Below are 72,089 nucleotides of genomic sequence, written 5' to 3'. Positions count from 1 at the left end.
TAGGTGACCTTGACAGCGGTCAAATGCGCTAGTCTTTTTAGAGGTTTTGACAGCGCCTATGCGAGCGCTAATGAGAAAAACATTAACGGGCCGGGCCGCTTTGTTTACCGAAAAAGCCAAGAGACACGCAAGCACGGTGACGTCTTTCTGGCGCGCCTCGCTGCCACAGGTCTCGAAGAATTCTTTTCAGACCCAGTCGCTCGCTAGACAGGAATGTTATGCCTCCAATAAGCTACAGCAAACGCGTCTGCGATCAGTCAGACATGCTTTGTGCACTTCACGCGGGGGATTAATTGACGCCCTGTTAACGCCGCGCTCAATATACAGCTGTTGCGAATACACGCTCCAGACCCACGGGAACACAAAAGAAAACACGCGAAAGCGAATATACGTGCTGATGCAGAAGAAGAACATGAAAGTAAACAGGACCATTTTGACGCGACGAAAAACTGTATGTGAACTTAACAACTGCTGTCGCACGTCATTTTTTCCTCTAGTATTGAATTGAATAGAATTTATTGATAGGAAAGACAGAGAGGTCGACCTGAGCTAGTGCGCTCTAGTCTGCTACTCTGCACTGGGGACGAGGGAAGGGGAGTGAAAGTACTGGGATGGATGATGATGATAAGAGAAGTGGTAAGTGCTTATGTACATGAGACAGTTCTCTTGCGAGAGCCGCTCGTCGAGCTTAATGTCCTGCAGAAACTTCAACAATACTTTTGTTGCACGCATTGAAATTGCAGTGTCAGGCCATGGGCCGAGGATAGCTTCCTCCGACAGTGGTTGCCTGCCAACGCTGGCTCGGAAACTGTCCAACGTCCTTCGCTCCAGCATATATGCTGGGCAGTTGCACAGTACGTGTAGCAGTGTTTCGGGCATCTGGCAGTGGTCACAATCAGGGCTCTTCGATTGGCCGATGAGGTGTGCGTAGCGACGGGTGAAAGCAACGCCGAGCCGAATCCTGTGTAGCAATGATGTTTTGCTCCGTGTAAGCTTCGGGGGCAAGCAGAATTTACCGTCTGGGTCAATCATACGTAGACTTCTGTGAATGTTGTCATATTGGGCTCTGTAAGCCTTTGTAAGGTCCTGCATGAGTGCCTTGATCATGGAGTTGGTGTCAGGCCGCGAGTGGGCAATCCGTACTTCATCAGAGGAAGAGGAGGCCGATCGTACCTAACTCTCAGCGAGTTCATTGCCAAAAACACCACAATGACTAGGCACCCATTGAAAAGTGACCACGTGGCCATATAACTTGGCACTGTGATGAAGTTCGACGATTTCCAGCACGAGCAGGTAATATGGTCCTTTCTTTAAAAAAGTATTTTAGCGCCTGTAGTGCTGATTTGGCATCGCACAATATCGTCCATTTATGAGGTGTCTGCGTTCTCATAAAACGGACAGCCTCCCGTATTCCCGCAAGTTCCGCAGCCGTAGATGTCGATTTGTGGTCCAATCGAAATCGTCGAGTAAGTCCAAGTTGTGGGATGACAAATGCCGCCATTGTGGCAGATGACGTGACCGAACCATCGGTATATACTTGTACAGTCCCACTATATAATGTAAATATATGGGACAAGGTGAGCTGCTTCAAGCCAATGGAGGAAACGTGAGATTTCTTCATAATTCCGGGTATCTGAAGCCTCACTAGTGGTCTTGGCAATGTCCATGGAGGTGTCGCGGGGATGTCGGTGGCCTGGAATCTTGCAGGTATAATGCTTGCGTGACATGCAATAGCTTTAGAAAAACCACAGTCAAGGTTGGTGCTTGGAAGTGTTGACAGTGGATGGTGTGAGTGCCTGGTTAGCAGGCGAAGATAGGTTCGCACAGGTTCACAAGACCTATGTCGATTGGACAAGCACGTGCTTCCGCTATTGTGCCCTTTGTTGACGTGCAGCGTGGCAAGCCAAGACATGCGTAGTGCTTGTGCCTGAAGGCTCTCCAGCGTGCGTATACAAGATGACCCCATTTTAGATAACACAGGCATGCTGTAGCGTATGTAGCCCACAAAAAGTGCCTGGTACACTTGGAGCAAACTTCGCTCAGAGGGGCCCCATCTCAGTCCTGATATTACACGAAGAACGTGTATGAAGTTGGTCAGTTTAGCCCTAAGCGCAGTAACGTGTTTGGTCTAAGAAAGACTGCGGTCTATTATCACGCCAAGAAATTTGTGGTTGGTGACTAAAGGGAGCGCCGTTCCGTCGACAACGATTGGATAATGTGACATTGATTTGCGCGTGAATGCCATGACTGCACACTTAGTTGCTGAGAGTTCCAGGCCTCTACGGTGCGAGTACTTCGCCGTTATAGTAGCCGCACGTTGAAGCCTTGCACGCACTTTTAAACGTGTGACCCCAGATGATCAGATACAGATATCATCCGCGTATGTACCGATACGCGCTGTTTCAGGTAGCTCGTCTGCAAGGCCCACCAGTATGATATTGAACAATATTGGGCTAAGGACACCCCCCTGCGGAACACCCCTGCGAACATCATGTCTATTAGTCTCGCCATCCGAAGTGGACATGAAAATGGTGCGGCCACTGAAGTAGCTCTGCAGCCATGCATACATCCGGCCACCAACTCCAATATCCTCAAGCGCCCGAAGAATCGAATGCTGGAAGACGTCGTCGTAGGCACTTTTGATATCCAGAAATATTGCGCATACCAGACGACAGCGTCTCTTTTCCTGTTGAATAGAGGATACCAGGTCGATCACACCGTCAATAGACGATCGGCCTCTTCTGAATCCATTGATGAAATCAGGAAGACCACCACTTTTCTCGAGTAGCCATTCCAGTCTGCTCAGTACCATCCGCTCCATCACTTTACCGACACAGCTTGCCAAGGCTATTGGCCGATAATGTGAGAGATCATGTGGGCATTTCCCAGGTTTTAGCAAAGCCACAAGACGACTGCACTTCCAGTGATTAGGCACAGTTGCTGTGTCCCACGTAGAGTTGTAGAGCGTCAGGAGAATTTCTCGAGCTTCTACTCCAAGATGACAAATCGCGGAGTATGTAATTCCGCGTGGTCCTGGACAAGTTGACCGGCGGGAAGTAGATATCGCAGCGTCGAGCTCGTGCATAGTAAAAGGCGCATCCAGACGGTGATCACTAGATGGTGGGAAAGTCAGTCGTGATTGCGTTGGTATATCGTTAGAGGATCTTACAAGTAATTTGCAGAAGTCATCGGCGACCTCAACTTCACGCCGGCCTTGCCGTATGGCCACAGCGCTAAACGGGTGAAGCTGTTGTGGAGGCGAGCGAAAGTTTCGTACAATTTTCCAAATTCTAGAGAGAGGTTTTCTCAGATCCAGAGAGCCACAGAATGATCTCCAGCGTTGTTTGTCAAGTTTCTCAAGGTGGCACAGGACATGACGCTGAGCCCGGCGTGATGCAGTGACGTCTAATGGTGATTTGGTCCTTCTGTATTCCCGTTCTGCTCGACGCCGTATCGCTCGAAGTCGCTCGTACTGGTCATCAATAGGTGATCTAGGTGAAGGCGCGCTGAGGTGCTTTGTTGTGTCGCGTAATGTTGTCGGGATGACATCTTCAAAATTGGATGGTGTTTGGATGGCTTGACATGCGGTGTTCACAGATTCTCGAAATGTTGGCCAATCGATAGAACGCACAGTGTGCGGAGCTGGGGTATGTAACCATTTCAACCGAATATATGTTGGTAGATGGTCACTTCCATGGGTGTCGAGATCAGTACACCATCGTGTAGCAGACAGCAGGCTTTTTGAAACAAACGCAATGTCAAGAAAACTGCTGTAGTAAGAGCCTCGAAGGTATGTTGGTGAGCCATCATTGATCACCATCAAGCCTTGACTAAGCATCAAGTCAGCCAAGTCTCTACTGCGGGCGTTCGTCGAAGCAGAGTCCCACATAGGATGGTGGGCATTAAAGTCACCGATGACTATGTGGGAACCCGGACAAGCTTTCAGTATGGACAGCAAATATGAACAGTCTATGCTCGATGTTGGGGGTATATATCCGCCAATTACTGAGAATGTGCGCCGCTTGTACTTCAGCGTTATGCAAACGTACTCGTTGGAAGCGTGTGCAGGAATGTCTTTACGAAGGCACGGTAAATTCTGACGAACAAAAGTGAGCACTTTGCTTAAATTGTGATCATTCCTTGACCACAGTGGCAGATATCCAGATACGCGTAGTAAAGACGTCATGTTTGGTTCACATATTACAGCCACGGGAAACTGGTATTTGAACATCCATTGCCGAAAGTCTGCGAGGCGGCCTCGTAGGCCTCTGGCATTACACTGCATTATTGCAGATCTTCGTAATTGGTTTTCAAAAGACAGCGCCATGATGCCTTATTGTAGAGCCGCGAGGAGCGGTTCCAAAGCATCTAGAACATGTAGCGCGGTCTTAGTAACCCGCGTCTGTAGTCCGCAGAGAAGTGAACGCATCGTAGTTATCAGGTGATTCAGCATACTTCGTACATTTTCATTTTCTGTCTTATCATCCTCAACCACCTTTCCAGACACATCACCCGACGCATTCAAGCCTGTTTGTTTGGGTGGGAGCGACGGCAGCGCATGTGTTCCACGTGCTGCTGCCGAAGAAGGTATACGTCGGGCCCGCATCTTGATCGCAGAAGCAAACTTGGCAAGCGAGGAGTTTGCTTTAGTCTTTTTGTGAATACTGCAGAGCTTTGTCGTCGTCGCTCTTCTCCCTTCCTTTCGCACGAAAATTTTGCATTATCTAAGCAAGGACGTTTCGGCAGCGCGCTTCGGAAGTTGCTGCGGATTACTGTTATAACAAATGAAAGAGCCCGGAAACGTGTCTGCCAGTTATTTCTGTATTGAACCGACATATACCTATTTATCAATCCCACATGGTGAACCATGGGGGCCCGAAAATGTATTTGCACTTTTCTTGAAACTATATAAAATTTCGAGAAGATACAGGGACAAAATGCAGCGAGTACCCGGCATAACTCCCTGACCCGACACAGAAGCAGCAGCAATACAGTGCACATAGAGAATGCACATTGGCTGCGAACAATTTTAATAATTAAACAAAGAGTTTTACTTGGTCTTTAACCAAGAAATGTATCCCTAGTTAAAGAAATAGTGTTGTCGAGGTTATACACAATGAAGTACAATCAACATAGATGACTTTGTTCTGCTTTGTTCGGAAAACACCTTTATAAACCTCCGTATTAGAAGCTTACCTACACATTGCCTATAACGCGCCCTTTCTTTCGTCAAATATAAACAAAGTGTCTTGTTTAGTTCACCGGAGACATCGCTGACACTAGGAACTAGGAACGTCTTATGAGGCACGAAACTAGAGAATGGTGGAGGGGGGGAGTGAATGACGGCTTAATTATTTGCAGCGCTTTTAAGTAGACCAGGAAAGCAAAGCTTTTGTCGCACATTGCACTTACTATGACCCACCTCCCCTTTCCACGAAATATAAACCTGTTGTAACATTCAGCTATTTTCGGACACTGGGAAGCATAGCTGATACTGACCATATCACACTCTGTAACACTTGAATAAATTTTTTTAGGGAGGCTGTGTTTGATCCAAATGCATTTGACTTTTCACAGAGAGTTTCCATAGCGTACCACCAGTGTTCGATAAACTTGGTCTTGGTGGGGTTGATAGTTATGCCAGGGTAGCAGGCTCAATTCTGCCGCGCTCATTACAGACACGCTCATAATCCCCTAGAGTGCTTGCATACGTAATTTCTTGCAAAAGCACAATTTTTTTCCCTTGGGTTGCCACGCAGCAAAACGTCGGTGTGAAATTAAATAAAAGCCCCCATTACTCGTCTATTTTTAACTTTAGTTACGCATCACCCATTACATAGTCCTTGGAGTCAGCAAATTTAATATGAAGAAGCTGCCTACTTTAGTTAAGTGAGAGCACCAGGCGAACCTAATATATCACGCATAAAAAATTAAAAAGAAAAAAATGAGGGTTCAATAACTATTCGCAATGCTCTTAAATAGGCCAGAAACGTTAAAGCTTCGCGACACAATGCCCTAAACTGCTGCCTATTCCTTCAAAGTATAAAATATCTGAAACACAATGTTCTTTAGGGACATTGGGAAAACACAGCTAATAGGTAATAACAGCTGCATGATACTTTCGTATACTTGCTTACAATTTTTAAAGCTGCAATTGAGAAACACGTATTTACCATAGCACATAAACTTGGCGTATTGTTTCCCTATGTTCGCAAAATATGACATCAGTTGTAGTTTTAATTATGCCAGCGCAGCCGTCTGTTTTACAATGCTCGCAAAACAAATTCATAAAGCATTGGACCACTTGCATACGTATTCTGCTGGAAAAGGCGCATTTAACTCACCCATTTGGAACGTTGCCTACGTTATCCATACCATGCTCCTAATTTTCCTAAGATATAAACACGCTGTCCTGCTTAGCTCACCGAGGACGCTAGAGAAACAAACTACGATGATGCAATGAGATGCACTAAACATACTATGATGCACGAAAACACATGTGAAAATGAGGGTTTAGTAAATATCTGCAACACTTAGATTTAGAGGAGGAAAGGGAATGTTTCGTAACACCATTCTGCTTAAAATTCATCCTATTATCACGGAATTCTAAGTTCCTATTTCGTGCAGTTGTTTTCGGAGTTTGGGAAACATTTCGATTAGCGGCAGTATTACACCCTGGAACACTTCAACGGGCGAATTTCTACAAAGGCTGTAACGAGCCTACACAGAAATAACATTTATCGCGCGTCCCTCAGAACAATGCTTCGTACATCAAATAGCTATAAATACCATGACCAGCATATTTTACCGAGGATGCTGGGGGAAACCAACTAGATGCCGTGTATAAAGCACAAAAATTGGGAGAAAGAGAGTATTTAGTAACTGTTTTCAGAGAACATACAGAACCCATACAGTTCAAATGTTCGGTACACGTCAAAAAAAGTGGCCCTCATTTGTTCAAAATATGAAATATCAGCTGTTTTATTTCCTGCCGGGAAACAAGTAATAGTACGTGTAGCTCTTATTTAGAAACAACCTGGAAATGAAATCGATAACATCTGAAGTGACACGTGCCCTTAGAAAAAGGTGCTCAGTGTTATATTGGAATTGAAATGGCTCTGCACGTTCGACCAAGGTCGTTTTCACGAACATATCTGCAATAGGTCGTGATTACACAACGAAATTCGACAGTTAGACCTGTAAGAAGTGTGATTAAATTTTTGATGGTGATAAGATATTTAGACTATTGCAACGCATGTACACTATCTCTGGACGGAAATTCAATAGTTCCAGCCTTTGATAATGCAACGATTTCAGCCGTAAGTAGATTAAATATAGCAAACTGATTGTGTTTTAAAATATAGTTATAACGGCCCCCAAAAAAACTGGGCATGACGCAAGTAGTTTAAACTGAAATTTGTTCAGGTTCCGGGAACTGGCCAGCGGCAGGCTTTCTCGGCAACGCGAGCTTGTATGGGGAATCCCGAGCGACTTCCGCAACAGCGCGCCCCGAGAAGCACGTGTAGCGACCGTCCGCCACTTCGTTGCGCCCGCCATGGAGGCCATTTGATCTGGAAATCCAGTTTGCCTCACCGTAGCGGTCATTGCCCCCTCCTTTTTCTTGGAACCGAAGCCGGCTGCCCGACTAAGGCACCACAACTACAACTCGGCAAACCGGCTTTTACATTTGAATAAAGCCTGTCGGATCTCCGTTCTCAAGTTGACAAAACGGTGTATTCCTTCCCTCCGCTAAACCGAGCTCCCATCACACAAAAACAATCTCGTCTGGCCAAGCAAGGGATACGTAGTAATGAAAAGCCACTCTATCAAGACAGAAAATCTAGCTTCAGCTTAGTTTTGTTGCACTTTCCAGCGTGCAGGCAAATGTGCCCGCTTTGAAAAGTGTGGGGGGCCAGTGGCATACTTTGCCCACCCACTTGTGACAGTGAGAAAGCTGGGGGGGGGGGGCAAGTGCCCTTTCTGCCCCCCCTCCTGGTAAATACGCCTATGGAAACAATCAATACCCGTCCTAATCGAGCCGGACTAATTTTGAGGTATACCGTGCAAACAAAACGATGGCTAAGACGATGGTAGAATAAATTTTTTGAGCTGCGACGAGCATAAAACCAGTACAAGTACGCTACTGCATCGCCAATGCTATCATCATCGATAAAATCTTGTGTTAAGTAAGTCGACTCCTTAAAACGTTTCCAGTCAGCCTATAGTATTTTCTAACGGAGGGGGGATGGTTGTGGGGGGGACTGTCATGTTGCATTAAGTTGAGCGTTACAGGGAAGTGGCCACTCCCAAATGGATTCTTATGGCATTTCATTATATGTAAGGAAGGAGGGTCACATTGCCAATCGCTAAATCTATAGAAGAATATGAATTCTGTTAGATATTGTAGCAGGTGGGCTCTCTTTTCTTTTTTTTATTAAGGAGGCCCACATCAGAGGTTACCAGGAAGTTTTCTTTAAGAGAACCCCTTGCATCACACCGGAAGGCTTCCCCACAAACTACTGTGAGCATTAAAATTACCGGCGATAATGTATGGCTCTGGTAACTGGTTAATTAGTGTGTAGAATTCTGTGTTGCTGAGTTGGTAATGAGGCGATATGTAAATGCAACAGACGGTTATTGTTGAAGAAAATCGCTTGCATAGACACGGAGAGCCAACCGAGGAGACTTGCTATACATGTGCTCCCGATTCAGCTTGCAATTACTGCGGTTCGCCCCCTCACAACGCCTGACTGTCCGCAGCATTCGACTCATTTCAAGAAACGCGATTCAGACAGACCACGCACACCGACGTGAGTTTATTCTTCACGCAAGTACGATTCCTGAAACTTGCAAGGCGACCGCCGTGCCCAGCTAAGCCTACCCACGATTGCCGATCCCGCTGCCCGGGGCCACGCGCCTCGTGCCTCGAGATCCACGTGCACGCCGGGCCGCCCGACAACGGCTTTTTAATGTATTTTCTCTCGTCAAACGTAGCCGCAACCAAGCGTTATGGAAGTCGACCGAATGAGCTCCATAGCAGGAACAAATAATGAAGCAGAGATGAACGACACGGAGCCAGCGTTCGACAGCAACAGCGGAAAAACACTATGCAAGACCGGACTGTGGGTGATGCTACAAGCGCGACATCAGAAGAAGAAAGAATCCATTGCAACGTCGAATACGCAGAAGGAGTTCTCATACGAACACAGCAAGGGGCAGAACACGAATGATGGAAAACGACAACAAGCTCCTCAAAAGCCATGGGGCCAAACCAACGCAAGCAAGCCACGTCCTCGCTGGCCAACGACTCCACCGCTACCAGAAAACCATTACGAGATTGTGTACAGACCTAAAGCTGGTGTGAAAGTATCAAACTGGAAAGGCGGAGTGATAGCAAGAGGATTAGCCCAAGCATGCGGAGTCACACCCCAGGAGCTCTACGCCAAAGTGATCATACAGACACAGTGGCAACAAAACTTAATTCTGGCAAGTACCGAAGGAGAGGACTGCGCACTTAAACTAGCGGAAATAACAAGCATCGAAATAGGACACGCAACATACGAAGTCACACCGTACCTGAAGCTAATTCCGGGCACTGTACGTGGCGTTGTTCACGGAATAGAGGAAGGCACCACCGACGAGCAGCTAGTAGATCTACTATCAACGACCAACAATTGCAAAATCCTCTTCGCTAGAATGCTGGGAAGATCGACGTCGGCACTGATCACCTTCGAGGGCCCGCATGTGCCGTTCTACGTTAAAGTTGGATGTACGCTCACCCGCTGCAGACCCTACAGAAAGTCAGTCCAGTACTGCAGATCTTGCGGGGAGATAGGACACAGACAAGACGTCTGCCATAATCCAAACGACGAACTATGTGACAACTGCGGAGAACACAACGCTGATCCAAACAACCACCAATGCGAGCCGAAATGTAAGCTCTGCGGAATGCCCCATGAAACGGCGAGTAGAGACTGTCGAAGGAAGCTGAAACCGGCCCCGCCACCCTTGAGAGTCAGGGAGCGGTCAAGATCGAGACAGAGAAGATTCTGGTACCAGGCCAGCGTAGTAACTACCAACGACAACGAGCACATGATGACCATGTCACCATCGCCACAGTCACCGAATGAGACCGAACAGACAAAAAGATTCAGATCCAAGTCGGGATCGAGATCGAGATCGAGGGAAAGAGAACAGAGCATCCCCCGGATACCGGCAACGGGCGTGGAACACGACAGCCCCCAGCGCAAGGTAAGCTGGGTCAACGTCATCACAGGGCACAATCAAACGTCGAGGGAAAATAATGGCGTTCAAACCACAACAAACTCGAGGTACGAGGACACGATAATGATTCTCCGAAGACAGAACGATGAATTGAAGCGACAGCTAGAACAGCAACAGAAGAAGACACAAGAGAAGGAAGCTAGCACTGAAAAACAGTTCGAATACCTCATGCGAGAAATAGAACAACTACGGAGAGAAAAGGGCCAGCAATCGCAAACACCCCTACCGCGACCTTCATCCCCACCACCACCATCCTCAGCAACACAACCAAAGCCAGCAACACTGTCGAACCAAGCGGTGATAACCCAAAACGATCTCAAGACACCTGAAGACCGCATCGACGCCAGCGTGACCGCCATGATTGAAACCAGAATGTCCACGGTAACACAGGTTATGCAAAACACGGTAACCCAGATGATACAGACTGGGTTCCAATCTCTCAAGAGCGAAATGGACAACCAGATTCAGGCCCTACAGAACAAAATGGCTCAATAGGGAGAAAGTTTCAGTCAACGCATCCACATGCTAGAAGAGAGATAATACTCGCAAGAAGCCTAAGTACCCTGCGAGAGAAGCCAAGATAATGCAGACCCTAAGCGAACAAGATGGCGAGGCTAACTAAAGAGAAAGATGACTACAAGCAACACCCACGGCTCAAAATTTGGCAATGGAACTGTCATTCTATCCTAAGTAAGAGAAGCAATCTTGTACAATTCTGCACGCAGTTTAACCCAGACATTATAGCCTTACAAGAAACTGAAGCTGAAGACTTCAAGGTCAGTGGTTACCTCACTCACGTCACCGACGGTAAGATGAGGACAGCAATCCTGACCAAGAAGGCCATCAACGCTCAGCGACACGACATCCAACACCGCATCGAACACACCCTCGTCGAAATCGTACCCGAGAAAAAACAGCAGCAAAGCCTCTTTGTGTTAAACGTGCACAGCCCACCAAAGGACCACCTAAAGGATCTAGACAAGCTAATGCGAGAAGTGAAGAAGCTTAGCAAGGGTAACGGACTGATAGTCGTTGGTGATTTTAATGCTCCCCATGTGGCCTGGGGATATGCGGCCTCAAAGAAAAAAGGAGAAGATGTACGCAACATAGCCCAACAACACCTCCTCACGCTACTCAACGACCTGCACACACCCACGCGCATCGGCAACAGTGTATCTAGAAACACCAGCCCCGACCTCACATTCGTACACGGACTCAAGCAGTATGAGTGGAGCTGCAAGGACGAGAATCTGGTTAGCGACCATTACATAGTGCAAACGATCATCCTGCACCACAAAGCGACGATGAAGATTGGAAAAGCCAAGATCACCGAGTGGCAGGCCTTTCGCAAAGACGAGAGTGCCATTAATGCGACGAAAGACGACATAGAAATATAAATCAGGGGAGTCGTGGAAAGAGCCGAGAAGCATACGAAGACAATCCCGCTGTCGCAAGTCACACCCGTGGTCGACCCCCACTTATTCCACCTGTGGGAGGCGCGGAGGGGACTCCCGAAACGCTGGCAGCGTAACAAATGCAACCGAAAACTCAAAATTCGAATCTCTAAGCTGACCAAGGAAACGCAAGAATACTCTGAACAACTTGAAAAACAGAACTGGCGCGAAACATGTAACAAGCTTCAAGGGACCTTAAGCAGCAAGCGCACTTGGGCGGTACTCAAGACACTCCTATCAAAGAAGGAGAACAAGAACGCTGCAAAATAGAAAGTGCGGAGACTTATACACAACCACCCGGGGAAAGAGGAAGACATCATCAAAGAAGTGAAGAAGTTCCTCGGTACAGAGCGGAACATAACTGTAGATTCACACTTTGACGAGTATCGAGGCAAACCAAATATAGAACTGGATCGGCCCTTCACAGAAGCAGAAATCGAAAGCGCCTTGAGCAAGCTCACCCGCAACACGGCGCCGGGGTACGACAGAATAAACAACAAGACACTCCGGTACCTTGACGGACCCTCTGTAGACGCACTCTTAAAATATATCGAGTGCTGGGAACACGGTAAAGTACCACCGGAATGGAAACATGCCGAGGTAACCATGATAACTAAACCCAACAAGCCCATCAGCGTGCAGAACCTTCGACCTATATCCCTCACCTCTTGTGCTGGAAAACTCTATGAGCACATGGTGCACAACCGCATGATCGAATATCTCGAAGACAACGGACACGTCCCAAACACCATGTTCGGATTTAGAGCTCACCTGTCCACGCAAGACGTGTTACTGCAGATCAAAGAAAAAGTCATCGACAAACTGGACACGCACAGCAAAAGAGCCATCCTCGCACTTGACGTGAAAGGGGCTTTCGACAACGTGTCACACGAAGCCATACTGCAACACCTCAACGTATATAACTGCGGTAAAAATATATATAATTACATCAAAGCTTTTCTGAAAGAACGGACAGCCACAGTGGGGATAGGCAACTTACGCTGAGAAATTCGACATACCGCGAAAGGGAACGCCACAAGGCTCCGTCATTTCGCCGATGCTATTCAATCAAGCGATGAGCTCGCTACCCAAACAACTGAAACAAATAGAAGGGATTGGTCACGCAATATATGCTGACGACCTCACCATCTGGACTACGGAAGGGTCGACAGGTAAACAGCAAGACGCTCTGCAAGAAGCGGTTGACACAACGGAGAGGTACCTGGAAGCATGTGGACTGACGTGCGCACCAGAAAAGTTAGAGCTCTTGGTGCTAAGAAAGCGCACAAGAGGCCGACAACCGCAGCATATACCAGACCCGGAAGTAAAGGTGGGAGGCATCATGATTCCGCAGGTAACGAGGCTCCGCATCCTCGGACTCCTGATTCAAAAGGACGGGGCCGGGGGAGCAGAGTTGGAAAAAATTCAGAGCAATGCAACAAATAACCCACCTTATCAAAAGAGTGACGAGCAACAGGCACGGACTCAAGGAGGAAGACTGCACGAGAATAATACAAGCGCTGCTCACGAGCATCGTCACCTACGGGACCCCATACCTTGACATGAAGAACAGTCAACGAGACAAAGTAAACGCCCTCATCAGAAAATCCTACAAATTGCGTTGGGCCTGTCCCCTTCCACATCCACAGTGAAACTATTCAAAATGGGAGTTCACAACACGTGGGAAGAGCTCGTGGAAGCGCACAACGTCAACCAATTGGAGAGACTAAAGCTAACAAAAACGGGAAGAGCCCTGCTCCAAGATCTGGGCTACCAAGTCGAGGATGAGAGGCACCCACCTCAGCGTATTCCCCACGAGATTAGAGACAAGCTGCACATCAGTACCATTCCCAGAAACATGCATCCCGAGTACGACAAGGAAAGGAGACAGGCGAGAATACAAGCGCTCAAGCACATACTGGAACGCACCAATAGCAAAGAAGAAAATGTGAGATACACGGATGCAGCTGCGTACAGAACAAACGACCGATTTGCAATCAGCGTGGTCGACGAGAAGGGCGAACAACTTACAGCCACATCCATACGTGCCAAGGACGCGAGCACAGCGGAGGAGCTGGGCATAGCCCTGGCCATCGCAACGTGCAAGAACACCTTGGTTACCGTGGTGACGGACTCGCAAGAAGCATGCAGGAGATATGTGAACGGAAGGATCGGAAAGGCAGCACTTCAGGTCTTGACGAACACCGAGATAGAAACAGCACAAATCCTCTGGACGCCGGGACACGAGTCTCTCGCGGGGAACCAGGCGGCGCACGCCGCGGCTCGAGATCATGCACGCCGAGCCATCTCCGACAGGCAGAGAACACGGACCAACGACTGCGACGAGGATGATGAACGGATATCCAAGAAGTACTCGGACATCCTGGCGCACTACAGGAAGCAGAGGCGTCGCTACCCGCCCGCGCATAAGACGATGAGTAGGGAGCAAGCGGTAACCTGGAGAAGACTCCAGGCTGGAACCTACCCGCATGGAACACTGCTGCACGCCATGTATCCGGGCACCTATGGGCGAGACTGCAAGTTCTGCCCGCCGGACACGCCCAACACCTTGCGCCATATGGTGCTGGAGTGCAGAAATAACCGCGAAGTACCACCGTCATTATCACCACCAGGCGACAACATGCAGGAAGAAGCGGATATAGAAGAAGAATGGGAAGAACAGTGGGATGCTCTGCTGGTGACGCAAGACCCTGACAGCCAGCTACGGTTGGTGAACAGGGCTCGGGCGGCGGCAGCGAGCCATGGCTACCTGGACTGAGGAGGCCACCCACCTTTGGGCTCAAGAAGCCTGGTCTAGCAATAAAGTTTATTTCTCTCTCTCTTTGCATAGACACCGGCTCGAGGGGCGTCTCGAGAGAGAGATTCTAGCAAGCAACAGATTGATCTACAACTATTGCTACACCTTCGGACGAAGCAACAGCGTCGTCACGGTCTTTCCGGAAAATAGCATATTGTATGAGGAAGTTTGTTTGCGTAGGTTTTTAGGTGTTTCCTGAACGCACAGCAGCTTTGGATTATGTTTATTGAGGAGTTCTGTGATATCGTGTAGGTTATGCAGAATTCCTCTCACATTCCACTGTAGAATTTACGCGCACATTTTTAAAGTGTTTTATGCTGTCTTCAAGAATGCAAAATTAGCTCACGGAGCCCTTTCCGGGCGCCGTGATGTGCGGTTTGTGTTTTTTGGAGCGGTCAAAGTAATCGCGCCGCTCCTTAGGCGCTGGCTGCATCGACACGCTCGGTGTTGCGTCCATCGCCTCTTACGAAGTGCTGGACACGCGCTCTTGCGAGCGATGCGCTTGCCTCGAGAGCCTCGCCTCGAGAGACGACACCTTGGAGTTCACCAGCTCAGAGGCTGACGGCCCCTTCTTGTACGGCGGAGCAGTACTGGCGGCACCCGCCGAGGGGGCGGATGGCGTCGCCGCCGGCTCACCACGCGTGGGCCAGACAGCCGCGGCGAGCAGTTGTGGCGCTGGCCCCAGGTGCGCCACTTCGGCAAAGCTGCTTTTTCGGCAGGTACGACACCCACCTTCGTGCCTCCCTAAATGAAATGTTTTATTTCACGTTGAGTGTAACTATTTCCTTCTCTTTCTTCCACGACTGGCAAGACCGCGAGTAGACGGCGTGCTGGAGTGTTTTCGTAGGATTCAGATGGTTAAGCGTGGGCAGTACAGTTAGCACAAGTTAGTAGCCTCGGCAGTTTTGTGAACTGTGGTCGAATCTTTGGTATTTAAAGCAACGGAGAGGATTGGGAATGTAAGGCGTGAGCCTGATCTTCATGTACCTTATCTCTATGGTCCGGGGCAGCACACTTGAACCGAATAGGAGAATAATGTGCTTCGTTTGATTCTCCTTAGCATCGCGCCTCATCTTAAGTTGTTTTACAATGATCGCATTTTCATCTCCAGCTCTCCGGAAGTTCAGCCTCAGTTAGGTCCATCACATCTGAGATGACACCGTTAATGATGTTCATCATGCGTCGCGGGGTCACTATTACTGGTATCTCGCCAAAGGACACTAGGGTATGGAACTTTTCGTGTTTTTTGTGGCGGAGTTCCGAGAGGAGATCTCTATTTGCCAACTTTGTAGCGTTGTAGCCTATTCCTATGGTCTGCGCCAAACATATCGCAACGAGAAATGGTGATATGACTCTTACGCTCTAGTCTGGCTTCTCACTATGAGTCACGTGAAAGTGCGGGAAGATTTCTCTCTTGTGGCCAAAAAACTGAAATACTTCTTCGGTGCGACCCCGTTTCTGGAGGCGATCGGGAAGTACAAGAAAGGAACTAGCCATGTATATAGAATGCGTTTCCGCAGTGGTGCCAGCCACTCGCGGTGGAGCCCAACAAGGGGACGGTGCAGAGAGAGAGAGAGAGAAATTTATTTACAGAAAGGCAGAGAGGTCGGCCTGAGCTATAACTTGCTCTGGCCTGCTACTCTACTCTGGGGAAAAGGGACGGGGAGGGAAAGGGCTGATGAATGATGATGGTATAAGGAAGAGATGCGTATATACAAATTCACAGAGTTGTGGTATCTCTAAAGGCGTGCGTCCAGCCCAGTGGCTTGGAGAAAAGCTATAGCGGCTCTTGTTACCAGGGCTGCGCTGGTTGCATTAGGCCAAGGACCTAAAACAAACTCGTCCGATAGCGGTCTCTCATGGATCTTTGCTATGGAAGAGACAAGTTGCTGTCGTTCTTGCGCGTACGCGGGACACACGCAAAATATATGTTCAAGCGTTTCTGGCACCTCACAGCATTCACAGTTTGGGCTAGTATCACTGGCACCTATCATATTTCTAAACGGTTGGTGAATGCGACACCAAGGCGAATCCGGTGCACCATGCTCGTGTGGTTTCTTTTGAACTTGTGAGGCATACGAAATCTCATTTCTTGGTCCCATTTGTGTAATCGCTTGTGTCGTCGATCTGGTTGGGTCCAGTGTTCCAACGTAGAGTTGCGGTTTACGCGACGAAGTAGGGCGTTTGTGTCTGTTCGTGAGAACGGAATGCGTACTTCACAAGCATTATCTAAAGCAGTTTTCGCTTCAGCGTCTGCCTGTTCGTTCCCCATCACGCCACAGTGTGATGGTATCCACTGAAAGGTGACATTGTGGCCATTTCTAGTTGCGTGGTCGAGATACTCTGTAATTTCTATAGCCATAGAATAATACGGGCCCCGTCTGAGGACACAGTCAATCGTTTGCAGAGCTGGCTTGCAATCGCAGAATATCGTCCATACGTGAGGAGGCTCCTAGGAGAGAAATCGAAGTGCTTCCCGGATAGCAACAAGTTCTGCGGCAGTTGATGTTAAGCTATGGTCTAGTTTAAACCGGCGAGCGATGATCATATGTGGAATGACGAAGGCTGCAGTGGAGGCATTTGGTGTGACAGAGCCATCGGTATACACATGTACAGTATCTCCGTACTCTGTAGAAATGTGCAACAGGGTGAGTTGCCTGAGGCCAATAGATGCAACGAATGACTTTTTAGTAATTCCAGGGATCTGCAATGTAACGACAGGTTTAGGCAGAACCCACGGGGGTGTTCACGGTATACAGTCGGGAGAAAATCTTGACGGCAAAACACTCTGATGCCGCGATATAGCCCTTGAAAAGCTGGAACCTGGGTGGGTGGTAGGGAGCGATGACAGAGGATGGTGCCTGTGTCGGGTCAACACGCGAAGGTACATTCGAAGAGGCTCGCAGAGCAAGTACACCCGAATAGGACAAGCACGAGCTTCCGCTATTGTTCCATTGGTTGACGTGCATCGTGGGAGGCCCAAACATGGGCGCAATGCTTGAGCTTGAATGCTCTCCAGCGCGCGCACACAACTAAGTCTCATGCTTGAGAGCGCCGGCATGCTGTACCGTATATACCCTACGAATAGTGCGTGGTACAATTGGAGTAATGACGACTCCGAGGGGCCCCATCTTGTTCCTGCCACGACGCGAAGGACGTGAACAAAACTCTTCAGCTTTGACTTCAGTGCGGCGACGTGTCTTGACCAAGATAATCCCCGGTCTATGACTAAGCCAAGGAATCTGTGGTGTGTAACCGTAGGTATCGCTACGCCGTTAACAATTATCGGGTACCTGGTCGTTCGTTTTCGCGTGAATGTAATCACGGAACATTTTTCTGTTGAGAGTCGGAGGCCTTGACGCCGAAGATACTTAGCTGTGATTGTCACTGCGCGTTGAAGCCTAGCACGCATTTGGGGACGGGTGGATCCAGATGCCCATATGCATATGTCGTCGGCATATGTGCTAATCTTTACCGTGCTAGGAAGGTCGGATGCAAGGCCAATCAATGCAACATTGAAAAGAGTTGGACTGAGAACTCCCCCTTGTGGAACACCTCGATGTATATGGTACTGTCCGGTGTCGCCATCACTTGTCGACATATACACCGTGCGGCCACTGAGGTAGCTAACAATCCATGTATATAGTCGGCCACCGATGTCTAAATCTTCCAGTGCATCAACGATTGCATAATGGAGTACATTGCCGTATGCACCCTTAATATCCAGAAAGACAGGTCCAACTAACCGACGTCGACTTCTTTCCTGTTCAACAGTGGAGACCAAATCGATAACTCCGTCAATGGAAGAACGGCCTCTTCTAAATCCGTGCACAAAATCAGGAAAGCAATTATTTCTCTCTAGAAACCATTCCAGTCTTGACAAGACCATTCTTTCCATTACTTTGCCGACGCAACTGGCTAAGGCGATCGGTCTGTAAGAGGAAAGCTCGTTAGGGCACTTTCCCGATTTACGCAGAGCTACAACGCGACTGCATTTCCAACAATCTGGAACATTTCCTGTCTCCCACGTCGTATAATAAAAAGATAGGAGAACACGTCGTGATTCGGTGCCAAGATGGCAGAATGCAGCGTACGTGATTCCGTCTGGTCCTGGTGCCGATGAGCGTCGAGAAACTGAAAGCGCAGCGTCAAGCTCTTGCATCGTAAACGGTACTTCGAGTCGCTCATCAGGTGACGGGGGTGCGATGGTGACAAGGGATGAAGTCACTGCATTAGATGCGTCCACAATCAGTTTCCAGTAGTCCTCTGCTACCTCCAATTCGGTCCGGCGTTGATGTAGAGCCACCGCATGGAATGGGTGTCTTTGTTGTGGAGTTGCCTGGAGACTTCGTATGACCCGCCAGATCTTAGATAGAGGCTCTCTTGGATCTAGGGATTCACAGAAAGCCCTCCAATGCTGTCTGTCAAGCTTCTCCAGATGTCGAAGAACATGTCGCTGAGCTCGGCGACTGCTCGAAAGATCGGACGGTGACTTTGTTCTTCTGTATCGCCGTTACGCGCGGCGACGGATCGCACGAAGGGCCTCATATTGTATGTCGACCGATGATCTGTGCCTCGGTATGCTGACTTCTCTAGTTTTGTCCCGCAGGGTAGAGGCAATGATGTCCTCTATTTCGGATGGAGATGTCATACTCTGACAGGCGGTGTCGACAGAGGTCTTAAATGCAATCCAGTCTGTTTGACGAATGCAACGTGAGGCTGAACGGCGAAACCAGCTAAAGTGAACGTAAGTGGGAAGGTGGTCACTACCATGAGTCTCTATATCCGTCGACCAGGATGCTGAAGACAGAAGGCTCCTTGATACAAACGTTAGGTCAAGACAACTGCTGTAGGACGTGCCACGAATAAATGTAGGAGACCCGTCATTGGGGAAATAGTTCCGTTTAATAGGCCCACGTTGTCGTTCAACATCGAATTTGTAGACACTTTTCCCAATAAAAGAAAATTGCTGCTCCCCAACATAATGGAATGACCTTTTGCAAGACTATTTTGCCCATTTTCCAATAAATCCAATAGCGACTGACGATTCCTCGTGTGAAGAGAAGGCAGGCATGGGAATATACTCACTATCCCTCGAGTGGTCTTTTTCACTTCACCTGCCAGATTTTACATCAATTTTTTCAGGTCAAACTTCGAGCGATAGTTCATGCTTTTCGAAAGTTACCCCTTTATGCAACAAGAGTTGTTATCGTCACAGATTCTCTTCCTGTATGCAACGCACTTAATGCGTTTACAAATTCGACAGCTTTGGACACGTTTTATGCATTAGCTCCGCCCTACTTAAGTTTAGACCATTTAGTATGGGTACCAGGCCAGCGAGACATTCTTAATGAAATAGCAGAGTCTGTAGCACTAGCTTCTTTAAATGGTGCCGTGATATCTGTGCTGCCGGGAACTGTGCATATCAATGCAGTTAAATATAGGCAGTTTTGAAGACAGAAAAAGCCTCTCATCAGAAAAATCTGCAGACTTGATGCATCCAAATTATTCTTGGAACCCACATTGGTGTCCTAACCGACAATTCTAAATATCATTTACAAGGCTTCGCTGCCGTATTCCACCAGTTCCTTCTCTACTGGCACAGATGCGGCCCAGCGGTATCTCGTTTATGCTAACTCTGCAATGAGCCGGATTGCACTGATCATTCTTTACTATGGTGTCGGCAGTTTTCTGCTATACGAAAACGATGTTTGGAAATTACGCTTCGAAATCTAGGTCTGCCTTTATGCAGTACAGTTACACTTTCACTTGGAGCAGTGGTATTAGGATACAGCCACAAGAACGTTTGCTGAGCTATTTATAGTTTCCTCTGTGGCATAATAAATATTGATTGATTGATTTCTCTTTCAATATAACATCAAATTACAAAATTAAAATAGTAATAACACAGATTCACAGCTATAATATCATTAAATAATTATTCAAGATTTAACTTACAAATTTTTTACGTATACCCTTCATTTTCCGTATTTTTATTATCAAGTTCATGTTAATATTCGTATCTCCGAAAGGCTGACTTACTTACTGTACACTATTTAATTTCATTTAATTTCGATTTCTTTCTCATCCTCGATTATTGATTTAATTCCTTTTTTTTAATCATTTTACCACCCGGTTCGTGTCCTATCCCCCACAGTGGGTTTGTGCCATTGAATAAGGCACCGTCATCATCATCAACATCTACGATCTAAGCGTTTTAATCGCGCAGCCGGCGTCTAGCAGCGGTCGACGAGCGTCGCCTTCGCATTCAGACCTCCTCCTCCAGTGTCTTTGTCCTGCGACAGTACCCCATGGTTTCTCTGTGCCTGGTCACAATTGCCGTCACTCTCTCTTACTGTGTGGTTCAGTGGCTTTCCATACCACGGGTCGACGATGGCCTGGCAACGGAAGTGGTCCTCGGAGTAAAACACGACGACGGTACAGAGCTGCCGCCCATCTTCGGACACCGGGGCGGCGGCCTCGACGCGCCCGAAAACACCTTGGCCGCGTTCCGTGAGGCCAAGAACAACCACGCTTCCGGAATCAAGTTCGAGTTGTCCTTCACGTGGGACAACGTCGCCGTCATCTTCCACGACCGGACCCTCGAGCGGACCACCGACGGCAGGGGCCCGGTGGCGGACGTTCGATTCGACGAGCTCCGCCAACTGGACGCCGCGTGCAAACACCCGTTCGCGCAGCGCTTCAAGGGCGAGCGCGTACCCACGCTCGAAGAAGGCGTCGACGAGTGCCTCCGTCTCGGCATGCGGCTCATCATAGAGGTCAAGGAACACGACTGTCGCGCCGTCGAAGTGCTCGACCAGCTGTTCCGCGAGAGACCGGTGCTGTACGGCCGGGCGCTGGTCGCCTCCTCCTACCCTAACTTCGTGTACGCACTGAGGCTCAAGAATCCGGACATCGTGACGGCGCTGACTTGGAGGCCCGGCATTCTGGCCTACGAGGACACGGAGAACACGCTGCCTCGCTTCGAGTCACGCGCCGTTCACCTGATTGCCACGGCCGCCGACTGGCTCCTCGAGAAGGCCCTGCACGTCGGCCTGCTGACTCACGTGACCGGCGTGTCCGCCGTCCTGATTAGCGCGAACGTACTGAGTGTCAACTACGTGCAGGCCTGGCGCAACCGGGGTGTACACGTGATCGCCTGGACTCCCAACCATCCGGCCGAGAAGCAATTTCTTCGTAGTTCGCTCCGGGTCCCCATAATCACCGATACCGTGAGCCGAGACTAAATACCAAGCTCGCTGGCCATGCTTTTGTGCCTGAACCGCAGGCACAAAGGCGCCCTTTTCGAAAAGTGCTAGGCTTCGGCACGCGCAGATGTACAGCTTTGTGTCGTTCATAGGGCTTCGTTCGCAACCGCAAGAATGCTGCGCCTGTACCATGAATGATAAACAAAATTGAATCTTGTGCAAAATATAAATCACTCTTTTTAAACACTTAACCTTTGTATGTAGCATTCTCGGATTGCAATGTTCTTATCGTGTTTTCTTGCGTACACTGGTAAAAGGCAGAAAAATACAGTCTTTTTAGCCACAAAGCACCGTCTTTTACCCCGCTAAACTTCTAGAGGCAAGGCCAAAGCTCGCACAAGCGAGAGTGATTGTGAGAAAAAGTTCCACATTTTCATATGCGTTAGCTTAAGTTGGGGAAAATAGAACAAGCACCTTATTTACAACAGCAATATAACACAAAACACACCATTGATTGTTACATTTTAAAAATGCGAAACCGTCGCACGTGGAAGCTAGGCCGATTTAGTATCTGCTTCAAGAAACCAAAAGCGCTGTCAAACGCTTCCGGTCTAGTCTGCGCAGTAACACACGGACCGAAGCTCCGCGCCGTAGTTCCCACTTCAGTTCTGTAAACAAGTTCTTCTTAGCTCACTTCACACGCGTTTGGCGTATCTAGAATGTGGATATCATTTAACTACTTAAAAAAAATTCAGTGCCCTTCCACTCTGTGAAGGATGACCAGCGAAGCCGTGCAGGGCCCCTTAATGGCGAACTGCACCTCCGCCGCGGGCCTGCCCGACATTTCACTATCTTCGGGATCGGCCCACGCGTGGGGAGTGCTTAACGCCTGCTTCACCTCCGCCGCGGGTTGGCCCGGCATTGCACTATCCATGGGATCGGCTCACGTATGGGGAGTGTTTAACGAAAGCTTCACTTCCGGCGCGGGTCGGCCAACGCATAGGTAGTACTTAACGCATGCGTTACCTCCACCGCGGGTCGGCGGGGCATTGTATTCGGGATATTTTTCTACACGCGGACACGATAGTGTGGAAAGTAGCCCTTAACAGCTTCGCTGTAAAACGGTCCTTTCGCGCCTCCAAAGGTTCCTAGCAAGTCGCTATATATATATAGCACTTCACAGCGTGAAGTGCTACTTCACGCTGCAGAATGAGTTTGAGGGAATAACAGAGATATGATGTGAAGAGGAAGGAGGATGATATAATGAAGTTGATGACGATAGCTGCACCGCTTACTGTTTCTGAGAAACGCGTAAGTGCACACTTCACATCGTATGCATCTTCGCGGGTAGATGCGTTGGGGTTAGTGCTGTGTGGCCGAGATGATGGAGTGTTTTAGTTGAGCGTGTTTACGCCCCGCTCAGCAGCTGAGCGGAGCGGAAGCGCGAATGCGCCGTCCGCTTAGCCGTAAGCGGACTAGCGGAGCGAGGAATACGGTCCGCTTAGAAGCTGCCTGAGTGGAACGTGCTGCGCAGCGCTTTGGCTAGCGTTGGCGTCAGAAAGGATTGGATTGGATGCAGAAAGCAAGCTCGCTGGCTATCACGTGGCGTTCCCTAAGGCGGCGATTTATATCTGGATAAAATGGACCGGTAACGCATTACAAGCGCACGTCTAGATACTTTATGGGCAAATAACATATATATATATATATACGTTTTACTGTATAAAAGTGATCCAATGGGTGTTTTTATTTTCTTCTGAATTGGGCCAGCGGGCGCTACAACTCCGAAAGGTCCGCTTTGGCTTAGCAGGGCAGCTCGGAGCGGAGCTTACCGTAAAGACGCTCAACTAAAACACTATTTTCTATAGCTTGCATAGTTTTCGCAGCTGTTAGCGCCACTGGCATATTTAGGCCAGAGAGTAGCAGCTGCAGGACGTCGATTGAACGCCGCATCGTCAGATCGGGATGTCCCGGTTCACAGTCGTTGCTCGCGCTAGCATCACAAGGTCCGTGTCGGTAGCATCAAGTGTGACCATGCTTCAATCCCGAGATTGTGATGCTCGCTTGATGCAATTGATGGCCCGGAAAGATCAATCGATGCCGATTCGACCACCTCTTGCTGTACCTGCACGGCTGGAGTCAGGGAGCTCTCATTTGAACCTACAGCGTGTTCACGTCGACGACGCGATTACCTACTTTGATGCTGCACTGACGCTGCCACCTATTTGTGTGACATACTGGTCTTGCCCATTCGGTTCAGAATTCGCCTCCTTCAGTCCATCGCAGTTTGAGCACTTCGTTTTTGTCACAGCGTCAAAATGTAGGTCTCAACGAGACAAGGAGCGGTAATTAGCCACACAGTAAGTAAAGTTATCAGTACTTGCGTAATCACTACCAATATAGAAAATTAAAGGGCCCCTGAAATGGTTCGGACAAATTTTGTAAACGCGTAGTGTACAGCTTAAGTAGAACATTCGCACCACAATTTAAGTGAAGTGTTACGTATTAATGGAGCTACAAGCGATTACAAGTTACCCTCCTCCCTAGCCATGCTTTTCCTCCTCAACTCGTTCGCCGAGCGATCGGGGCTAAGCTCCGCCTTCACTGGCTCTACGTCACGATGCGACGTCACATCGTCCACTTCCGGTTGTTTTGGAGCCGGCCCTCGACCGCGAGAAACCTCTCCGTTAGCCGCTTTATAGAGGCCGCTTGGCAGTCGACCCCAACGTTGGTCGACCCCAAGCGAAAGCTATAGAAGCAGCGTGCGTTGCAAGCATTCTGTCGTAGCGCCGAACGTGTCTGTTATTCCGGTAATCACACATTACCTGAATATTTCGACGAAACGGTGGAGGCATAAACAAGGTCGATTCAAATAGGTCGCGAAGCTTCGGGCGAAAAGCGGTTCAGTACAGATTGTCACCGACATCAGCATGGGGGGTTATGGGAGCAGCGATTGAAGCGCGACTATGTTTGGAGGGAACAAACATTGGGAAAGAAAAACGCGTTTTTAATTCAAACGAGACACAGTTCGATTCATTCAACGAAAATAAAATTCCTAGTCATTTTTATATATTCGTGGAGTTAAGAAAATACAAGTTTAATTTTGTTATTATTAATAAATGCATTTCTTTTCAGCGCCCATCGCTACAGGGGGCGTTGACGCCACTATCACTCGCAATGCAATGCACGTCTTGAAATGGGCAGAAAGGCGCACTCGTAAAGTTCACCTGTTGAAATACGCCCACCTCACAGCTTGTGCTTTCTTGCTTATCGAAGTCTGTCTGAATTTGGTGACGCGGGTAGCTTCATCGCTTCTTAATCTGTTCAGTTAAAAGGAGTGGGTTACGACCGCCAGATAATTGTGTAGTTGTTTTCGTGAGACTGCGCTGGCCGACGGGCTTGGCATCCGACAATAGGATCAGCACTCTACACCTAACGCTTTCGTCGGCCTCCAAAGAAAGCATGTTCTGTGCAGGGATGCGATTTCGACAACCGTACGGCTGGCCTCTTCCTGCGTCGCTTTCCACGCTGAAAGCTCGAAACGCCCATCAAGTCGAATGACGGGGCATTTGAATATATAGCTCCAAAGGAAGGACAACAAAACAAATTTCGCGCCTTCGAAAACAATATGACGTCACTTCTGCTTTTAACGGACATGGCGTCACATTATTTTTTCTTCCGCCGGAAGTGTTCCCACCACATACAGATGGCGCTAAGCCCCATGAACCGCACCATTAGGCACCACTGGCCTCCTTGAAGCCCTTGGGTTCAGCGGGAGCAATGGTAAAGCAAACAGGTCCGCAATAGACATCAGTAAGAGGCGATTGGAGGATTGGTGGAAGAAAAGTAGGGAAACGACAAAAGACGGAGACGTACAAAAGCACAGTTCGCAATAGGGTATCAGAAAATTTGGACGTGGTAGTTCATAGTGTCTTTTTTTTTTGTTTCTCATTGATTAACCTAGGTAGGATATTAGGCAGCATAGTAGCAAGAGCTTGGTGGCGCAAGCCACCGCCCCGTTCCAAAGGGGACGCTCATAACATCCATCCATCCATCCGCCGATGGACCACCATGTTTTGAACGTATGGGCTCCTATGGAAGCTTCGCTACCAGGTATATTTACCTTGGCATAAACTCAAGCTGGTGAAGTAACGTTAGCGTAGACGTACGTGAGCTGCCTGATACGGGTGCCTGCCTCCACGGTCCAGCCACCCTTTGGCGCAGAGCTTAACCGTCCAAAGAAAGAGCTAATATTGCTCTAACCAAGTGTAAAATATTTTAAACATTTACATAAACAACGTGTTAACGATTACACTCCTGCGAAAAAATTTACGCCAGCAGCAAAGAAGAATATATTTTGTTACTGCTACTGTGTGTGGTTGATCTATATGCCACCAGGTGGCTGCACCGTGCAGACCATTCACATTTGCGCTTCTGTTCATGGCCAGGCCCTGTCCCCTTGCGCTTGCGTTTACCCTACCGGACTCGCGAAACGCTATTGCGTTAGTAATCTTTCGGTGTAAAGTGACGGCCGCTATCGCACAAATCCTGGCGCCGATCGGATAGTGGCAGTCCGATGCGCTGCAGCCAGTCAGCTCGTGTACTGGCTTGCAGAGGGACACGATGTCGCAGCTTGACATATTGCCAGTCGCTACGTCTGCAGTCCACAACGCAACAAAGTCGAATCAAAGTGCTCGCGAAAAGACAAACTGATACTGACGGCGGAGCTCTCGTCAAAGACGGAGCACATTGTAACACAAGCAGACGACACTTGCTGTGAGCCGGAAGTGCTTAAGTGTACTGAAAAATTGTGCTTGTGCATTCTCTCTACGTTATTTTCCTTTTATAAAAACAAATTAACTAACATTCCAACTATTACGAACATCATTTGTTTAGCATAGAGTTTGAAAAATTATCGATCACGCGCCCTGGTCAGCCAATCGGATAGCTCGCCCCATTGACGTCATATGGGTGATTTCGGTCATATGGGTAGGGGCGGTTTAAAATTACGCCGAGCAGTGTGCCGAGATCGGCAGCGATGTGCATTTTTAAAACCTTATAATAAATTACACGCTTTACGCAGAGCACTTAGATGTGTCAATTAATGATCAGAATGACCTACTCTAACGACTCAGTGCGTTTGTAGAAAATCGTCAAAATCGTTTCAAAATCCCTTTAACATTGCACTACACCCTGTAGAGGGTGCACCGCCGTAACAAAACATACATTGAGGCAAAGCCGCCACACGGTCCACTCTCGGGAAATTAAGCGAGTTTGTTTAGACTAAGCAGGGCTTGCGCAAGGCAATGGCGTCTGGAAGGCGGCTTCGACGGTGCCCACAATAAGAGAGAATTAGTTGCAGAGTAGACAAAATTAATAGTACAGGCGTAATTAGCGCCCCTGTAGTAGAAATTTAACCACATTGCACCAGAGACCGCACTATCTCCGGGATCGCCCTCTTGGTGAGAAAACGAAATGGCCACCCAGGAGTCGACACTAATAAAGAAGACAAGGTCGACGTAATTGCGCATGACGTACAATATGAAGATACGAAATTAGTGAATAATTAATGAACATGAAGAGGAGACAGAATAGAGATATATAATCAGCATTTATACATCGGATCATTTGGACCACCATGTACGTCGACATTGTGTTTAGCATCGACGCTTGGGTGACCATTTCTGTTTAACTGAATTAGCATTATTTGCCTACTTCAGACGTTTCAGTACTTATCTATTTATTTATCCATCCCCATCCATCCCCATCCATTTATCCATCCATCCTCTTGCGCCAACACAGCAGCCTGAGCTGCCTTCCAGCTAGGGCGACTGGCAGGGTGTCTAGCAAACTCCTTTCTTCAATTCCATGACTTTTCCAGGTTTTCTATGAGTTTAGCAGCATTCCAGGATTTTAAAAACAAATAAGAAAACAGCAATTAACCGTCTTTTTTTTTAAGGAAGATTTTCTCACAGCGTTAAAAAATTGGGCAATCTAGAAAAAAAACAAAAATCGGGGAAATTGCTCAGCTCACACGAGCAGCAGGAGAAATCTGAGTACAGTAGGCTTGCGTTAATTTGAATGCGGGTAATTAGTTTTTCTTTTGTTTTGTTTAGTTCTCGCACACACATTTCTACAGGCCCAACTTTTGTTATTTCGATCCTGAAGTTGGCCTTCACCGGATAATTTGAACTTGGCTGACCATTACGCACGTGCCAGACCTCAATGGTAACCTAAGTGGTGACTCCAATAATGTCAGCGTCCGTCATTAAGTCAAGTGTTTGACGAAGTGAATTCATCAAACAGGTACATGAACCAACAAGTTGAAAGGTCGTATTTTCCTCCTCTGTACCTGTGCCAGATCCAAAGACGCCAGAAGACGAGATTCTTGTTTCTAAATTCTGGAACTTCTGTGGGCAAATTGGTTGTTATGCGGCTAGATTACCGCTGGCAACGCCATATGAAGAGATGGCGTCCAGCGATATCAAGTGAAACCTTGAAGGGCATCCGAAATTTTGACCGCCGTAATGGTCGAGCTCTACGGGGAGTGTAATCGTGCCGTGATGAAATACGAATTGTACAACAACTATAAACAAATATCACTCATCAAGCAAAAATATGATTGAAATTGCGCTAAAGGCCTTCTTTGACCGTAGCTCTAACAGTTGACCCGCTGGTCACTCACAGATTGAATATTCCTTATTTTTTCATAACAGTACAACAGGGCTATTTAAAGCCTAATGCACCAGCCATAAAATCAACCCCCTCCAATTTATATTTTAAAAGTTCTGGCTAACTACTACACTTAATAAGCAGTGCATTATCAAAATATTTCTGCCAGAATATATATATATATTGACTTTGGGACCTTTGTCTGCATACTATCTGTTACTTATTCATTGTTATTGAATAGAAAATGAGCTGAAACTGAGAGTAGTAAGAAGCACACTGATCCAAACAACCTTCTTGATTGATGTCAGCTATCAGCCAATAGCAGCCGTTGTGAATGTTGCGAAATGGTTGGCAAGAAGGCGTCGTTTGTAAGTGAGTGTTTGAGAAAAAGATGACAGTGCTCTGCTTGTGAGCTCCACGTACTGTGCATTATTGCAAAATTTGGCTAAGATGTTCACAGCAGATGATTTCACCAAGCCTAAGGACAACATGGCCACAATTAGTATATGACCAGGGTAGTTGGAGAAGTATGGGAGAGGCCTTTGCCCTGCAGTGGGCGTAACCAGGCTGATGATGATGATGAAGAGGTGGTTAAGGAAACATTTAAAGAGACTCTGAAAAGAATTTGACAATCATGTAAAAAAAGTACTGAGTTCGTAGGGTAGGTCTTCCTGATCATTTCAAGGCATATCTAATTGCTATGCATAAAGCATGTAATTGATTATAGAGCTTTAAAATGTGCACAGATACATATCAGCAATGGCGCTCCCCTGAGTTTTCAGCCGCCCCTTCCCAGGCTATGTAGCTTGGGTGAGCAGCATCACTCGGGCGAGCGATTCGATTGGCAGCCCAAACAAGGTCATCGGCAATGCCAGAACCATGTCGTTTCATTGGGCTTATTTTTAATACCATACATATGCATAGTTATTTGTGTAACCTTAAAAATAAATATACACAAATGCAATAAATGTGGAAGTTTTTTTCAAACCAGGGGCCCACTTCTGCCTGAGAAAGCCGATCGTCTGCTACCGCTGTGGCAGCTGTAGCGATGGCAGCTGATGGGAGCAGAGGGGATTTCCAATGAAAATAAGTGTAGCAATGTCCCTTTTGGCGGCAGAAACACGAATGCTACCAGCGTTGTGCTAGTCTCATATTGCACTGCCGGTGTGTGCCAGAAGTAAACTGCAGCGACTGCATGCTGTAGAAGACGCAAGCACCACACAGTGACGTCAACACCAACCTCCCTGGTCAACTCAGCGTTCACCCTGGGTTTTGAAAACAAAGCCGCTTTTAGCTGTAACCGTAGGTTCTGCATTTGTCAGAGAGCCAATTCTTGTGTATAAGTTGCCTTTAATGGTAGCAGAACAATCTCCTAACAAGCTGAGATCCTGAAAGAAAAGTGCTGCGAAGGCATCTGAACGTGATTCACAACATGACATAACATCCATCAGAGAGCCACCATCTGGAGGTAGACATTAGTGTAGTGGTACTGTCTCTGTCTTTTACTCGGACAGTGTGGGTTCGATCACGGCTATGTTGATCTATTGTCTTTTTGTGCCTCCCTTTTTTCTGTTTAATTCTACAGAAAAGGAAACATTATGACTAACCCATTTCATCCCCATTCACAAGTGAGCAGCAGCTGTAGCCTAACTATGGCAGTGCTTGTTTTTACCGCTGACGGATACAAGCAAATCTTGCAAGCGTAACATAGAGAATTGTAGAAGTATGTGTTGGGTATTTACATGTTATCAGGCTATTATCAAACCAAAAGAATACCAGAAACTGCGACAAGCGCCCACAGTGGCATCCATCGCTTTTCAATTCATGTAGTGCAAGCCAGCGAACATGGCACTTTGTGCTACCGTGTCTCCATTCGCCATGGGAAGTTTGTCTTTAAAGTATGCTGCGTGTAGTTTGGGCTTAATAAGAAAAACTGCCTATGAAAGATATGTGGGAACAAACTTTGTTCAAATAAACCAGAAGTAGACCACAGTTGTGCCACCACAGGAAGGAGGCAGGACATGGTGATGGCCGGGTGTAAAGGTTGTGGGGAACACAGAGGATTGAGATGACGGAACTAATTTATAACCACTCGTACCTGTTTTATTATAGCGCACCGACACGAACTTCTTGGGAGAAAGCTTTCCTTGAGAAATACTCTCTGTGTCTAGGCAAATGTCAAAAGCCATTTCAGGGACTCTATAAAGCAAACAGAAGTTCTTTACTATACTACAATGTCAGCTGTCACATTTCAAACAAAAGTGCAAGGGTTCTTTTCCTACCTTTTATTTTGAATGTTCACAGTGTTGCAATAGTTGTAATCTTGTTACAAGTTTTTCTACAAAAACACAGTCAAGCACAATATGGTCGTCTTGGACCATGGATGCATTCATAAGAAGCATCTGCTGCCTGTACTCTTATCAGCTGCAGGAACTCACGTGACGATGGTGATTTGAGCTTTAACATAACTTCACACGACAAAGTCGAGCAAGTTGGTTATGATTCATGATTTTAAATGTAGATGCATAGTACAGAGACACAAGGGAGACATCAAAAACAACACAAATGCTCATTATCAAGTGAAATGTTGTAATGTAGCAGCAAATGAAAAATTAGAGTTCTATCCATTCATGCTACATTGAAGGAAACACCCACCTGGCATTTATGGATACAAGAATGTATTCCATCTCGAGTAAACATGGATATCTCAAGTGGAAGACAAAGATGTTCATAACCTATCCCTAACTACTTCATTACGTGCTCATGTTTTATGCAGCTGCTTTTAACATTGAATATGTGCAAAAATCCTGAGACAATGGGTCACATACTTTTTGCTTGTCTTCATTATGACTGTGAACAGCAGGCATGGACCTCTTGATCAGCACCATATGACAACAGGCAGTTGAGTGAAGTCCTAGTGAAAACACTTTGTCCATAGGACATCCAAATTATGTGCCAATGTCCGTGCACTATTTCAGAGACAAATATGACATTCACCGAACGTCTATTTTTTAATATTCCACCACGGACGTCACAAGGGTACTACTGCACATGAGCTTTTTTTCAGCTTACACATGAATAGCTGTCCTCCAAAAAGCTTTGTCTGAGTTTCTTCGTAAGAGAATTACATTTCCTCGTAAATTCTAATTGAAATCCGAAGTCATCATGTCTGCGGCTCACATGTACGTAATACCTTGCCGACTGTCTGCCGCAACTTACTTTAAAAACTTCAGTTCAATAAGCCACGTGCTTGGCAGAAGCCATAGAATGAGAAGTATATGTAGACCCTTTTCACTGAGTAGTTCGCTCTAAAAGAACGAGATGTCACTTTCGGCGGCGCAGTGCATGTTGCCTCAAGTGAAAGCACGTGATTGCGAAACCATTACTGATTCTGCCCTGCTACTGTTTGATCAGCTATAGGAAATGCAACTGGGCGATGGCCAATGCACTGTGCTCCACTCATGCTGTGAGATGTGGAATTGTAAAGGGAACAAGAGTGCAATAGTTGGCTGCAAGAATAGCAACTGGCATATTAAGGAATGGAATGAATCTGCGAGGGCAACTTCACACACTGCTGCTACACAAGGGACTGACTGTGTCGCCCTTCACAATGCATGGCTTTCCTTGAGAATATAAAATTTCACTAATTTGCCAGCATTACATCACTAACATCCACAGAAAGGACTTCAAACCTGGAACATCAGCAAGAGCAAGTGCCGCTCATTACACAGTGACAAAGGGAGTAGCGCCAGTTCCTTGCGTAGTAAGAGAGAGAAATTTATTTACAGAGAGCAGAGAGGTTGGCCTGAGCTATGACTTGCTCTGGCCTGCTACTCTACACTGGGGAAAAGGGACAGGGAGGGAAAGGGCTGATGAATGATGATGATGGTATAAGGCAGGGATGCATATGTACAAATTCACAGAGTTGTAGCATCTCTAAAGTCGTGCGTCCAGTCCAGTGGCTTGGAGAAAAGCTATAGCGGCACTTGTTATCAGGGCTGCGGTGTTTGCATTACACCAAGAACCTAAAAGAAACTCGCCTGATAGCGGCCTCTTTTGGATCTTTGCAATGGAAGAGACCAGTTGCTGTCGTTCTTGAGCATATGCGGGACACACGCAAAGTATATGATCAAGTGTTTCTGGCACCTCACAGTATTCACAGTTTGGGCTAGTATCACTGCCACCTATCACATGTCTTGCTCACAAACGGTTGGTGAATGCTACACCAAGGCAAATCCGGTGCACCATGCTCGTTTGGCTTCTTTTGAGCTTGTGAGGCATACGAAATTTCATTGCTTGGCCCCATTTGTGTACTCACTTGTGTCGTTGATCTGGTTGGGTCCAGTGTTCTAACGTACGGAACAAACAGGCAGACGCTGAAGCAAAAACTGCTTTAGATAATGCTTCTGAAGTACGCATTCCATTCTCACGAACAGACACAAACGCCCTACTTCGTCGCGTAATACGCAACCTTGCATAGTACGTTTCTCGCATGTTACCTACACACATCCACCCCAACTCACACTCAAACTTAGGTCCACTCTACATAATTACAAACTACAATATACAAACTACAGAATATTGACTTTCCAAGCCATCTTGCACGGCAAGAACAAATCTTCAGCAAATGAGCAGACCCACAAGCACTTTGGCTGAAAATAAACAATAAGATATTGACCAGACCAATGAACATTACCGAGTCAGAAACATGACAAATCACTGCTCGAAGGTGATTGGCAAATAAAGAACAAAAAGCAGAAGACCCTAATCCTGAAAGCAGAAAGCAGGCCAGAAAGCTTGGACAGCTTGGAATACATTTTTAGCCCCGCATCCAGAACAAGCACCTTATACGCTGCTTGCACCATTTGGACAAGCATAATGAGCTCCTAAAATGCTTACATATATTTCCTGTGAAGCTGTGGCCAAAGAGCTTTGCGTCGTCCACCCAGCCGCTGTCTACGGTATCCACCTGAACAGAGGTTTATGGAGCCGCACCAGCGTCATGCAGATCCACTGCAAACACAGTGGCAAGTGAGGCAAATAATGAATGCGTCACCACATGATCAAACATGGCAGCGCTTACGGATCACCATGCAAAGGATCTATACTGCACTTCAGCATGCGTGAGTGTGTGCGTAACATGTACACGCAATGTATGTGTTCTTGATGTAGTTAATCCCATATGCCCGACCCTGCTGGCGTTGAGCCATGCTCCCGCATGGGTTGCAGAAGATAGTGCTAGCCTTTCCTCCTTACTTCCCCACAAGAACCACTTCTCTGGGCCCATTGCATCCGTCATACAACATATGATTTGGTCCTTGCAGCAATAAAATCCATAAATCATCACACAACGTATTCTGCACCTACAATAGACATTATAGCAAACACTGCACAAAAGACCCCGTCATATTAGTAATATGTATGCAGCATATTGCTATAATGTTCCTGATGAAGATGCAAGCGATGTCCGAAGGAAATGAAAAGTGTGTTCAAATGATAATGTAAAGGACAGCCACAGGACACATTCGGCACATCCCTGTGACATCCATGATTTGCTAGTAGGTGTCCAGAGGATATCTAATGGACATCATTGCAGTCAATGGAGCGTTACTGTGTTCTTGGCGTGACATCACATCAACAAAGCAAGCCATCAAAGTTCTCCGAGATTTCTTCATGAAAACAGGCTTAGATTCAAGGTTGTAAGTGGGCCCTCTTAACACAAATTAATTTGCATATAGTAGCTGCACCCTACTTCCCATCTTCATCACTGCTTCTCATACCCTTGTTTTTAAGGCAAGAACCTTACACAGCTCACAGGACGTAAATTTCCCCTTCCGGCATTGCGGCACCAAAATTCAATGGCACCAAAATTGGGGGTCGTACTCCCGAACTTTGGTGGGAGTTGAACGCACAACCTTTGGTGTTAATTACGGCAAAGTGAATTAAGGCACAGTTCATTAAGATATATCTAATTAAGGCACTTGAACGTACAACCTGTGATGTTAAGGAAAAGTTAATTTAGGCATAGCTAATTAGGATATAGTTAATTAAGGCACTTGTACCCATTACCTTTAGTGGGAGTCGAAACCATTTGGAGATACGGGCAAACTGGCCACATCTCCAAGTTGGATTTCCGTTGACATTGTGAAGGTCGAGAGTCAGACCCACTACCTTTGGTGTTGATTAAGGCAAAGTTAATTAAAATAGAGTTAGCTAAGGCTCTCAAACCCAGTTGGAGATGTGGGTAAACTGACAATATCTCCAAGTTGTATTCCACTTGACACTGTGAAGATAGAGTCAAACCCACTAGCTTTGGTGTTAATAAGCCCGAAATTAATCAAGACACTCGAACCCACAACCCAACATGGAGATATGCGCAAAACAGCCACATCTCCGAGTTGGATTCCAATTGACATCATGAAGGCTGAGAGTCAAACCCACTACCTTTGGTGTTGATTAAGGCAAAGTTAATTAAGGTAAATTTAATTAAGATAGAGTTAATTAAGGGACTCAAACAAGCAACCTCTGTTGGTAGTCAAACCTGCGACCTTTGGTGTTAACTAGGTCAAAGTTAATTAAGGCACAGGTAATTAATATATATTTAATTAAGGTGCTCGAACCCAAGAACTTTTGTGGGAAGAAAAGAAGTAATAGCACGTAGCAACGCATTAGAATGACGTGTCCAGTAATGCAATGAATGTCTCGTGAGCGCGGAGGCTTTCGCCTTCATCCTCTTTAGCACACGCCCAGCCGGAGGGTACCGTCTATTATACCGACGCTGCCCACTATGCTCTTGCGATCAAAAAGAAAGACAAGTGTCGGTGGTGGCGGATGATCAGGGTAATATCGTCACCTCGTGTAGCGTCCAAACCGAGGCTACGCTCGCAGGGGAGACGTTGGCCATAGCACTTGCCATCAACCACATCGTCAGTCACATGAAAAAATCACCAAAACACGACCAGATCATCATTACAGACTCCCAAGACGCATGTCGAGCCTACCTCAGGGGTCATATACCTCAGGGAGCTGATCGCGCTCTCACCAGCACACGCAAGCGCTCCGCCATTCCAGATCCCTCAATACCACACATCAGGCTGATGTGGACACCTGCTCATGCCCCACTGTCGGGCAATGACCGAGCTCATGCGGCTGCCCGAGAGCTAACCTGCCAGGCACCTGGCAGTGAGGCGAGCAACCCATATCAAGCCTCCCAGAATTTGCCCAACACATACCGTGACACTCTAGACTTTTACAGACTAGGGCACTTGCGATATCACCCTCCACCCAAATCCTTCTCCCGGAATGAAGCCGTATCCCTGAGACGACTTCAAACCAACTCTTATCCGAACCTCCTCTTTCTCAGCAAGTTCTCCCCAACCTTATATCCCACCACCTGCCCAGGCTGCGGTGCACCACCAACGACGTTCCACGTCACGATTGAGTGCCAAAAACTACCTCAGGATAACGCTGTTCTACAATCCCCCCAACCAACATATGCGCAGTGCGAGGCGATCCTCCGTCGCTCCGATCCTAAGGTCTGGCTGGCCCTGATACGACGAGCATGAGCGGTAGCTACAGCCATTGGGGCCCTGGACTGAGGGCCCCAACCACATAAATCTTTCACTTTATAATGAAGTTTCTTCTCTCTGTCTCTTTAGCACATGATAAGGTGACCACAACTTTTTCTCCTATTCTTCCCTCTGAAAGCAGTAGCAGACTAGAGAACTGTTAGCTCAGGCAAAACTCTGCTTTTCATCAAATTTTTCTATTCTTTTGTCATCATCAGCTTATTAGGGCAAAAGCCTTAGATGACTCATGGGTCGAAAAATCCAATGTCCAGCATTACGGCACCAAAAATTCACAGGGTGTTGAACCCTCGACCTTTGGTGGGAGTTGAACCCATGACTTGTGGCGTTAATTAAGGCAAAGTTATTTAAGACCCTGAGCCTTTGGTGGGATTCAAACTCGGTACCTTTGGACTTGAATATGCATGCTCCATTTTCAACCCTTCTACTCTAAAGCTAAAAAATACCATCGAATTCATTCGAAATCGAGATGCTCATTTTATTCTCTCTAATTATTCTTGTCATGCAAGTGTCTAGTCAATGAAACTAACCCTTGGCTTGCCTAACCTAGAGTTATGTCATAAATACTTTTGCCTATGCTTTCTTCATAAGGTTCATTACACTAACGAAACATTTAAGGATGAACTAATCTACCCGCCTTCACACATATCGTCACGCATGGATCATCGTTTTAAGGTTGAGGTTCCCACTTGTCGCACCAACGTTTATTTTTATTCCTTTTTACCACGAACGATGGATGAATGAAACCACCTCTGTGCTTCCATCACCGCCATTTCTGACACCACAAACTTCAAGAATATTGTCCACGAATTTATTTGTAATAATCACCACTCCTCTCTGTAATGCCCCTGGGCCTTGAAAGCATGATAATAAATAAATAAATAAATAAGTAAAAGTATTATTACGATATCATTGAGCGATGCTCAAGAGACGAGCCGCCGCGAGAACGACGAACAAGTTGGTCGGTGCCCGTGGCACGAGCGAGTGTTAGCCTGGCTGCCTGGCTCCAGTGTAAATAGCGTGTAAATAGTATCTTTCATCTGTGTCTTTCCACACGTAACATTTCTGGTGGAGGTCAACGATCCCCGTCCTCACCACGGAACTCCGAAGTGGTCGGCACACCGAGCTTGTCACCATGCCTCCCGGTGACGAGCCCGCCTCTGCAACAGCTTCGGCTTGTCCGATTGCTCCAATCGTCACGGTTGCCCCACATCGTGACCCAGGTGTGCTCTCTGGCCTGGAGGGACAGGATGTCGATGACTGGATCAAGCTCTATGAACATACCAGCGCTAATAACAGGTGGGACCCAACGATTATGCTCGCCAATGTCATCTTTTATCTCAGCGGCACCCCACGCGTGTGGCACTAAACGCATGATGACGAAATAACCAGTTGGGACAGTTTCAAAGAAAAGCTATGGGAACTGTTTGGCGACCCCATTGGGCGCAAGGCTGCCACGAGAAAGGCTCTTGCGTCTCGTGTTCACTCATCTACAGAGCCATACGTTTCCTACATCCTCGACGTATTGGCTCAATGCCGTAAAGCTGACGATAATATGTCCGAAGCAGATAAAGTGGCACATGTGCTAAAAGGCATCGCCAACGACGCTTTCAATTTGCTTGTTTTCGGCAACGTCTCGACTATCGATGCCATTATAAAAGAATGCCGTTGCCTTGAACAGGCTAAGAGTCGCCGTACCTCACACCACATTGCGCGGCTACCCAACACTGCTACTACGTCGACATGTGAGGGTCGACTGCGTCAGACCACCACTTGTGAGGACGTCACCCGTATTGTTCGCCGCGAACTCGAGGCCGCCTGTCTGCCAGCCTTCTCCACGACGCCTCCCGATCTGCCAGCAACCACCGTTGCGATGATTCAGGCCATCGTCAGACAGGAATTTGAAAACATGGGTCTGAACACCGTTTGTCCCACGTCTCAACCCAGCGTTTCCCAGTTATCTAGCGGCCCTCCTCGTCCCCGGCAGTCCTTTTCTGCCACATCTCGCCGCAACCCGTCCGAATGGCGTAGGCCTGATGACCGGCCGATCTGCTTCCACTGCTGTCGCATCGGCCATGTCGCCCGTAACTGCCGCAACCGATGGCCACCACCTCCTCGGACATACGCCACCACTTATTCCCGCACCTTTGGACCCTATGCCACCCGCCATGAACCCACTACCGCTGATGCCCCTGCTCCGAACCTTCGCTACAGCCGCTCGCCCTCACCTCGACGCCACCAGTCTCGTTCGCCCCAACCCCGCCGCTTTTCTTCGCCGCCTATCGCCTCCCGGACCCAGCCAGAAAACTAGGCACTGCAGCTTCTGGAGGTGAAGCTGCGTTGTCGACCCTGCCCTCAAATCCTCTGCTCACGTTACCTACTAACCGAAACCTTCTTGACGTTGACGGCTATCCTGTCACGGCACTCATCGATACAGGAGCACATCTTTCTATTATGAGTGCTGCCTTCCGACGACGACTGAACAAGCTCCTCACCCCAGCGTCGGCATGTGTCATCCGCGTTGCGGATGGCGGTACTGTGCCTATCATCGGCATGTGTACAGCACGTGTCAGCATCGCCGGCCGCCACACTCCTGTCCTCTTCACCGTAATTGCTCATTGCACCCACGACCTTATTCTCGGCCTCTATTTTCTCTCCGCCCATTGTGCTCTTATCGACTGCTCTTCCAGTACCCTTCGCCTTGAGTTGCCGATGCTCGCAGAACCTTCTGACGCACCCTACTGCCGCTTACGCTCCACCGGCTTTCTTCGCCTGCCGCCAAAGCCCATAGCCTAGATTGAAGTGTTGTCTTTCCCACCAGTTCCTGATGGCGAGTACCTTGTCACTCCTCTGCCCGACATCCTAATACAGTATGACGTCACCGTGCCTCACAGTATACTTACTATTACTGTGAACCGCACTCGCATGCCTGTCTATAACTTTGGATTGACAAAGCAAATTCTACCGCAAGGTATTTCCTTGCCACCATTGATTGTCTCGGCGACCATTACGTGGCAGCGTTATCGACCGATGGTTCTCGCGAGCTTAGCATGCCCCTCGCGCCAGCCTCGGGCGTCGATCCCAACATAAAGAAAATGGTTGCGACGGAACTGTCCTCTATGCAGGCTGAAGACCTTTGCGAAGTATTATCGTCCTACCACGATGTTTTCGACTTCGACGGTCGCCCTTTAGGCCAGACGCTCGTGGTCAAGCATCGCATTCTTACTCACGATGCTGCGCCTATTCACCGACGACCGTATCGAGTTTCTGTGTCGGAACGCCGAGTAATTCAAGATGAAAACAATATGCTCGATAAAAACATCATTAAGCCTTCATCGAGTCCCTGGGTGTTACCTGTGGTATTGGTTAAGAAGGACGGCACCGTGGCGCTTCTGTGTAGACTACAGTCACCTGAACAGAATTCCAAAAAAAGGACGTCTATCTGCTCCCACGTACAGACGACGCCCTTGACTGCCTGCACGGTTCCAGCTATTTCTTGTCTATTGATCTTTGTTCGGGATATTGGCAGATTGCTGTTGACGATATGGACAGAGAAAAAACTGCGTTCATAACACCTGATGGCCTATACCAATTTAAAGTAATGCCGTTTGGATTATGCAATGCCCCTGCCACTTTTGAGCGTATGATGGACTCCTTGCTCCAAGGTTTCAATTGGTCCACATGCCTCTGCTGCCTCAACGACGTCATCATCTTCTCGCCAACATTCAACACTCACCTTGAGCGTCTCACAACTATACTTGATGTATTTCGAAAGGCGAAGCTGCAACTTAACTCGTCCAAATGTCGTTTTGGCCACCGACAAATTACTCTTCTGGACCATCTTGCTGACGCTTCCGGAGTACAGCCTGATCCCAACAAAACTCGTGCTGTCCGAGAGTTTCCGGTTCCAAAGACAGCTGCAGACATTCGAAGTTTTGTAGGGCTGTGCTCGTACTTTCGTCATTTTGTTCCAGATTTTGCGACAATTGCTAGGCCCCTAACTAATCTTTTGAAGAAAGGCGTACAATTCTCATGGGGTACTGCAGAAGCTGCCGCCTTCTCTCGTCTCGTCACTCTTCTAACCTCACCACCCATTCTCACCCACTTCGACCCTGATGCCCCTACAGAATTATGTACAGATGCCAGCGGTCATGGCGTAAGTGCCGTCTTAGCCCAGCGTCAGTGTGGCAAGGATCGCGTTATTGCTTATGCTAGCCACCTCCTAGCACCATCGGAGCACAACTATTCCATTACGGAACGCGAAAGACTTGCTGTTGTCTGGGCGGCTGCGAAGTTCCGTCCTTACCTTAACAGTCGCCCTTTTTCCATAGTCACTGACCATCATGCTCTCTGCTGGCTCTCATCGCTAAAAGATCCTACAGGCCGGCTTGGTCGATGGGCTTTGAAGCTACAGGAATTTTCATATTCCGTGGTGTAAAAGTCTGGCCGCCTGCACCAAGACGCTGACAGTTTGTCACGTTACCCTGTTGACGACTCTGACTCTTGCATATTCGCTGTATCCCAGCTGCTTCACTTCGCCAACGAGCAACGCCGTGACCCCTACATCAGAGCACTCATCGACCGTTTTGAACATTCTCCGGCCGATGCTGCTCTACGCCTCTTCGTCCTCCGCGACGGTACTCTGTACCGTCGTATCCTCAATCTAGACGGCTCCGAGTTCCTGCTTGTAGTACCTAAACACCTCCGCGCCGCCGTTTTAGAAGAGCTTCACAACGCACCAACGGCAGGACACCTCGGCGTATCTCAAACCTATGACCGTGTACGTCGCCGTTTTTTCTGGCCGGGCCTTGCGCGTTCCGTGCGACGTTACGTTGCCGCTTGTGAACTTTGCCAACGACGCACGAAGCCTTCCCAGCTCCCCGCTGGTTATGTGCAGCCGCTCGACATCGCTGCCGAGCCCTTCCATCGTGTCGGATTGGACCTTCTCGGCCCATTTCCGGAATCTACATCAGGAAACAAGTGGGTTGCAGTTGCGGTGGACTACGCGACCCGCCAAGCCGTAACCCGTGCTCTTCCGACCAGTTGTGCAACTGATGTTGCGGACTTCCTCGTACATGATATAATTTTGATGCATGGTGCTCCGCGTCAATTGCTTACAGACCGCGGCCGCACCTTTTTGGCCAAAGTCATTGACGACATCTTGCGTGCCTGCTCAATGCAGCATAAATTTACCACCTCCTACCACCCCCAAACGAACGGCCTCACTGAGCGTTTGAACCGCACCCTTACAGACATGCTATCCAAATACGTTTCAGACGACCACCGTGACTGGGACCTGGCTCTACCTTACATTACCTTTAGATCAGCTCTTCCTGTCTCGAAACTGCTGGCTTTTCCCCGTTTTACCTCTTGTATGGCCGCGAACCGACGCTACCACTGGACACTGTGCTTCCGTCCGCCACAGCTTCAACTATAGATTACGCACGTGATGCAATCGCCCATGTTGACCATGCTCGCCAACTTGCGCGCGCTCGTCTGCAAGTGTCTCAAGACAAGCAGAAACAACGCTACGACCTCCGTCACCGTGATGTCCATTTTGTGCTTGGCGCCCTCTAATGCTTTGGTCACCATCGCGTAAAGTCGGCCTTTGTGAAAAACTGCTTTCCTGTTACACAGGCCCATATCGCGTGATACGCAAAGTGACCGATGTCACCTATGAAATCGTTCTAGCCACGCCCACTACGTCCTCCGCTGTGACAACCAGTGACATTGTCTACGTTGCCCCACTCAAGCCCTACAACTCTCCATGCACCTTGGATATTTACAGCACCGTGACCGTGCTTACGCCGCAGGGGGGTAATATTACGATATCATTGAGCGATGCTCAAGAGACGAGCCGCCGCGAGAAGGACGAAGAAGTTGGTCGATGCCCGGGGCACGAGCGAGTGTCAGCCTGGCTGCCTGGCTCCAGTGTAAATAGCGTGTAAATAGTATCTTTCGTCTGTGTCTTTCCACACATAACAGTATGCAGGCTTTCACCTTCATCCTCTTTAGCATATACCGTATTTACACGATTGTAAGTCGACCCCTTTTTTAAAATTTGAAAGTCTGAAGTCGGGGGGTCGACTTACAATCGAAACCAAAACATGGCCCCGCCAAAAAAAGCCATACCAACGAGAGCTACAACGTAGTTACAAATTTATGTATATTTACGCTATCCCGCGTGTTTGTTCGCTTTTCGGAAGGGTTTTTCAACATTTTTGAGAGTCTTACAGTGCATGCAACACTCATGGGGGGGGGGGGGGGTCGATAGTTGATAAAAGCGCCGCTGTTCCCATTTGCGGCGGCACCCTCAGAACGGCGGCGTTTGCGGGGAGTATCGGTAGTTCATGGAAGAGCAAACACCGCTCGCGGGTTTCTCTTTCTCCGTTTAAAGGCATTGGTATTGGTTTGACTAACTTCTTGACGCGCTCCACTTCGGCTACGTGCTACTTCTACGCTTCCCAAGTCGTCATGAGTGCTGCAGGCCCACTAATCTTTCGGCACTCGTTCACAGCAGCGTTCAAGAGGGCTGCCATCCTTTACGCCGAAGAAACAAATCACTGCGCAGCGGGCCGCAATTTCAAGGTTTCTAAACGGGTGGTGCGAGAGTGGCGACTGCAGCGAAGCAAAATTTTCACCTGTGTGACGGCAAGTGAGAAATTTCCCACGTGCCGAAGTATGGACGCTTTCCGGAGCTGTAGGCTAAGCTTGCGGCGTACGTCGCTGAAATGCATGATCGGTCCCTGCCAGTGAAGTGCGACGCGGTCATGAAATAAGCCCGGACCTCCGCCTTAATTCTAAGGTTCTGCTCCGCCGTGAGTACAACGAGTGGCTGGCGGCAGAAGACTGCGAAATTACGCCAACCGGACCTGTCAAAAGAGCCTCCCTGACGGCTGCGTGTGGTTGGGTGCATTTGGCGTGGGCTGCTGTTCTGCAAGATGTCCTGGTGCGGTCGTTTGCCAAATTTGAAATTTCGCTGGACCACGACGCGCTGTGGAACCGCAGCAACGATGACGATGGCAGCACTAGTGAAGACGAGTAGTCCAATGACCATGTCAGCTACTAATAAATTTTCGTTATCGAATGCGCCCTCGATTTTTTTTTTTTTTTTTCCGGTCAAGCGATATGGGGGGGTCGACTTACATTCGAGTCGACTTACAATCGTGTAAATACAAGTGATTATCAACTTTTGAATCTCTGTTACAAGACAAGGGCCTCTTCCAGCAATGTATGATTACACATGCCACGAGTCAGCCGATTCTATTGTATGCCTGCAAATGCTCTTACCTAACCACAACAGGGTGTTCGCTGCCATCATCAACTGCATTTTCATTTCCTTGGTGCCCGTTTGGTTGCTCTAACTGACGACCAGTTATCTGCTATTAGCATTGCATGGCCTGCCAAACTCAATCTCACCCTCTTTATCCCAGCTAGAATATAGTCTACTCCCCCTTTTCTTTCTAATTCATACTGCCATATTCCTAGCTCTCAATGTTACACCTATTAGCCTATCGTCGTTTGTTCCATCATTCTTGCATGGTTCTTACCTTCTTCTAAAGCTTCTCAGTTATCCTCCAAGTTCCTACCTGTCAAATGCCCCGATTGTATACTTTTATTTATAAGAATAATGGTGAGCTGCTAGACTAATGGTTTTGAAAAATAATAATAACGATGCTTTCTTGGTGGACGACAATTTTTCACATTAACAGAACTTACTCCACCTTGCAAGTTTCCTCAGAATTGATTTTCTATGTCTAGTGTTCCTACACCTTGAGTTAGCGATTAATTTGACCTCCTGGCTGGCTCAGACCGTAGAGCAATTGGCCCAGAAAAGGCACGTGTCGCAGGTTCGATACCCAGACCAGGACGAATTTCTATCGGGGAAGCTTGCATCGATTTCGTCTGTCACTTTATCCTAGTATTTACAGATGGATCACAATTTTACTCTTTCATTTCAACGAGATACACATCGAGAAATGCCCCAGCCTGACAGTGAAATAAATAGCACTCCATGCCTATGATGAGGATGGGTGGATATGTGGGCACACGTTTTCGAACACATGCGAGATCCCAGCCAGTGAACACAGACGAACTGTGTTTAGGGATGAAGACTGTGTCAGACATTGATAGACTATCTAAGGCAACTGACTATACATACAAGGTTGTTAGCATCTTGAACTAGAATTATCACTTGCCAGAAAAGTTTTCGTAGAAAATCTGTTCACCTGAGTTTTTGGTACTGCGACAAGGTCACAAGTAACTAACCATTTTTTCGTGATTTCAGTGCTTTGAAAATTTTTCTGGTTGGCTACACCAAAAGTACCGAAACAAAATGCTACTGAGGTTAATAGTCTATGAACAGCCAAAGTTTACAAGTAAACTTTGCATGGCCTATTAAATGGTTACAAGACAAGAAATTAATACCTCGTTAGGGCAATCACAATCACTCACAGATGCAGTAATGATGAACACAAGCATTGGGTGACATGGCATCCAGCTGGGGACGCATTCTGGGACAATCGATTTCGGCGATACTATCGCTTTCACGGGACGTAGTGCTCCACCACCCAATCAGCTCATCCTGTTTTGCTTAGCCAACCAATAAACGCACACTGAAAGTGATATGTCCGAAAGTTACCACCCGAGAATATGTCCCCTAGTTATCCTCTAGCTAAGCAGCAGGCACACCTTTTCAAACTGTTGGGCCAAGCTTCTAGGTTGCACCAGCCTGTCACACCATCCCAGCAGGCCTGGTTGCGTTCAAACGGTGAAAGCATCCGGGACATAGCATCCAAAGCCCCAGTCACTGATGGAAGACAGCAGCATCACGCCCTGGGCATTTTTCATTTTTTAGTATTAAACTCGGACAACACTTGGAAGCCAAACTAATCCTGTGAAAACGATCCAGCACTTTCAACAAATATCATTAGACTGAAGAAGAATACAAAAGATAAACAAAATCAAAGAATAGAGCAAGAAATATGCATTCGCAGGAGGAAAAGCACTGCAACCATGAAACATGCTAATTTTCTCTGCAGCATAGAATGTGGAAGTGTACAGCATTGATCACGTGCACGTGCGCACAGTGCTGTTTTGTTTCATGTTGCATGTCTAGGTTTACAAAAAAAGTCACAGGCCTGCACGGAGCATAAGCTGGAGAAGCAGTGCCATAGGAAATCTATTTTTGGCAGCACGCACTAGAGGGCCTTCATGGCAAACTCCCTTTGCGTCATTTTCACGAGAACGATCTGAACTGACCATCTGGCATCGACAGCTAGCTGCAGTTGGTGCTGCTCTCTGCACAGCGGCGTGCTGACCATGACATTGCCTGGTTGTAGCTGTGCATGTAGACCTATGATTCGATTCTTCAGCAGCGGTTCATACTTTACAAAGGATGCGCCATAACGTGCACCGCTGAGTAGACACAGGTATCAAGACTATGTGGTGCACTTCACCTCCTCTTGACCTGTCGCACGATAAGATGCTGTTGATGATGATTTATGGGCACCTCTTCGGTAACGGGGTGGTGAAAATATTCATTTAGCCTGCTTGAGTTAACCAGGTCCAGCCACACACAACATACAACTGCTACATGTCGGGACACCTAGTGGAATACAATGCAACTGCAATGCCAAGTTTGCGCATATAGAAGCTATGCAGCGCACGTCACATCGAGTGACAAGTGGAACATTTGATGCTGATAATGATGGTGATTTATTGGCATCCCTTTTGAAACGGGGTGGTGACAAACAGTGACATAGCTTGCTTGATTTAATCAGGTGTTCTATACATTGTAGCATTTATGTATACATCTCCTTAATATTAATTTTCTTCCTCAACACAATCTATCCATTTCATGGCCAATCCCCCATAGTGGGCAAGAGCCACATACTTGATAGGAAAGACAAACTACCTCCTACCGCTACCTATGCAACTGCTACATGGCATGCCACCTGGTGTAATAATGTGCAACTGCAATGCAAAGTGCACACGTATCGCATGACCCCATCGTGGGTAGTAGGAGCCTGGTGACAGCTGCGACGGACTCCGGCTGTGGCGGCAGGTGTGCGGGTGGTGGCAGCAGACAACATCACCAACCGAAACAGCTATTGGAATAAGCCCATAACAGCTTATGCTATAAAAAACTTGGTTGTCTCACAGCACCCGTAGTGTCTGGGCTTTTGCTCTTCACAGCTTGCACGCAAAAAAAGAAAACCCAATCTCGAAGAAAATATTTCACCTGGGCAGACAAATTTCTGGTAAAGGTACTAATTTTTAAGGCTCAAACTCGTGTATCATTACCGGGGCTAGCAAGTATGCGAGCAAAGTAGGACAAAAGGCTCACTTTTCAATAAAACAATGATAATGCTACTGATTCCACTTTTCAAAGGTCGAGCAGTTAAGATGACAATGGTTGTTGAAGTCTCATGACTAAAATAACACAAAGACTGCAGCTAAAAGAAACTGTGCATGTGTGCTATGCACCCAATTTGCGCTAAACAAGGAATGCTCCGACACTACGACAACCTGTAGTGTATAGAGCCATATCACTAGAACAGCTTTGCATGCTTAAAAGTGTGGTAGTACTTGAATGTCATGCATGAATCATTGCGCTTTTGCATAAGAAATTGGCAAGGATTCATGCGTAAGTATCTCTCAATCCATCTGTCCAATAGAGTTTGCACTTCAATATCAGAAATGATAAACACCTTTTCTACACGCAATACACTTTTGGTTTTCCTGATTATCAAGCTTATGCATGCGCTGTATTGCTCTGTGGGCTCTTCTGAGCAACGAACCTCAGTTCTTATCACATCATTTGCCCTGCTGGCTTCTACAACTTCCTGTTTTCACGGGTGTTCAAATACTAAAATATTTTAATTATGTTTAATTAGAATATTGAAAAGTACTTTACTATTTCAAATATTGAATCAGACACTGCATAAATTTTTTTATTGTCAATAGAGACATAATGAAGAACACAAGAAAACTTTTTATCATCAAATAAAGACAATGAACAGGGAGGGAAGAAAAGCCACCAATTAAGGTTCTTTGTTTGTACGTGGAGGTAAATCAACATGGCTGAATTCCTTGTCTCATGAATGGGAAGCAGCTTAAACATAATCCTGTGGTTCTTGTGACCAGTTAAATGAAAAAAATATAGAGAGAGCACAGCAACTACGCATGACCCAGAGAACCTTTAAAACTTCATTAATATGTATCATAAACCGTGGTTGAAAATGCTACACAACAACTAACCTGTTTAGTGGTTCAAACATTTGGTGCAGCAATGCTGGGATTGGCTCTGTTTTGATTCCAGGATCAGCTCAGTTTACTCAGCAAGAAAGCCATCCATGCAAAGAAGGAAGATGAGGCAGAGACAGCTTCACTTGAAAGCTGCAAGACAGTCTAAAATAGAGGCTGTTTTTGTTTGGCCAGCACAAGTTCGACATGTTTGCTTAGAAACTACTGCTACTGTGCGGCAATGGTGTGTCCAGCAGCAGACTTTCACTTGGAATAGATCTTGCAGTAAATGGCAAAGCACTCCTACCCAAGTTCAGGACAGTAAACAGCAAGCTCTTGTATCTGCCATGCAGCTGTCATTTGTACTGTTGTTCATTCCATGCAGGCTCTAATATGTAAACATATCAGACTTGACATTTAAAAAAGAAACACAATTTTTGAAATACTGAGTATCAAAATGTCTGAGGGAGTAACAGTGAAGCCACAAGCATTCAAGTGACAATGCAGACAGGGTGTGCGTGTGCACACACAACACCGTTAAATTCGTGCACAACACAAACACCACATAACAACAGGAAGCACGTGTAGTCAGGAACACTGCAATTTGGGCTTGAGCTTGGCTAAACGTCCGAATTTGTGAAACAAGCTTGTGAGTACAAAAAAGTGCACATAAATTATAGTACCAAAAAAAAGGACGACGATAGTATAAGTGCTTGATGAGTGAAGATGAGTGCGGGACAAGCAAACACTCATCTCATCCTCCCTATTTTCAAACCACTTCATGCTTGTCTTTTCATACTCAAAACATGTACTAACTCAGCCAAGAACTTTGCTAAGTGAAACGTCATTGATGGTTTTCGATGTCTGTTCTTATGTCCTGCAGAGTTTGCATATTAATATGCATATAACAGTACCCTATTGTATTTTTCTATAGATGTGTAATAGTGTTGTTGACCTGTCAGTGTCAGCGGTGTCAGGAAACATTTTTTATGGATGTATGTACGGATTAATCTGATTTCCACTTTTCTGTACTATCCCCTACAATAATGCCCATTCGGGCACTGTAGGTATTGTAAATAAATATTTAAGAATCATACAGTGTTCCGTCACTGTTAGGCCAACGCTTGATTTAAGATGTTGCCCGCAGCATTTATGGAACATGCCATGGCAGATGCTACAGCCAAACTCCAGACTCAATTTGTGGAAAAGGCCACCTAGCCAGGCGCGCCAGCACCAAGCCAGCAGGCAGCAGAGAACTCGGAAACATAGGAACAGGGCTCCACCACCTGTGAAAAAGCAGGCTACTGAGGTATACGCAGAAATGGTAGCAAACCGCAGACCAGACAGGGGCATGCTTAAGAGTTGGCACAGCAGACCAAACACAGTTGACTGGCACCACTGGGGTGCTGAACACGAGGCGCGCTGAAGTCATACGGCTGCAGATGAAGCCCCATGAATGGACATCCAGAGCAGAGCTGGCTGGCCAATCCAATAGCCGAGCTTGTTTGCCTGGCTCTCTAGCACCAGATTTGCCGGAAATACTAAGTGCAATGCTGGAGTTGCCATACAGACTCACATAGTAGGTGCACATTCATTTATTTTACTTTCCATGATACTGTGTAAAAAGCAAGGGTGCAGCTACTACACAAACAAAAAGTTCAAAGATTACTTTCGAAACTATCCTCTTTGCCTACACGAACTGGAAGGCAAGGAGGGACGCACCTTCTCGCAAACATCAGTCTCGACAACAGGGGTGCGCCACCAGAAGGTGCGGAGGGCCGTTTTGCCCCATGCCCAGGCGCCCCGCAATATTTTGTGATCGACTGTACCTCTGATCACACTCATAAATTTCCAAGTCAGAGTGCCATGAAAGTGCTAGCTTGGAGTGTCTCCTTCCCAAACACACCGATACCTGCTTTTTAAGTGCTGCAACGGTTAAATGGGCCCTTAAGCATAATTTATGAGAAGTGAGTGAGCATGTCCTGGTGATTCTTTACCCACAAAAAAGTTTTTGAATGCGCCTTTGATGAACTGAGTGACCAGCCATCAAATGCTGCCAATGCCACACTCTCAGAGAATTCTACTTCATCATTCCTGCTGCACTCAAAATTGTGCCACACTGCCTATGCAATATGATCCATGCCATGCTTCACCCATAATTACATTGAACTGGAAGCCTCCTATCTCCTTCAAACTTCACATGCAAAGTTCATTTTAAGCACAACACAAAATAAAATCTTGCATATCAGATCTATGCGACAATGCATGCTGCTCTACTCTGAAGATTATTGACCCAGTAACGCATCCTTCATCACCCAATTTTTTCTGCCAGAATGTGCATGCGATAATGACACATGCTGCCAATGTGAGACTATGGCTCGAAAAGTGTCTAGCAGGCAATCGAACCATGTGACCAGAGCAGAATGTCTTACCATATATGCTAATGCAACGTCCAGTCCCTTGGTAAAACAACTGCTGAAGGTGAGATTTTCTGTCATCATGACCTCAGGGTTGTCTGAAGTGGCCCAACAGGATGCCACCCAATCTCAGAGGCACCAGTATTGGAACAGTGGTATCTAATCCACCACCAGATAGGGCTACTGCCTTGTCAGTGATGAGGTATCTTTGGTTTTTCTTCTACAAGGGGCACTGCTCAGTTACGACCTCAAGAGGAATACACCAAGTAGCCGACATATCTGCTCTTGTCTGCAAGCAAGAAAAAATATAATCAGACTTCAGTGATCCCTGCACCTCTGAAACTTATATACTGGAACTGCAGCGGGTTATTCACAATGTGCCCTTGTAATCTACACAATCGCCTGCTATGGTTTCTAAAATAATTGGCTCGCCATCCCGCCCCTGCAATACTGGATGTCCCGCAAAGCTGTTGAAAACCACCACTACAACTGCTGAGGGAGGAAGGCAATCCTTTATTGCTTTAGTGTAATGGCAGCAATAGTAATTTATAGTAACAGTAGTAATGGGAGTAGTAGTAGTTTTGGCAGGATGCCGCCGCTGGTCACATTGCAGTTTCTTTTCCCTTAGCCGCTCCTCATATTCACGTTGCTGAAAACTATGCCTGAAAACTAACCCCATGCAAAATGGGACCGCAATGAGAAACTTGAGTGAAGATTGGCAAGCAGTTTAGCAAGACGAAATATGCACACCTGGTTCTTTCATTCATACAACACTCAGTAGCCCCTAACTGCACATTAACAAAAGGACATGAGTTCATATTTAAGGGACTGCGGAGGGGGTAGAGTTTTGTTCTTCTGAACACCATGGCGGGGAAAAAGCTGAGGAGGTGGTCAGACAATGACGACGACAGCTATTGTCATTAACGTAATAGCAACAGCCAAGAAACTCTCAATGTTCTCATTATTCTCTCAGTGCCCTGCACAACCACTAGCTTATATGGCAGTGCTCCTAGGAGCAAAATACAGTTGTGGCCTTCCCCGCAGTGTACGTAACTAACAGTGGAAGCTATTGCTCTGTTGCTCACAGTAAAAATGACATCTTGCGCAGACTAGCTTGCAGAAAATATCTACAATGGCAAGCAGTGAACACCGCAGAGGTGTCTGAAACGAGCCAGCAGTTTGGCCGGAAGAATAATTTATGCCTGGCACTCCCACTTATGCAGCACTGAGTACTTATTGAACAAATTACCTACAGTGCACAGTATAGGAGGCTGTCATATCGAGATGTCATTGCCAAGACCCAAGATCAACCCCGAGGAAGAAGGAATTATTTAAAGCCTGTTGCTGATTTCGGCTATGTTGAAAAATAGAAATGACTAATAGGATTCAGAGAAGCGTCTCAAAAACACATCATTGCAAAAGCAGAACATGGAATGCAAAGTATTGGCACACGTAGTCATCTGCTCTCGAAAAAAACACTTCCTTAGTTGCCAGGTGGACATAGTGGCCCAAAACTTGGACTGAAGAACTACAGACACCTATTATAAATGAAAAGCACCTTCCCAATGCACCGTAGTGGCCAAATCTTTTTTCCTGTGAAGTAGTAGAAACATTATGTGACAGAATAGAGAAGCTGTGTGTGGTTGCATGTGACAAATATGTTTTCCCTGACAGTGAACAAAGGTACACAAGCAAGCAAAAGGACGTAACAAAATGCTCATCAGTGATCCTCAACTCACCACCACTGCATACCATTGCACTCAAAAGAAAAGGAGTGCATGTTCCCTGCTAGAACTGCCAGCATAGTATCAGCTTTTAGTGATATGCTTTAATCACTGCAGTTCATTATGAAACTGCAGTGCACACAACAAATGAGACACAAGGCAAAGGTAACACACAAGCGCGAGTAACAGCACTTGCATGCTACCTTTGCCTTGTGTCCCGTTTGTTGAGCATGCTGCAGTTACATAATGAATAGCTACCAATTCGTGCAACTTTCAGCAATTCACTGCAGCTTGCAAATCCAGGGAAAACATGGGGAATGCGGGAGATGGAAATTCAAGACAATGAGCAATGCGAGAACAAGGTGAGAGCAGGAACCATCGTTTCGACAGGTGGACTTATCTTTTTCAAAGCGATATATGCTCTCCTTCGCATAGTATAGATAGGTACGATTTGTCTAAAGGGGAGAGAGGGTAAGGCGGGTGGTTGAGGTCTCTCCTGAGCTTGCAAAGGAACACGAAGAGTAGCAAATGCTTCCCCTAAAGTTTTTCACTGCCACAGCTACATTAACAAGCTGAATTAGCATCCCCAGTTATTAAACGCCCACACTGCATGGTCGCCATGGTCACCTTCTAGCAGTTTTACATAATCCAAACAAACATAACAGATCACAGAAATAAAGTGATCTTTTCAAGAGCTCCATTTGTGTAAATGCAAACACCAGACTTTTGTTCAATCATTAATAAACAGTCACTTGCATGGTTTCACAACTTTGTAGCAGAAGCATTGAAAAATTGTGGGAAAGAGAAAAGTAACCATATTTCTGTCACTCCCTTATCCTTTAAACTGAATGACTGCAAATGGTAGCTACGAGCTCGCAGCTCCAATGTGCATTTAGAAAATCCCACATCTAAATCTCGTGCTATAAAAAAACATAAACAATGCTTCTGTAAAACTCCAGTGAAACTGGAATGACCGCTGGAAATGCCTGAATAATGTTGAGAGGCTCCTCCACAATTTTTAAAAGGCATGTAGGTTGTATGTAAAAGGCAGACACGCGCTATCTGCAGCGCCATCCGTTCACAAGAACATCCAAGACGCGTCCAGTTAGACAGCCCTCCATAAGGTAACTTAACTGAATTTTGTTTTGCTCTTGGCACTTTCATTTTTATCAGTTGATCTACATTTGCTATATAAAGCTTGCACAAAGTATGAACAGAGCAAGGAAAATGCCTATGAAGCAAAGAGCGTGCCGCAGCTCACGTGCATCACGTCCAGCCATGGCATTTAATCAACACTAAGGTATGATGCATACGATCAGCCCAACAGAAACCCATTAATGTTGACAGCATCCAATGCATGCATCATATGTGTGCTTAATTGCATAAAGCCACTGTGATTTAGTTGTCGTACTCATGTACAACTTTTTGTGGCAGTGAAGGACAGCTACAGGGTCGCAACTTCTACATGTGTTACTGCACTAAGCAGTCTGGCAGTTTGACAGCCATGGAGGAAGAAAAAAAAAAGAACTAGGAAGGAGAACGACATCAGACAGCTAGCCATAGCAAGCCAACATTCTCTGATGCTGCCCCGCCTTCTCTCTGAGGCCTATCTGCACGTTGACATTTGGGATGTAGGCCCTTCATGGTTGAGGGCCCCTTCGATACATACTTTGGTTCCCGATAGGTCTTAGTGAATCCCTGGTCCCAATTCACCCTTGCCACCTACACTTCATTCTACTCTCTCCCATACTCTCCACGCACTCGACTAGAAACTGCTGCTTGCCTATCACGTGGTAAGGGCCTAGCTCCCATGAGCCTTTCTTTCATTCTGTGTATTTTTGCTCTCCATGAAAAAAAACTATCACCATCAATGGCTCAAACACTCGTGACGCTCCTGTAAGCAAGCAAAAAATGAAATGGCTCATAGCCCCGTAAGGCAGAGGCTACAAGCATTCAGCAAAGTGAAGCGAACAGTGCTTAAATTCTCTCTACACATGCATACAACATAGAGAACAGCATGTCAAAAACTGTCGTACCCAGGGCTCATACCCCTACGCGAGCAATGGCTCACACCCCTGTGCAAGCAATGGCTCATACCCCGTAAGCAAGCAAAAAATGCAATGATTCATAGCTATTCACTTTGCGTGAATTAGCTGCGATGGCACTACCCCTGTTGTCGTCGGTGATTTCAATGTGGATGTACCTGTACTGAAAAGGGAGCGGTTTACGCATTCCATGTTGCAGACATATCCCTTGCGATGCCACATCGTTCTGGCCCAACCACCCAGTAGCGTACATGCATCGATTAGACATTATCAAAGAATGTGATTGCAGTTGAGAGTTAAATAATGACCACCCATCCCAGACAATGTTCGAGTTCGTACCTTTGTTCAAAATTGTGTCACCTCCATGTCATGTGCAAAACAGTTCGCTGGTCAACCACCTTCACAGAGTGGAATGACTCACGATTTTATTTTTATCGCATGCCTTCAAGGTGGTTATGTGATGCTCCTCCCTAGTCTGTTTCCTTCCCTCTTGTTGATAGTGCTTTCTATTTATCTGAAGAGAGAGTGAATCATGACAGCTTCTGTGTGTGACGTTGGTGCATTTGCCCAAGGGGAAAAAGAACAGCAGAATAAGCATAATAATAATAGGTCGAATTTAGCACACACCGGGGCATTTTGTCTTACTTTGCTGCTGTAAATTAGATGCTTACGTTTTCTCTTCCCCAACATAAATGAACGCAAATGTAGGAATTTTTCACAGGACCATCCTTACTTGTATGCGCTTTGCCTCTGTAACTTCTTTTCCCCTATATTACCACAGAAAGTTGCCCATGAATACAGAATGCTCAGCTTTAACTTGCTATTCCGTCAGTTTAATCCCACGTTGGATATCCCCACATGAAAATGAAGATGTACCAAATATGACCACAAGTATGCATCTTCTTTCCTTTCCGCACATCCGTGACCTTTTACTTGATAGCTGGCATGTGGTTGTCCTCCTGGCGGTTCTTTCGTGTCTCTTTTGCATGCCTGCCTTTCTATACCATGAATCCACACACACTCAGTTTTCTGTTGTTTGAAAGACATCCTATTTCATGTGCTAATATGCAATACCTGTACCAATGCTTAGAGAACCAATGTTAAAACGAACACATATGGCCCATTTTCTAGATCAAGGTTGCTGTCCAAACTAAAATGTCTTACAGTGAAGCAGTTTATCATAGAGTTTCATACAATAATTACTAGAGGTAACTCTGGCACTAGTGCTTATGTGAGCTGCAAAGGGAGCGGTTGCGCCAGCCTGAAAATTACATGAATTTGCCTGAACTTCGTCATTCTGGCTCCAAACGGCTTTGTAAGCTCGTCATTTTCAACAATGTACTGGGTAATAAATAATTAAATAAGTTCCCTCTAGTACATTGTAGGAAACTATGCTGTTTATGGCTAGGGTTCCGTGCATTTTTCGTGTCCATCAAGAAATCATTGCGAGTAAAAACTATCATCATCAGCAATGGCCAGTGCCACTGCTCGCACGTTCGTCATCATCTTCCACAGCCCGCTCCGATGTCGCTCATCGTGTGTGCGTTCCCATACTGCCCCTCCCTCTGCGAAGGTGCCCATGGCACTAGTCCGCTGCCAGTCAGTGCAGTGATTTCTGTCTCAAATTCTTTGCCTCAATATATCTCTTTCGCTTTCATCCCTGTCTTCTTCCACAGCTGGCTTCGTTGCCGTTCATCATACCAGCGTTCCCATCCTGCCCCTCCCTCGCAAAGGCACTGGCGCACTGCCAGTCAGTGCAGTGATTTCGGTCTCCCAATTCTTGGCCTCACTACATCGCGAAATGTAGACATGAATGAACATAAAGTATGTATAATACGAGCGATGTATAAAAAAAATGTGCGTGCATACCTTTCGTCACGATGACCACTGATAAACAGAATGAATGCTTTCATACCTTTGTTCAAAATTTCATGTCACCTCTTTGTCGTGTGCTAGCCAGCTTCGTTGGTCATCCACCTTCACAAAGTGGGATGGCTCATGATTTTTTTTTTACCATTATTAAGCTAAATGCCAGATATGTCAACACATTTCACTTCACATTTCAGTAGCACCACTGTCTATACCTCTAAGGAAAAGGACAAGGAAGTTCCATCTGTCGATAGACCTTCTCACTCCTGCATAGAAAGATACACCGAAATTTCGGTAAAGCATGATGCGCAAAAAGAAATTCATATGTTTGCAGATGGTTGCCTCTAAACCTGCTCCACTCAGTGACTCCTCTACATTTCTAAATAATCACAAGCAGCAATTTCTGAAAACGTTAGGCAGACACTGAAGCACATTGCAGCTTTCTGTTACAAGAATCTTCGCACCATCCATGGCAACTCGATGAAAGTGCCACCGTTTGGCAAATGTACTTAGTAACTCAGCTGCAAGCAACGACTGTCCTGCCCACCTAACTTTTTTAGTAAGGCAACAGCTTTCCTTACCTATTGCGGCCACTTTGGATGAATGGACAATTTCAAACAATAACCAGTGGCACATATATCTAGTAACCGAAGTTGTCTACTAGCTCCTCCCCCTGGGTATGTGGATGAATAGACAACCTGCAGCTGGCTGCTGTCTGACCTAGTAGACAACTTGGGTCACTGGGTATGTGTCCAGACAGACAACTTCGGCACTGCATGCGTGATGCCGGTATGTGCACATTCTTGCCCAATCCCTGCAATGGATGTGCCAAGGTGACACAGGGAGGATGTAGCCATCAAATATGTTGAAGCTACAGCACCCCATCTGCAACAGACACCTCCGTGTCCAGCACATCCACTTAACTGATTGCAATATAGTTTCAGCCAGCACACTAGAGATAGGGGAGGTTGCAAAGCTACCACTGACTTTATAAGTCATCGTTGGTAGTTGCTCCCACAATTTCTTCCCTTATTCACACACTGCGGCAATCCTACACAGCATTACAGCAGGTGCTGAACAGTCGAAGACAGCGGCACAACTCTCTTCAACACAGGACGAAAAGTCACTGAAGAATTCCGTCTAGCACTATCATTTCACACTAAAACACATGCGCTTTATTGGTATGTTGTGCACAACATATCACATGGCCTTCAAAATTTGCACAGCTGCAATTTTTGTATAAAGCTGCTCTTGTAACAAGCACAGGTGAAACTTCACTAAGGAAAATTACACAACACAGCATTGCTTAAAATAAATGATGCAGATGTGTGGTGAAAATTGCATTAACTTATGAGCCATGAGCTGCACACACAAGGCCATTCACAAGATAATCATAAATGAGAAATAATTACATCAATTTTATGAGCCCCACAGTCACAAAGGCATCGGGCCTTTTTTTTTTTTTTTTCCTTTGCTTCCACTCCAGGGAAAGTCTCCATTATTATGCTCATAGCACAATTTTGTAAACACGTTAAACAGGCATTTTCGATGCACAGTGGTGTATGTATTGAATTTTTGCAGAGTTCAGACAAAGCACAAAACAGATGCCAACTAGAACCAACTGAAGTGCTTGGACGTGGCAGCATTTAATGGCCCTTGATTTTATCTGTACTCAAGCATGCTTGCACATGCCTGTGTAACAGAGATCAATATGCAAAATGCCGACCTCACCTCCCAGACATTCCAAGTGCAACTGCTTTTTCCCAGAGGGTCACAGCTGTAGCGGCAACAGATATGTGCATTAGAGCTAAATCCAGTTCACTTTTTCGCTTATTTTTAGGCAGATCCTGTATATGTGGCTAGCTACAACCAACTTGCCCTGCTTCAATGCAACATTTATGTGTTTAAAGCACAATGCCAACACTTCAGAGTCATGGCAACATCAGCCATTGGAGATTTCCCAACAAAAATTTTCATAAGCATGCACATACACAAGTGCGGCAGCGCATGGCAGTTTGCAACAGTGCATGCACAATGAAAGTGCAGCATGGGAATTTTGAATGAAGGAAATGAAATGTGCAGCAATTTCAGGGCCAAAGAGAAGCAACATGCAATAATTGCTTAAGGCAATAACAAACACCTTTAGTCACATAGTTCAAAGCATGCCAATGGCACCAACAGCTGACTTGTTTGCGAAAACAGAAAAACTACTTTTCAAAATCAGCAGGTATTGTAGTAAAACAGAAAGGAAAAATACACTTTTAGTTTTGCAGAATGCATTCACTGATGGGCTAGTCAGTGCAAATTTACAATAAGGCTTACGGCGAACACGACACAAGGCCAAGGACAGGACAAGACGCCTTGTCCCATCTCCTTGTGTAGTGTTTGCACTAAGCCTTCTTATCAACCGACAGCTGTATCATGCTAGCCTACAATGTCTCACTGCCACATTAATTGCATGTGATGGATGCCTGTGTACTTGGGGCTCATACCGCCTTGGCATAAGTTAGCCAAGCATGCCTCATGTGGCGTCTCAATTCCTAGACAACAGTGCCTTTTGAACAGACCTTACCTTCATTTAACACTGCTTTTTCTCTCCTCCATGCACCAAGAAACAGAATGCGCTAACAAAGCACATGCAACATGCAAAGTGGCACCTAGAGGTGCGAATGCCGGCAGGCTATGTTGCACATGTCTAGAGGAGGAGGGCAATGAGCTCTCTTGCCACATTGACACAAAGATGCATGCAGGGCTATCAACGGTTCATTCACTTGTCAGCCAGTCATAAAAAAACTTTAACAAAAAACAACATAGCAAATGATAAAGTCTTTGCATGGTAGTGCGAAGACTGCCACGTGATGCTGATGAACATTTGAACACTGGTGAATCAAATAACCTTGATGACAGCATATCACAGCTACTGTCTCCTCACCAACGGTTGCGATGGACACCACCCCAACTGCCACCGCTACCGCTGCCGCCGCCGTTGCCGCCTCCTCCTCTCCAGGAACCCCCGCCTCGGCCACCGCGGTCCATGCCAAAGCTACGCTCTTCCTTGGCACGGCGTTCCTTCCAAGCATCAAAGCGCTCAGCCATTGAATAGAGCTCAGTGGGGACATCTTGGCTGGCTTCCTCCAAGATTCTGATAAGCTCGCGAGCCTGCCTCCAGTCGCCACGAGTTATAAGCGTGATGGCTGTGCCTGTACGCCCAGCTCGACCCGTGCGGCCCACACGATGGACATACTCTTCCACGTTGCGAGGGAAGTCGTAGTTGAAGATGTGTGTCACATCTTTGATGTCCAACCCTCGTGCGGCAACGTCGGTGGCAATCAAGATGCGCACCTTGCCTTCCCGTAGATCATCGAGTGCTTGCTCACGGTCGCACTGCTCTCTGGATCCGTGGATGGAATCGCAGTTGATGCCAGCCAGGACAAAGTCGCTTGCCAGGTGGTCCACAGTGGCCTTCCTGTCGACAAAGACTATCACTTTGTCTTCGGGCTGCATGGAGTCGAAGAAGGCCAGAAGCTGCCCCCTCTTCTCCTCTTCCTCGCACAGGATGACCTTCTGCGTCACTGTGTGCACTGCGGCGAGGTCCAAGGAGCCGATGAACACCTGGAATGGGTTTTTCATGTACTGCTGGGAAAGGCGACGCACACAGTCTGGCCAAGTGGCACTTGTCATGACTGTCTGCCGGTCAGGCCTTATGTCCAGCATCACCTTCCGGATCTGTATCTCAAAGCCCATGTCCAGCATGCGGTCTGCTTCATCCAGGACCAAGAAAGTGACAAAGTTAAGGTCGATTATCCTGTTCATCACGAGGTCGTTCAGGCGGCCGGGCGTCGCGATGACGATTTCCACGCCAAGGTTGACGGTCTGTATCTGCTCTCGCCGACTGCCACCGCCGTAGATGCATACACACTTTATCCCTCGGTAGTGGTATTTCTTTGCTTCCCGCTCAATCTGCTGAGCAAGCTCGCGCGTCGGAGCGAGAATCAGGCACGAAGGACCTTTCCTCTCCTCTCTCGGAACAGGCTGGCTGTCGATGTGAATCAAAGCTGGTAGCAGGAATGCCAGAGTCTTCCCTGTACCTGTCTGTGCGATTCCAATGAGGTCTTGACCTTGCAGTAGGATTGGCCAGGCCTGGCTCTGTATTGGAGACGGCTTCGAGAACTTGTTTTTGTAGATCTCGTCCAAGATTTCTGGATAGTTTGAAAACGCCTGCTCGAAAGTCTCCACAGGGTTAGTTGCTACGTCTGGTGGCGGCTCATGTTCTGGGCCCAAGTACTTGACAACTATATTATTGTTGGCCGCCCTGAAGGACGCCGCGTCCTCTGCAGACATGGACGCAACCTGACGATCTTCAACGTAAAAATTTTTGGTTATCGGTGCGAGGGAGGCCCAGCGCTTCTTCGCCTCTTCGTCGCTCTTGGCAAGCAGCTTGGCCCAGTCAACCAAAGGCCGCGGTTCTTCGATTTTGCTGGTGCATGCTGGCTCTTCCGGCGGATGGACGATCGCGTCGATGAGCTCGCGAGCTTTGCGACGCGCCTCTTCAGAGCCCGAGAGTTCGAACTTGGCTTCAAAGTAATCTCCGTCGTCTTTCATGACCCAGATTTGCGCACCACTTGAATCCTGAAGCTCGCGGACCCGGGAACCACCTCTGCCGATGATCCGGGCAACATCCCTGACTGGCACCGTGATCACTTCGGAATCCGGGCGAGGCGCATTGGGTCGTTCATAGTTACACCGGCCACGGCCCCTACCAGACGCTGCGCCGAGGTAGCCTCCTTCGCCGTAACGCCTGGGTCCTGAAGTCGGCTGCGAAGGCGGAGGAACGTATTCTTCCTCAATCCACTCGTAATCTCCATTCTTCGAAGCGGCGTCCATAACAGGGGATACAGCGTTCTATGGACGAACGACGGTCGTGGTGTGAGGCTCGTCAGATTTGCGCCTCGTGGGCAATGGCCGCTGCCAGCAAGATACGATAGGCCCACTCAATATAAAACAGACCTGGTGACAACGAAATGCTTCCAGGAAAAAAAAAAGATTTTCTCAACAACAGCGAGCAGGTAGACAAAGACGCATTCGCATAAATGTATGGAACGTTGTTGCACGAGAGCTGCGTCCGGCGCAGCACGTGCTGAGAGCGCGGGTCCGCGCCGACAAAAGGCCACGAAGAAAAAGTGGTATTCATCCGCCCGTCTAATCACCTTCGTCAGCGCCTTATACGTAACATGTACGCAATCATGCAGCGGACGGACTACTTTCAACGCGACGACAGGTGCCTAACGAATGGATAGTAGTCGAACGTCATTGACATCAATTCACAAAATATGGGCACACCATGTATGGGCACTTGCAGTTGTGCGCGCCGCCACCAATATCTCTGCACCAGTTCTAAATCGAAACATAAATGAAAGAGATTAGTTTATTTGCGTACGACAGGTGGCGTTACAAGTTTTACTGCGGCCATTGCCCACGAGGCGCACATCTGATGAGCCTCGCACCACGACCGTCGTTCGTCGAGAGAACGCTGTATCCCCTGTTATGTACGCCGCTTCGAAGAATGGAGATTACGAGTGGATTGAGGAATCTTAAAAGAGTGGATAAGCAGGTGGGCAGAAGCAAGGCATTTGCTTACGGAAATGCAGAATGGTTTTCGTCCAGGTCGACGACTAGAGGACAATTTGTTTGTGCTTAGTGAGTGTGTGGCGATTGCCAAGATAGAGCAGCGCTCCTTCCTGTGCTGCTTTCTAGACGTAGAAAAGGCATATGGCAATGTACCACACGCTGCACTTTTTGACTGCCTGTCTGCAGTGGAAATCCCGGCTACATTACTATCTATAGTGCAGCGCCTGTACAGAAACATTGCCATTGCTCGCTTTGGGGATGCACTATCTGCACCTGTCAAGGTGACGAAGAAACTACGCCAGGGATGTCCTCTATCCACACTGCTATACATCCTGTATGTGGCCAACCTAGAACGCAAACTTCTCAGCAGTGGTCTCGGTTTCCAGCTAAAACTTAATACAATGGGCATGGATGAGGGGTGTAGACTACCTGGTCTCGCCTTTGCTGACGATCTTGTATTGATGGCAGAGTGCCCGCTGTCAGGCAGAGATAAATCGCCTTGGGCTCTGCTTTAACTGCAAAAAATCTGCAATAGTCCCCCTCGCGGGCCCAGGCATGGATGAGGGCGAAATTAGGCTGGGAGACGAGGTTCTGATGGTGTGCTCGACATACAGATACTTGGGAGTCCTAATATCAAGTGAACTGGAGCTCTGGGGCCACCAAGAGGACATCCTCCACCAGAAAGCACTTCGGGCGCAGTGCATCCTTCGTCGCCAATGTCTGTGGGGCTGCAACCGGTTTTTGATGGTCCGCGACCTATGGAAAATCGTCCATGTACCGGCGCTAACCTTTGCGAATGCTGTGCTTTGCCTCCCGGCGCCCACGCGGGAGTGGCTGGAGCGACGCCAGTGAGAGGTTGGCCGGATAGCTCTCGGCTGCCATGGCGCGGTGGCCAACGAGGCTATACAGGGCGACCTAGGCTGCTCGAGCTTTGAGGCTCGGGAGGCGGTCAGCAAAATCGCATACCGTGGCCGCCTGCTCGACATGCCTCGAGAGCGGTGGGCGCGGCGTGTATTCGATTACCTGTCAGCAACATGTATGCGCACGCCGTGGGTGAGGCGCTTATACCGCATAGAAAGTAAGTATGGCCTGTTTCGCTCCCCTATCAGTGCAAACTCACCGGCGGATTGGATAAAACAGGCGCGGCAACGAGTACAAGATGAAGAAGAAACACGTTGGATACGAAATATGGCAGCAAAGTCGACGTTAGCTGTGTACCGATGTCATAAGAACTCTATTGGCATGGTGCACCTATATGACAATTCCCTCGGGAGTAGGTTGCTCTTTGAAGCAAGAGCTGGTGCGCTCCGTACACTTGTGCGCCTTCGAATCATAAACAGTGATGTGAGTGATGTGCGGTGTCGGGCGTGCGGGAAAGCGGACGAAAACATTGAACATGTGGTGCTACGGTGTGAGGGCATCGGGCCATCTGCAGCGCAGGGTTTATCTCTGGAGGCTGCCCTTCGTTTCGATCAGGCTAGTAGAGGGGACGGTGCATGCGGTATAGACAGAGCCGTAGTCGCAGAGACAAAGAGGCGCCTTGAATGCTGGCGAGCGGCACTTGCGGATGGACCCCAATGACTGCTTATCAGTGTAGCGCATTCTATCCTTTTCTCTTCTGCTTTGCTCGATAGGTAGGCAATAGAGCGTCATTCTGGCTGGGGCGTGGTTGCCACGTCCACCCGATACAAAGGGTTGGCCACAATATCATCATCATCATGCAAATTTTTTTTTTTATTTTTTTTCTCACACATGTGACAAGTTGGGTCCGCTTGCCGTGTCGCGGCTCGCATGCTCGTCTGCTATGCTGTGCGCGTCTCGAAGTGAAATAAATCATGATTTAACCTGAGGTTTCTTTCCCAATTTGTTCCGGCTGCCACAGCCTCCTCCTCGAGACCGAGTATTGTGACGGAGTATCTTGGGTGGCTCGAGCGTCCGCTACCGGCCAGCCATTTCTCACGAACGGTCGTGAGCCGTTCAGCCGGTTCAGCGTTTATTCTTCGTTGCACCATAGGTGTTGGACTCGTGGACAGTCGAGTCGAGAACGGACTCGTTGAGACAGTTTCCTGTAAGTATACATGTGCAAAATTGACGTTAAAATAAACTTGTCGAAATGTAGCATGAGCTCGCAAGCAAGGAATGGATGCGCTTACTTTTGTGCTTCGTAACCTCCGTGAAACTGTGGCCTGATGTGCGCTCTGCGGCGTTTTCCTCTCGCCTTGTGGGCGTGCATGAACTTGCACTCCAATGTATCCCAGTTAACAGCATTTAGTGTTCGATCTTCACATACACGCCACAGTCAAGTAGTAGTGTTGCCGCAGGAGTTTGCAATTGGCGCGCAGATGCATTTGTTTTGTTTGCTTTCTCGTTGCGTTGTAGGATGACTCCTGTCCCTGCATATGTGCATCCTTCTGTTCTGTTCGCAGTTCGAATAGCCGTTGGTAAATGTAAAAGTCTACGTAGACATGAAGCGGGCTGGTGCAAGCGGTCGTTGCATTCGAAATAGATCTATAAACGATAGTTGTGTCCGGCTGTACCGGCGTCCATGTGGCGTCGACTGCCCGGGAAATTTAAAACTGCCACTTGTCTTAAGCGTGATCGATCACTATGTTGCGGTTTCACCAAGTGCTTTGCGTATCGTATTGTAATACGTTCTTTCTTTGAAAGTGTTCTACGCTTAAAAATAACATCGGGGGTCTTACGTGCGCAAGGGTCGAAACCACGCCCTGATCATGAGACTTGCCGTAGTGGAGGGAGATTTTGAACACCTGGTGTTTTTTAGCGGGCACCTAAATCAAAGTACACGAGTGCGTTCGCATTTATCTCTCAGTGAAATGTGGCCGCTGGGGCCTGGATCCAACCCGCGTCCTCGGACGCAGCGGCGCAAAGCCATATCACAGAACCACGACCTACTGCATGGAACTCCAGACCTGCACAGATATCGGGCTTCTATGAGAGTGGGCGCAAGTAATTACTTGCGCCCACTCTCATTCAACCGTTGGCCGTTGGTGTCGCTTTCATAACCTGTTCGTCTGCTTAAGTGCTTAACTGATTAAGTGGTGCATACGACAATGTGAACAGGGAACTCCTGTGGAACATATTAAAAGCTGAAGGTATCGGTCATGAGCTAATTGATTTTCTACAGGAACTATACCGAGAAAATAATGTTGAGATAACATGGGCAGGAATTAAGAGTACGACAACTGTTGAGGTTCACAAAGGATTAAGGCAAGGGTGTCCTCTATCACCGCTGCTGTTCATACTTTATATGATAAGCGTGGAAAGAAGGTTACAACGAAGCAATCTAGGGTATATTCTGTCGTACAGATTAGGCGAAAAGGTTGTTGAGCAACGACTACCGGGTTTAATGTATGCGGACGATATTGTACTGTTAGCAGATAGCCAGGAAGATTTGCAAACTCTGGTTAATTACTGTGGAGATGAAGGAGACAGTTTAGGTTTCAGTTCTAATGCAGTTAAGTCCAGTGGGATGTTTTTCAATGATACCACTGATCAGGAGCTTACAATACAAGGCCATGAAATACCCCGAGTGGCCGAATACAAATATCTCGGGATATGGATAAACAAAGGGCAGATGTACACGGAAAAGCACGAACAGTCTCTCATAGCAAAAGGGCGAAGAGATGCCAGGATAATGAAACATAGGGCATTGTGGGGGTATAACACGTATGAGGTACTGAGAGGTATTTGGAAGGGAGTAATGGTGCCGGGGCTTACTTTCAGGAATGCGGTCCTGTGTTTAAGGGCAGAGGTTCAGTCGAGACTAGAAGTAAATCGGAGAGCTGTGGGAAGGTTAGCCCTAGGTGCCCACAGGAAAACCACAAACGAAGCAGTACAGGGGGACATGGGCTGGTCATCGTTCGAAGCACGGGAAGCTCAGAGTAAAATCCTATACGAAAAACATCTGAGGAAATTGGACGATAACAGGTGGGCAGCTAAGGTGTTTAAATACCTATACAGAAAGAGCGTTGACTCACAATGGCGAAAAAGAACTAGGAAGCTAACCAGTAAGCATGCCAGACACGAGGACGAAGAAAGACAGAGCATTAAACGACAGGTTAAAAACGCGGAAGGTAAAAATTGGATAAATTCAATGGAAAAGAAGCATAGTGTGGAACTATATCGATACTGGAAACAGCAGATAAGGAAGGAAGCGTTTTATGATAACTCAAGTGGCAGTGCCCTACTCTTTGAAGCTAGATCAGGATGTCTTAGAACGCGGAGCTATAAAAAGAAATTTAACGAAGAAGAAGACACATGTACTGTGTGTGGTAAATATGTAGAAACAATAGAACACCTCATACTAAAATGTGATGGTATCAAGCCCGATGTCGATGCGGCCACAGTAACCCTTCCTGAGGCCCTAGGGTTCAGCGATAATAATAGTCGTGTAAATAAATATGCGGTGGAAATTAGCAAAAGGCGATTGGAGGATTGGTGGCACAAAAGCAGAGAGGTGACATAAGGTTAAAAGGGTAGGAAGGCGTATTTAAAGAAAATCGAGAAATTCAATAACACACAACACAGATAAAAATAAAATGCAAAATAAATATCTGAGCATGATGGCAACTGCCATCGCCCCGTTTCAAAGGGGACGCTCCTACCTTCCATCCATCCATCCATCCATCTTGTTTAACCTAGGTAGGGCATTAGGCAGTATAATAGCAAGAGCTTGGTGGCGCAACCCACCGTCCCGTTCAAAAGGGGACGCTCGTAACATTCATCCATCCATATGTCTGCTACTCTACGGTTGATTGATGCGGCACTGTAATTAGTACGGCGGCTGTTGTGTTGTGACGAACTGCTTGCCTAGTTGGTGATTTTTGCGAGCACAGTGACGGTGATGTTTCAAGGCGTTGATCGGTTACTTGGCTCCAAAATTGACTGCCCGAACCTGAAAAATGGCGGTGCACGCAGTCCACTGCTCTCTAAAATAGCATTAAATAGCCACTCCTATTGTCTTTTTCAGGCAGTCGGAAACTGCACAGATCTTGCACATTATTATAAGTCACATTGTTTATAGAGTTTGTAAAGTACACAACAGATTCATTGTATACATTGTAAAGTTCACTTCTGCGCTCTTTAGAAACTGTGTACCACCATAACGTTCGACAACAGCACGATTACAACTGATTGTAACTATTAAAAGTTATCCATGAATGCATCGAGAGTTCAAAAGCAGAATTACGCATACAGCTTCACTATGTATGTTTCTTTCGCACCACCGTTATGCTGCCGCCGTACCGCGCAGAAAAACTAGCTTTGCAGTTTGAAAAGAGTTCTGAGTTTGAAAAGGCCTGCAGTGCAGCACGTTTTAAAGCACTGGGATCGCTTTTGCAAGCTTTTTTTCTATGCTAGACATCCAACAAGATTAAAAACAAGCTATGCTCACCTTTCCTTGAAGCAGACTATATCAACGTATTGCACGTATTGGGCACAGAACTTACTTGTGAATACTTTTACTAGATCATCTGCCTTTCACTAAGGCACGCAGCAGTATATACTAATGTCATCTATGACATTAGGCTATTTGTAATCAACTTAAAAAAGCTAGATTATCCTATGAATCTTTTAAAACAATTTTTCCAGTCTCTTACAGTGGCTAGGAAAGGGAAATTTATGTTGTCTAGCATTGCAGCTGCCACTACCCTTTCTTGCACCGCTCCTCTTCCTCTGATTTCACTATTCAAATGCAATGCATTCGCAAATTTTTGTTTTCTTTCTGTATTTGTGAATTTATTCATATACAACCAATACAAGCGCTTTGTGCCTGCCGAAATGGCAGCACGAGCGCGAAACAGATCACAGAGGCAGACAACAGCGAACAGGTTACAACTAGCGCCACTGTGCTCGTGCGCTCTGTCCCTGGCACTAAAAGGGGCGAATTAGACCAGGCATGCTGGAGCAGCGAGATCTATGCAGGTCTGGAGTTATCGTGCACAGAACACCTATGGGCTCCTGACACTGCTCAGGCGACACGTCGGATGGATGGATAGATGCATGGATGCTATGAGCGTCCCCTTTGGAATAGGCCAGTGGTTGCAACACCAAGCTCTTGTTATTATATTGCCTGATGTCCTACCTATGTTAAAAAAAAAGAAAAGAAAAACCCCACAAAGAATACCCACCGCCAACTTTCTGAACCCCCTATTGGGAACTTTGTTTTTGTACGCCTCCATTGTTTCCCATTTCTCTGCTTTTCTTTCACTAGTCTTCCTATCACCTCTTACTAACCTCTACAGCGGACATGTTTACTTTTCCCCTGCTCTCGCTGAACCCAAGGACCTAAGGACGTCAGAGTTGTCTAAATCGACCGCTGGGCACATGTCTTCGCAGTCTAATAAAACATGCTCCATCATTTCTCTAGCTTTACTGCAGCAAGCACATGCTTCTTTTTCCTTCAAAACGTTTATTTAACTGCACGAACAAATGATCACTGAAAGAGCAGACAAGGACAGGTGCAGTCCTTGTCTGCTCTCTCTGTGATCATTTGTTTGTGCAGTTAAATAAATGTTTGCCGATATGCACCAACTCACCCAACAACAAGTTCTCCTAAACTTTATATCTTCTTCCTTGTATCTCGCTTTATAAGTTTGTTCTAAGGCATCCTGAGCTCGCTTCAAAAAGTAATGGGCTTCCCTTTGAGTTGTCATAAATTGTTTCTTTCCTGATTTCGTTTTTTCCTCTTAAGTAGTTACTCATGTCAGGTTTGTTTTCCATTGCCGCCACCCTTGAGATTATCACGGCCTCTCTACTTTCAGCTTGACATTCTTTGTTGCTGCGTTGCTCACCATACAGGCCGCATACTTGCTGGTGAGCTTCCTGGTTCTTTTCCTCCACTGTGAATCAATGTTATTCCTGTACAAATACCTGAACACTCTCCTAGCCCATTTACTTTCTTCCATATTCCTCACTCATTCTTAATAATTAATTTTACTGTAAGCTTCCCTCACTTCAAAACTTGTCCAGCCCATATCGCAGTGCACAGCTTCATTTGTAGTCTTTCCATGAGAGCCCCATGTGAGGCGTCCCACAGATTTTTTCTGGGACCCCAAGAACGACTGCATCATGCGCCACTTCTGCAGCCCCTTCTGCAGCCGCTTCTGCAACCTACAGCTCTTCAAAAAGCTTGCAGTGAGTAAGACGGTCGGCTTGATAAAGGCTAGATAGAGGCTTGATAAACTAGAAAAGAGCAAAAAAGAAGACTTGGGGCGATGTTATATTGAAGTTCTCGCATCAGCTTGCCGTGCTGTCATGTATTTTGAGAGCCTCTGCATGAGCCAAGTTAATTTTTTATTGATTATGATGGGCTACATGCGTTATAAGGAGTCTGAACTTGGCAAGTGTCAAAAAAATTTAATTGGCCACAGTGGCGCAAATAAGAAAAAGTACTTTGATACCCATTATGTCAAACTGACATACCGACACAGGGGCTAATTTCAGCACGAAATTTGAAAAATGGAAAAATGGTACTTCGATCTTCATTTTTCCTTGTAACTATCAATATATTATGTACCGTGAAATTAGCAAAAATAGAGTTCTGAAACAATGCTTTAGTCAATCGAAACAGATTTAGTGTGTCTCTTTAGTGTCCATTTAACATAAAAAGAAAGTGATATATTATGGTTGATATATTGTTATTGTAGTGCCCACAGAAGGAGACACCATGAGCTACAAACCATGCAATTCGCAGCTTAGTATACGCTGGTTTCAGACGTCACCAGAAGAATGCTTCAAAGTAATTAAATATATTCAGCCATAAGCATAGGGCATTCAGGAACATGCCACATGTTTTATCATTAAATGAGGGCCCACACTTACTCCATCCCAACTGGCACAGAAACCAATCTTTAAAAGAATCTTCAGTATAATGTCCCAAAAACATTTTATCTGATTATCAGTCCTCTGCCTGAGCATGAAACTTTTCGAGCTGCTCTGCAAAATAAATGGTAAATATAATTGTGACCACTACGGCTGCGTTTGCACATGCGAAATAAATTGGGAAGACCCTTTGTGCTGCACGGAACTTGCACTGTATGCCTGCAATTGGTTTGTAAATGTAAAGCTTGTGGGAACTGATGCTCATTCAGGCGGTGGGCATAGAAGCAGCAGCGACATCAGAGCCAGGAACAAGGTAGAAGTGGAAGACAGTACTGGCCGCGGACAAATTCTCCTGGGCTCAGGCCCAAGTTATCTCCACATTGATGCCCAATGGGACACCCCATCCAGCTATAGAATCAATCCACAAGGCCTCCAGCGCAAAGCTGTTGGAACATCTGCTGTTGGAACATGGCCACGGACACTCGAGCACGGTGCATTGTGAACCGCCAAGAGCAGCAGCTGCTTCTACATTCAAGGTATTCGTGTGTCTCTTACGGAGGCCAGTGGGTGCTGCCATCTGCAGAATCACAAGGAACCACTGCTCTCCATAGACAATGGAGTTTGTTCTGCAGCTAATGCCTAACTATTTTTATTTCTTCTTGAAATGGCCAAAGTGGCGAGTGCACCAAAAATCTCCCAATTCAGCTTGGCATCACATAGAAAACGTGTACTATTTACGCATTTATTTTGTATTAGCTGGCAGAAAATTGGGAATTTGCAATTTTTGTTTAATTTCAGAAAACAACACTACTCAAAAAATAAATAAAGCAAATAGTTTACATCAGATAAGTGTCAATATTGAGATTATGAAATTAAACATGCACTTGAAACTGAAGAAATGCATGCTTTGAACATGTAGAAAGACTAACAATATGTATAGGCATACACACAGTGCATGCAGAGCCGCATGCAGTGTACATGACATACGTAGCCACGTGGGTATATACAAGAGTAGATTATCTGCATTTTTAATGGAAGTTGAAAGAAGCACTTTGGAAGGAGGAAACGTTGAAGGAGAAGAAAAAGATGAGCCAGAAATAATAGGCAACTAGGCGAGGCAGAATAGTCTTATGTGGTGTTTTAAAGGAGCTTTCGTAAGAAAATTAAAGCATAAGTTTATGCTAATCTCACACTGTCTGCTAGCACAGTCGACCTTGATGGCAAAGTATTTCTAAACCAGTTACAGTGAGCGCTATGCGGGTGTATCTGCGAAACATGTGCACCTCTCAAGGATGACGTCTTTAATGCATAGTGCACCCTAAGTCATTAAGCTTTGTTAAGGGCACCCTCCTACAAATTCCCATTTTTGGCTAGCACTGTTCCATTCATCTAAAGGCGCTTGGTGCTTTTTTGACAATTACTAATTGTTTGCCATACCATGCCCCCCTTTCCACTGGCCAGCTGCTACCCCCGAGCGCTGCACCTAAGGCAGTTCCCCCCTGCTGATGCCACTGTTGCTATTGGCTGGTAGCTCAATCAAGAAAGGTGTTTGGATTAGTACTCTTCTTCTTACTATTACTGTGTATATTTATTGACACATTTTATTAAACAGGTTGAAGGAAGTAAAAAATCTGCATTAGGATTTCGATAAGAATTGTGTACTTCCGGAAGTACAACTGCTATGCCATCCCCGGCTGCCGTATGCCAACGCTCAGCCACACCCGCACATGTGGGAATGAAAATTTGGCCACACTGTTTATCAGTGTCGTAGCCATCGGCTCTCGCTAATTTCAATTAGTTTTGGACACTCAACTAGCCTCAAACCACACAAAACTTAAAGTCAGAACATACATACGCTTGCCAGCGCACAATCACTTCTGGCCGCTCCTTGCTAGATGCCTTTGCAGACTTGATTTCGCATTGAGCTATTGATGATGGCACTTCAAAATGTGCAATTTGGGTGAGGCTACTATCCGTTGTTCGAGCTGGTGCAGGACAAAGCCGGTACATACCATGTAGCACGACCAGATTGGAGCACATGAGCGCAAACACGCACTCCAACCCTGTCGTGCAGATAATAAACATTGCGCTATACTAGCTGTACGCACTGTAGTTGCATGTAGCTGCATCTGCAGCATGGCATACGTACCGCGGCCGCTGCAGCCCGCTCGCTGAGATTGGTACGACTCGCTGAGGACAACCGTGTACAGTGAAATTTCGCCATAACAAACTTCATGGTATGCCTGCAAATTTTTCGTTATTCTGAAAGGTTATTATAGTGAAAGCCCCAAAATTAATAATTTCGCCCATCGACCCCTCAGTTCTCACCATATGAGCTATCCCCGAAAACGTCGCTGTTGGCTCTTGGCCCGTGCTGTTGCTATTTTCCATAGATTCCGCCGTCACGCACCATGGCTCAAGCAAAAAGATGATGATGCCAAGAAAAACATGACAAAGAAGCAGCTCCATGTCGCCTATAAAGCATTACGCTTTCTTCTTTTTTCCACATTCCTTGCCATGGACACTGCAGCTGCCTTGCTTGAGGTGGATACCAACTATTCCAAAATGCAAGTGCGTGTAAACAACACCGTCCAGAAAGTGTGACTGTGTGGCAGCACCGCATACACAGAAGTTACATTTCTCAGTGCACGTAGCTGGGACGACCGAAGAAAAGGATGAGAGAAGGAAGACACACGCCTCTGTTGCTAGGTGACACTTGTTTGGGTGGAGCATGCACTTGCAAAACCTGATACCATTGTTGCCTCCGTAATATATAAAAAGTCCTCTTTGGACATCTTTTTCCTCCGCCGTTGTGTCGAGTTTTCCAAACCGATGCGCCGCGGCGTCTGCTTTCTGCACCTTGTCTTATGCTAGCCTACTGTTCCGGCTGCCGTGAAGGATGCACAGAATATTAGATGGTAGTACTGAGGGGTTGTTAACGTGACAGAGAAAGTGAATAACAATCGTTATTCTGAAAAGTTCGGTATTCTGAAGTTCGTAGTACTGAAATATTTTTACATTGAAGCTATAAGCAGTCAGTAGGATATTCTGAAAAGTTCGTTAATCTGAAAATTTAGTTAATGTGGTGTTTGTAGCGAACACATAGATATCTTTGGGTGACGCGACTCCAGGCATGTGGCGAGCCGGCATGAACACCAACATCAGATGGACAGGTTGTCTGCTTACCAGCGTGCACATCCTAAATGTGCCTTGCCATCATGGTCGAAGCTCGTTACTCTAGGAATCCTTTCAACGCAAGTACTAAATGCGACATCCATTGATTAGCCGATGTACA

General features: G+C 46.9%; 1 protein-coding gene, 1 long non-coding RNA gene and 1 pseudogene across 3 annotated transcripts; 1 reads left to right on the top strand and 2 right to left on the bottom strand.

Annotated features, from left to right (window-relative positions):
• Positions 1-20,763: 20,763 nt before the first annotated feature.
• On the top strand, positions 20,764-21,947 carry LOC142573099 (glycerophosphodiester phosphodiesterase 1 pseudogene; annotated as a pseudogene).
• A 10,702-nt stretch (positions 21,948-32,649) lies between these two features.
• LOC142559626 (uncharacterized) lies at positions 32,650-52,902 on the bottom strand. 2 transcript variants are annotated; one of them, XR_012823182.1, is made up of 3 exons: positions 47,285-52,902; positions 44,714-44,857; positions 32,650-33,449 (listed from the first exon to the last, which is right to left on the bottom strand). It is a non-coding gene; the product is annotated as an uncharacterized LOC142559626 (long non-coding RNA). The 2 variants fall into 2 exon arrangements; XR_012823180.1 differs by lacking the exon at positions 32,650-33,449 and adding an exon at positions 37,102-37,259.
• A 3,574-nt stretch (positions 52,903-56,476) lies between these two features.
• LOC142559617 (putative ATP-dependent RNA helicase DDX43) lies at positions 56,477-60,527 on the bottom strand. Its single transcript, XM_075671194.1, has one exon. The coding sequence runs from the start codon at positions 60,206-60,208 to the stop codon at positions 58,253-58,255; it is 1,956 nt and encodes a 651-aa protein (XP_075527309.1). The 5' UTR covers positions 60,209-60,527; the 3' UTR covers positions 56,477-58,252.
• Between the last annotated feature and the right edge of the window lie 11,562 nt (positions 60,528-72,089).

This window comes from Dermacentor variabilis, chromosome 1 (assembly GCF_050947875.1).
Source record: "Dermacentor variabilis isolate Ectoservices chromosome 1, ASM5094787v1, whole genome shotgun sequence".
Lineage (NCBI taxonomy): Eukaryota > Metazoa > Arthropoda > Arachnida > Ixodida > Ixodidae > Dermacentor > Dermacentor variabilis.
Note: the sequence above shows the minus strand (reverse complement) of the source record. Positions and strands in the feature narration are given on the sequence as shown.

Coding starts and splice junctions, on each gene's coding strand:
- LOC142559617 (XM_075671194.1), bottom strand. CDS start 60,208: ATGGACGCCGCTTCGAAGAATGGAGATTACGAGTGGATTGAGGAAGAA.